This window comes from Engystomops pustulosus, chromosome 2 (assembly GCF_040894005.1).
Source record: "Engystomops pustulosus chromosome 2, aEngPut4.maternal, whole genome shotgun sequence".
Lineage (NCBI taxonomy): Eukaryota > Metazoa > Chordata > Amphibia > Anura > Leptodactylidae > Engystomops > Engystomops pustulosus.
Genome location: NC_092412.1, coordinates 64,497,226 through 64,566,276, shown reverse-complemented (window position 1 = coordinate 64,566,276; position 69,051 = coordinate 64,497,226). Strand labels below are relative to the sequence as shown.

Below are 69,051 nucleotides of genomic sequence, written 5' to 3'. Positions count from 1 at the left end.
GGGTGCAAGCCTACTTAGGCCGGGCTTGTTTTGTTTTTCCCTGGAACCCCTGGAGTGCTGCCTTTTCTCTACCTATACATTTATTTATCTAGCTTTTTGTCTATATATATATATCATCAATCTACCTATCTGTTATAAAATTCTTCTACAGCCCCATTTTACAGATACTTGCCTTACTACTATGTATAACTACAAAGTGTTATTATTATGAAGGGTCTAAGCCCCAGATGCACGACTCCAGGAGAAACCCTCCATACTCCTTTATGTGCAAACAATGAAAAACAGTTGGGTCAGCAAATGCTGTTCGGGTAAAGAAACGTGGAATTTTCTTTATTGATTCTGTATTAGAAGCACTAAAAATATACAGCCATGAGTGTACAGTGCAAGCTGACGTGTTTTGGACTTATTGAGGTCCTTGGTCATCTATGACTAAGGACTAGAGATGAGCGAGCACTAAAATGCTCGGGTACTCGTTATTCGAGACGAACTTTTCCCGATGCTCGAGTGCTCGTTTCGAGTAACGAGCCCCATTGAAGTCAATGGGAGACTCGAGCATTTTTCAAGGGGACCAAGGCTCTGCACAGGGAAGCTTGGTCAAACACCTGGGAACCTCAGAAAAGGATGGAAACACCACGGAAATGGACAGGAAACAGCAGGGGCAGCATGCATGGATGCCTCTGAGGCTGCTTAATCGCACCATTATGCCAAAATTATGGGCAACAGCATGGCCATGACAGAGTGACAGAATGAAGCTAGATAGCATCTAAAACATCCAATAATTGACCCTGACACTATAGGGGACGGCATGCAGAGGCAGCGGCAGCAGGCTAGAGAGTGGCATGGCGACATACCCTAAATGGACTCAGGCTTCAAACCAATGGGTGGCAGAGAGGAACCAAAGGAGGTGAGCAAGAAGCGCTCAAATAATATCGGTACATGATAAAAGTTTGCCAGTATATTTTGTGGATTACACAGCAGGGTGGCGACAAAGTTAACATGGAAGCCATGAAAACAATCCAAAATTCTGCCTGACACAGCTCGTTTGATAAGGGGACCATGTATGGAGGCAGTGAACTAGTAGTAGATTAAAGGTGCTGCAGTTAAAACTATGTTAGTTGGATCTTGGCATGGAGCTGGCGCTCCGCTGCCAGGCGAGCTTTTGCCAATCCAAGCCCCTGTCTCTAGGCTACTCCCCAAACAGCACTTCTAAGAACCTTAGATCAAGTGTAGTAGCGTTCTTATAAGTTTGGGATATGGCGGGTGAGGGGAATGTAAACATCTGCGCAAGAAGCGCTGAAATAATATCCGTAAATGAAAAAAGTTTTCCAGTATATTTTGTGGCTTACACAGCACGGTGGCGACAAAGTTAACAAGTTTGATGCGGAATGCCCTGTAATAGCTCTTGGGCGGTGTGCCTTTTATCACCTAGGCTCAGCAGTTTGAGCACCGCCTGCTGTCGCTTAGCGACGGCACTGCTGCTGTGCCTAGAGCTACCGACTGATGGCGCCATGCCCACGGATGGTAATTCGGAGGAGGAGGAGGAGGTGGAGGAGGGGTGGGAGGAGGAGGAGGCATAGTAGGCCTGAAACACCTGGACCGAGGTAGGCCCCGCAATCCTCTGCGTCGGCAGTATATGACCAGCCCCAGGGTCAGACTCAGTCCCAGCCTGCACCAAGTTAAGTGTAGTAGCGTTCTTATAAGTTTGGAATATGGCGGGTGAGGGGAATGTAAACAGATGCGCAAGAAGCGCTGAAATAATATCCGTAAATGGTAAAAGTTTGCCAGTATATTTTGAGGATTACACAGCAGGGGGGCGACAAAGTTAACAAGTTTGTTGTGGAAGCCATGAAAACAACCCAAAATTCTGCCTGACACAGCACGTTTGATAAGGCGGCCATGTATGGAGGCAGTGAACTAGTAGTAGATTAAAGGTGCTGCAGTTAAAACTATGTTAGTTGGTTCTTGGCATGGAGCTGGCGCTCCGCTGCCAGGCGAGCTTTCGCCAATCCAAGCCCCTGTCACTAGGCTACTCCCCAAACAGTTCTTCTAAGAACCTTTTGTATAAGATCAAGTGTAGTAGCGTTCTTATAAGTTTAGGATATGGCGGGTGAGGGGAATGTAAACAGATGCGCAAGAAGCGCTGAAATAATATCCGTAAATGGTAAAAGTTTGCCAGTGTATTTTGTGGATAACACAGCAGGGTGGCGACAAAGTTAACAACTTTGATGTGGAATCCATGAAAACAACCCAAATTTCGGCCTGACACACCTCGTTTGATAAAGGGACGATGTATGGAGGCAGCTATATGGACGACTTTTGGAGGTAGCAATGGAGACAACGTGTGGAGGCTGCTATGGAGACAATTCAATTTGGATAGTGCCTGTATGTGGCAGTCCAAAAAAGTTTTCAAACCAGAGGAGCAGGTAGGTGGCCCTCCAGAAAAATGGAATAGATTGAGTGCCTGTATGTGGCAGTCCAAAAAAGTTTTCAAACCAGAGGAGCAGGTAGGTGGCCCTCCAGAAATTGAATAGATTGAGTGCCTGTATGTGGCACTCCCAAAAATTGTTTAAAACAGAGGACCGGGTCGGTGGCCCTCCATAAAAATTAAATGCATAAAGTACTATAGCTAGAGCCAGTGGGCCCTGTAAAAAAATAGCCAGTTTCCTCTGCTTTACTGTACAAAGAGGAGGAGAAGGAGGAAAATGAGGAGGAGGAGGAGTGGATAAATTATTCAGGTTGAGCTTCCTTCACCTGGTGGAGATTGGAAATTAGGAGAAATCCAGGCTTTATTCATCTTGATAAGCGTCAGCCTGTCAGCGCTGTCAGTCGACAGGCGTGTACGCTTATCGGTGATGATGCCACCAGCTGCACTGAAAACCCGCTCGGACAAGACGCTAGCGGCAGGGCAGGCAAGAACCTCCAAGGCGTACAGCGCCAGTTCGTGCCACATGTCCAGCTTTGAAACCCAGTAGTTGTAGGGAGCTGTGTGATCATTTAGGACGATGGTATGGTCAGCTACGTACTCCCTCACCATCTTTCTGTAAAGATCAGCCCTACTCTGCCGAGACTGGGGACAGGTGACAGTGTCTTGCTGGGGTGACATAAAGCTGGCAAAAGCCTTGTAAAGCGTACCCTTGCCAGTGCTGGACAAGCTGCCTGCTCGCCTACTCTCCCTTGCTACTTGTCCCGCAGAACTACGCACTCTGCCGCTAGCGCTGTCAGAAGGGAAATACTGTTTCAGCTTGTGCACCAGGGCCTGCTGGTATTCATGCATTCTCACACTCCTTTCCTCTCCAGGGATGAGAGTGGAAAGATTTTGCTTGTACCGTGGGTCCAGGAGAGTGAACACCCAGTAATCGGTGCTGGAATAAATTCTTTGAACGCGAGGGTCACGGGATAGGCAGCCTAGCATGAAATCTGCCATATGCGCCAGAGTACCAACGCGTAAGAATTCACTCCCCTCACTGGCCTGACTGTCCATTTCCTCCTCCTCCAACTCCTCCAACTCCTCTTCTTCTGCCCATACACGCTCAACAGTGAAGGACTCAACAATGGTCCCCTCTTGTGTCTCGCCAACATTCTCCTCCTCTTCCTCCTCATCCTCCTCCACCTCCTCCGATATGCGCTGAGAAACAGACCTAAGGGTGCTTTGGCTATCAACAAGGGAATCTTCTTCCCCCGTCTTTTGTGAGGAGCGCAAAGCTTCCGACTTCATGCTGACCAGAGAGTTTTTCAACAGGCCAAGCAGCGGGATGGTGAGGCTGATGATGGCGGCATCGCCACTGACCATCTGTGTTGACTCCTCAAAGTTACTCAGCACCTGACAGATATCAGACATCCACGTCCACTCCTCATTGTAGACTTGAGGAAGCTGACTGACCTGACTACCAGTTCTGGTTAAAGTTGACATCTGGCAGTCTACAATCGCTCGGCGCTGCTGGTAAACTCTGGATAACATGGTCAGTGTTGAATTCCACCTCGTGGGCACGTCGCACAACAGTTGGTGAGCGGGCAGTTGGAGGCGGCGCTGCGCTGCCCTGAGAGTGGCAGCATCTGTGCTGGACTTCCTGAAATGCGCACAGATGCGGCGCACCTTCGTGAGCAAATCAGACAGATTGGGGTATGTCTTGAGGAAACGCTGAACTATCAGATTTAACACATGGGCCAGGCATGGCACATGTGTCAGTCTGCCGAGTTGCAGAGCCGCCACCAGGTTACGGCCGTTGTCACACACAACCATGCCTGGCTTCAGGTTCAGCGGTGCCAGCCACAGATCAGTCTGCGCCGTGATGCCCTGTAATAGTTCTTGGGCGGTGTGCCTTTTATCGCCTAGGCTCAGCAGTTTGAGCACCGCCTGCTGTCGCTTAGCGACGGCACTGCTGCTGTGCCTAGAGCTACCGACTGATGGCGCCATGCCCACGGATGGTCGTTCGGAGGAGGAGGTGGAGGAGGGGTGGGAGGAGGAGGAGGCATAGTAGGCCTGAAACACCTGGACCGAGGTAGGCCCCGCAATCCTCGGCGTCGGCAGTATATGACCAGCCGCAGGGTCAGACTCGGTCCCAGCCTCCACCAAGTTAACCCAATGTGCCGTCAGCGATATATAGTGGCCCTGCCCGGCAGCACTCGTCCACGTGTCCGTGTTCAGGTGGACCTTGTCAGAAACGGCGTTGGTCAGGGCACGGATTATGTTGTCTGACACGTGCTGGTGCAGGGCTGGGACGGCACATCGGGAAAAGTAGTGGCGGCTGGGGACCGAATACCGAGGGGCGGCCGCCGCCATGAGGCTGCGAAAGGCCTCGGTCTCTACTAGCCTATAGGGCAGCATCTCCAGGCTTAGCAATCTGGAGATGTGCACATTAAGGGCTTGGGCGTGCGGGTGGGTTGCACTATATTTGCGTTTCCGCTCCAGCGTCTGGGGTATGGAGAGCTGAACGCTGGTGGATGCTGTGGAGGATCGTGGAGGCGACGATGGGGTTTTTGTGGCAGGGTCCTGGGCAGGGGGCTGACTATCAGCTGACACAGGGGAAGGAGCAGTGGTGTGCACGGCCGGAGGTGAACGCGCTTGTTGCCACTGAGTGGGGTGTTTAGCATTCATATGCCTGCGCATACTGGTGGTAGTTAAGCTAGTAGTGGTGGAACCCCTGCCGATCCTGGTTTGGCAAATGTGGCACACCACAGTCCGTCGGTCATCCGGTGTTTCCTTAAAGAACCTCCAGACTTCTGAAAATCTAGCCCTCGCCGCAGGAGCCCTCGCCACGGGAGCTTCACTAGTTGACACATTTGGCGCTGATGCACCAGCTCTGGCCCTGCCTCTCCGTCTGGCCCCACCACTGCCTCTTCCAACCTGTTCTGGTCGAGGACTCTCCTCCGTCTCAGAAGCACTGTGTTCACCCGGCCTCTCAACCCAGCTTGGGTCTGTCACCTCATCATCCTCCGATCCCTCAGTCTGCTCCCCCCTCGGACTTCCTGCCCTGACAACAACTTCCCCACTGTCTGACAACCGTGTCTCCTCATCGTCGGACACCTCTTTACACACTTCTTCCAGTACGTCAACAAGGTCATCATCACCCACAGACTGCGACTGGTGGAAAACCTGGGCATCGGAAAATTGCTCATCAGCAACCGGACAAGTGGTTTGTGACTGTGGGAAGGGTCCAGAAAACAGTTTCTCAGAGTATGCCGGTTCAAATGGCAAATTTTGCTGGGAGGGGGCAGACTGGGGGGGAGGAGGCTGAGGTGCAGGAGCTGGAGGAGTGCCGATTTCGGTGACATGGGTGGACTGCGTGGAAGACTGACTGGTGGACAAATTGCTCGAAGCATTGTCGGCAATCCACGACATCACCTGTTCGCACTGTTCTGGCCTCAACAGTGCTCTACCACGAGTCCCAGTAACTTCAGACATGAACCTAGGGAGTGTAGCTCTGCGGCGTTCCCCTGCTCCCTCATCAGCAGGTGGTGTCTCACCCCGCCCAGGACCACGGCCTCTGACCCCTGCAGTAGTTGGACGCCCACGTCCCCGCCCTCGTCCTCTACCCCTAGCCCTCGGGTTAAACATTTTGAAAATGAGAGTTATAACTTTAATTTTTTTTTTACCTTTTTTTTGTGTTTTTTTTTTTTGTGTGTGTTTTTTAGTTTTTAAAACCAAACGATGCTATCCTATTGCTATGGCTATTTTCTAGCCAAGTATGAAAGCACACTGCTATGCCAGATGAGATGACGCTGAGTTATGAAAAAAATAAACGTAAAATAAAAAAGGAAATGGCAGACTGTGCCTAATTGAAATCCAACCCCGGGCCCTAATAAATTTTCCCACTTCGGTCTTTGCGATGGATATGTGCGTCACTAAGCGCAAAACACAGTGGTCGCAAGTCTCACTCCAAATTGCTCACAATTTGCTAGTAGATGCACTGCAACAACTACAGCCACCAGCAGATCAACCAGAAATCAAATATATATAACGCTACTGTAGGCGTAAGTAAGCCGTTTGGATTCTCCTATGGCTATTTTCTAGCCAAGTATTAAAGCACACTACTATGCCAGATGAGATGACGCTGAGTTATGAAAAAAATAAACGGAAAATAAAAAAGGAAATGGCAGACTGTGCCTAATTGAAATCCAACCCCGGGCCCTAATAAATTTTCCCACTTCGGTCTTTGCGATGGATATGTGCGTCACTAAGCGCAAAACACAGTGGTCGCAAGTCTCACTCCAAATTGCTCACAATTTGCTAGTAGATGCACTGCAACAACTACAGCCACCAGCAGATCAACCAGAAATCAAATATATATAACGCTACTGTAGGCGTAAGTAAGCCGTTTGGATTCTCCTATGGCTATTTTCTAGCCAAGTATTAAAGCACACTACTATGCCAGATGAGATGACGCTGAGTTATGAAAAAAATAAACGTAAAATAAAAAAGGAAATGGCAGACTGTGCCTAATTGAAATCCAACCCCGGGCCCTAATAAATTTTCCCACTTCGGTCTTTGCGATGGATATGTGCGTCACTAAGCGCAAAACACAGTGGTCGCAAGTCTCACTCCAAATTGCTCACAATTTGCTAGTAGATGCACTGCAACAACTACAGCCACCAGCAGATCAACCAGAAATCAAATATATATAACGCTACTGTAGGCGTAAGTAAGCCGTTTGGATTCTCCTATGGCTATTTTCTAGCCAAGTATTAAAGCACACTACTATGCCAGATGAGATGACGCTGAGTTATGAAAAAAATAAACGTAAAATAAAAAAGGAAATGGCAGACTGTGCCTAATTGAAATCCAACCCCGGGCCCTAATAAATTTTCCCACTTCGGTCTTTGCGATGGATATGTGCGTCACTAAGCGCAAAACACAGTGGTCGCAAGTCTCACTCCAAATTGCTCACAATTTGCTAGTAGATGCACTGCAACAACTACAGCCACCAGCAGATCAACCAGAAATTAAATATATATAACGCTACTGTAGGCGTAAGTAAGCCGTTTGGATTCTCCTATGGCTATTTTCTAGCCAAGTATTAAAGCACACTACTATGCCAGATGAGATGACGCTGAGTTATGAAAAAAATAAACGTAAAATAAAAAAGGAAATGGCAGACTGTGCCTAATTGAAATCCAACCCCGGGCCCTAATAAATTTTCCCACTTCGGTCTTTGCGATGGATATGTGCATCACTAAGCGCAAAACACAGTGGTCGCAAGTCTCATTCCAAATTGCTCACAATTTGCTAGTAGATGCACTGCAACAACTACAGCCACCAGCAGATCAACCAGAAATCAAATATATATAACGCTACTGTAGGCGTAAGTAAGACGTTTGGATTCTCCTATGGCTATTTTCTAGCCAAGTATTAAAGCACACTACTATGCCAGATGAGATGACGCTGAGTTATGAAAAAAATAAACGTAAAATAAAAAAGGAAATGGCAGACTGTGCCTAATTGAAATCCAACCCCGGGCCCTAATAAATTTTCCCACTTTGGTCTTTGCGATGGATATGTGCGTCACTAAGCGCAAAACACAGTGGTCGCAAGTCTCACTCCAAATTGCTCACAATTTGCTAGTAGATGCACTGCAACAACTACAGCCACCAGCAGATCAACCAGAAATCAAATATATATAACGCTACTGTAGGCGTAAGTAAGACGTTTGGATTCTCCTATGGCTATTTTCTAGCCAAGTATGAAAGCACACTACTATGCCAGATGAGATGACACTGAGTTATTAAAAAAATAAACGTAAAATAAAAAGAAACTGGCAGACTGTGCCTAATTGAAATCAAACCCCTAATAAATTTTCCCACTTTGGTGTTTGAGGTGGATATGTGTGTCACTAAGAGCTAAACACAACGGTAGCAAGTCCCCCTGCTAATTCCTCACAATATGGTACTAGCTGCACTACTAGTGCCAGCAAGCCCAGCCACAAGCAAATAAAAAAAAAAAGGATAACGTTATTGTAGCCCTAAGAAGGGCTGTTGTAGAATCACTCCTGCCTAACAGTAAGCTAATAGAACACCCTAACGCTTTCCCTGACCAGCAGCAGCTCTCTCCCTAGCGGCATCCAGACAGAGAATGATCCGAGCAGCGCGGGCAGCGGCTAGTCTATCCCAGGGTCACCTGATCTGGCCAGCCAACCACTGCTATCGACGTGTAAGGGTACCACGTCATGCTGGGTGGAGTGCAGAGTCTCCTGGCTTGTGATTGGCTCTGTTTCTGGCCGCCAAAAAGCAAAACGGCGGGAGCTGCCATTTTCTCGAGCGGGCGAAATACTCGTCCGAGCAACGAGCAGTTACGAGTACGCTAATGCTCGATCGAGCATCAAGCTCGGACGAGTATGTTCGCTCATCTCTACTAAGGACCTCATTAGGTCTGAAACGCATCAAAGAACATATGAACATGCTGTTTGTGTATCTCATGTAGATATCTATCTCTCAGCTTTTTGTAATTTCTTGGCAAAGAGAATTATAATGACCTGATGATGTGTTCTTACTTGTGTTATCCAGTCTTTCTCCTGTTCCTGGTGTATGTTAATGTCATTTACCAATACCCCCAATATCTGTCTTTATATTGTATATTGGTTTTTTACTCTCTTCAATCGTGTCAGGTTTAAAAATCTCGCCTTAGTTTGTATTACTATTGTACTGGAAACTCTTTAGGAACAAATACTGACACGCAATGACTACATCTTCACTTTTTGGTTGTGTGTTTTAATTACTTTTCCATTTTATACCAAGGCTGTGCAGTTAATATTTACCAGATGTCCTTCCTGGGTTCTTCCCAGCTGCTATGTCCCCACCCTGTGTTCACAACGGAGTATAGCATTTGGCTCCAGTATAAGTGGCCTTACTCTATGCTCTGAACATTTTAGCTTTGTCTATAGCAAGTGTGCTTTTAAACACGTACAATTTTTTTTTTTTTGTTTTGTGCCAATTTTATTTAGAGTAAAAGTGGAGAAGTGGAAATATTTAATACTTTTCTATATGACCTATGTGTTGCTTGGCTATGAAACAGTATATGAGAGACCGTACTGTTTGACTCACAGTGTGCTTAATGGGCTTGAACTAAATTCCAAATTCTGCTGGTGGGTTATTATGACGACAACACCACATCCATGCCATGACGCCTGCTTCTCATTAAAAGCTACTTGTGTGCAACGGTTTTCATTTCGGCCAAGACTACATTTTTTATGGTTGCAAAAAAATTTATCAGTTTGGAAAGGTAATGTGCCTTGTGTGAGATCTGGATGTAATTGATTATTACATTGAAGATGATGCTCCTCTATTGTTTCCGACCTGTGATTTTTACAGAAGAACATTTTGTTTTTATGTAATATCCAATAATGCTATCTTTTATGTAGATTATATACCAGTGCTTCTCAATAATATAGGCAAAAAGTATTTTTTTTTGGTAATTCATTTCAAAAAGGGAAACTCCTATATTAGATTGAGACATTACAGAGTGAACTATTTCATGTGTTATTTATGTTACTGTTGATGATGATGGCTGACAGCCAGGAAACCCAAAAAGGAATTATCTCAGAAAATCAGATTAATCAATCCAAAACACCTGCAAAGGCTTTCTAAGAGTTTTAAAAGGTCCCTTACTCTGGTTCAGTAGGCAACTACTGACTTGAAAGATGTCCGGAAGGCAGTCATTGACACAGTGCACAAGGAGGGGAAGCTACAAGCTAAGATGGCAGTTAGGCCGCGGTCACACGATCCGCTAGGCGTCCGTTCATAACGCGACGCTAGCGCACAGGGGGTGGTCCTCGTCCCGAACGCACATGCGTTAACAGGGAAACGCATGCAATCGGCTTATCAATCGCATGCGTTTCCCTGTTAACGCATGTGCGGTCGGGCCGAGGACCGCCCACTGTGCGCTAGCGTCGCGCTATGAACGGACGCCTAGCGGATCGTGTGACCGCTGCCTTATACCCCAGTATAAAGTGCTCTATTAACATTAACACCTATGGAGCCCCTTTCGCTCATTTGCATACAGTCCTTCATCCTGGTGGTAGATGCCTTTTAATGAAAAATTGAGTGGAGGGAAAAGTGTAGTGGAAAAGGTTGAACAAGGGTAACTGCAGCCTTGATAGGATTGTTAAGAAAAGGCAACTCAAAAATTTGGGGGAGATTTAGAATGAGTGGACTGCTGCAGGAGTCAGTGCTTCAAGAGCCACCACACACAGATGTATCTAGGAAGTGAGCTATAAGTGTCACATTTCTTATGTCAAGCCGCTCCTGACCGATAGACAACACCAGAAGCGTCTTACCTGGGCCAAGGAGAAAAAGAACTGGACTTTTGCTTAGTGGTCCAAGGTGTTGTTTTCAGATGAAAGTAAAGTTTGCATTTCATTTGGAAATCAAGGTCTCGGAGTCTGGAGAAAGAGTGGCGAGGCACAATCCAAGCTGCTTGGGGTCTAGTGTGACGTTTCTACAATCGGTGATGGTTTGGGAAACCATGTCATCTGCTGGTGTAGGTCCACAGTTTTTTATCAAGACCAAAGTCTACCAGGAAATTTTAGAGCACTTCATGCTTTCCTCTGCTGACAAGTTATTTGGAGATGGGATTTTCATTTTCCATCAGGACTTGGCACCCGTTCACACTGCGAAAAGCATCAATACCAATGGTTTAATAACCACAGTATCACTGAGCTTGATTGTCCAGCCTTCATAGAGAATCTATAGGTATTGTCAAGAGGAAATGAGACACCATACCCAACAATGCAGGCAAGCTGAAGGCTACTATCACACAACCTGCTTCTATAACACCTCTGCAGTGCCATCAGCTGATCGCCTCCAAGCCTCACTGCAGTGATACAGTCATTCATGAAAAAGGAGCCTCAAGTATTGAGGGCATTAACTGCACATACTTTACATTTGGCCAGCATTTCTGTGTTCAAAATTTTTTTTTACACTTGGTCTTAAAAATAATCTAATTTTCTAAGAAAATTACTTTTGGGTTTCCCTTGGCTATAAGTTAACTTAAAGTTAACTTAAAGGGGTTTTCCAGGAATCGGCATAATCCATATACAAATGAGTCAGTAAAATATAAGCTAATATGTAATTAGTTGTTATTTAAAAATTTTGCTCCCTTTAACAGAAAAATGCTGTGGACATAGACTGTAATGAGGAATTAAAAAGCTACTGGCCCTTTAATCAGTCCGTTAATTTCCTCCATGTGGAGCAGACACAGGACAGAAGATGTCCTGCACCTGCCTAGGCAGGTCATGTGATCACCACTACGTTTGGCTGTAGTCGGTTGGTTGCAGTGCATCCAGTGTGGCCAGTTTTGTGGTGATGGCAGTTACACATCATTACTATGGTAACAGAGCAGGAAAGTCTATTAGATCATCACTGGGGGCAGAACATAAGAGGGAGGAGGAGTTACTGAGAACTAAAGGGACTTGTAGTTTACAGTGACAGCCATCTTGGTTATAACTTCACCTTCTTTAGAGAGGCCATAAAATTTTGCAAATCATAAAATCAAACTATTTAAGCTCCGTTTTGTAACTAATGACATTGAGTTTTGTTATCTTAATTTATTTATAGCATCCATGGGTTTTTGTATCAGACGTTCATATTCCCGGAATATCCCTTTAAATAAACTGCCGTAGCTCAGTCAGGGTGGGTGGCCTAGCCCTCTACGGGGGCTGTGATCTGGCTGTAAATTGTGCAGCCAGTTCACGGGTCCTGATACAGTTGTGTGAATGGGGCCTTAGGCTCCATATTGCCCTACTGCTTCATCATGGTTTCTAAACGTAGCAACAAACACTGCTGGGCTGCTTTGATGTTATTGCATCTCATCAGCATAGTGCAGGCAACTGGTTTACCTAGGTGAGAGGCCATAGAAGTAGATCATCAAAGTCTACAGTTGGGTGTCTCTTCTTTTTGGAAAACACTCACTGGTTTGGCTTTTATCCCACATATTGGGGCACATTTACTAAGGGTCCGCAGCCACGAATCTGTCGGGTTTTTCCCGAATATTTCCTCTTTGCGCTGTATTTCACAGGATTGTGGCGCACGCGATCAATTTTTGGCGCAATCGCGCCGACTTTCGCGCGACAGAAATCGGGGGGCGTGGCCACCGGACAACCCGAAGGATTCGGAAAAAACGCAGAATTTAAAAAGCCATTTGTGTCGCAAGATCAAGCACTCACATACACCAGAAAAAAGCAGGTGAACTCTGGCAGACCTCAGCGCAGCAGCGACACCTGGTGAATATCGGCGCACGGACCTTAGTGAATCCCGGCAGAACCCGAATCAGCGTCGGAGAACCCGCCGCTGGATCGCGACTGGACCGGGTAAGTAAATGTGCCCCAATGTCTCAAGGCTTCTTGAAAGTCAGATGTAGATTTAGAGGGGGCTGTCTTATTTAAGAGGTAGCACTGGAAGCATATTCCATTGCAGGAATCCCCAGTGAAGAATTGCCTGACTTCATACAGTACACTTGAATAGGTGTCCTGCAAAAGCAATCTGCATGACCTATGAATATAAGAGGCAGATGATGTAATTACATTTCAATATTTAATTAAAGGGTTTTATTTTTGTTTCCTTTCTCTGATTAGTTAAGGGATACTAACATAATTGGGATCCACGGCTGAAACAGCATATCAGTATGGGCTTAATTTCTACAGATAATCCTTTGGACTCTTAAAATGTTATATACATATGATTTGTGTAGGAAATGTGTCCACATAGTATTAGGAGGGAGCAGTGGCATAACTAGAAGAAGCTGGAAATCATGGCAAACGTCTGCTTGGGGTCTTCCCCTTAAAAGAAAAATACAATATACATGTATACACTTATATGCACACATTTATGTACACACGTACATACAGCATATACACAAATACAATATATACAGACATTCTGCATATACAGGTGCAGGTGGGCCCAGTCAGCACAGCAGATGGGGCCCCATTAAATTGCCCCTGTTACTGCTGTACTGTTGTAATGCCCCGACGCACCTGTCATCATGGAGGGGTGGGCCCCTGCTATCCAACCCGGGCCCCTGGGCAGCGTGGGCCCATGCTGTTGTTACGCCCCATTCCGTGACTAGAGTCCGCACGGCAGTGTGCCGATGCGGGCACCTCCCCCTAATGGGCCCGACCACGACTGCACCCTCTGACTGCGCTTGTTATGCCCCTGGTTGGGAGGGGATGAGGTATTCTAGGACCCTGCAGGGGGCCCAGCTAAGTTATTACACTGGTAGACATTGTGGAGCCTCTCCTCTGTGTAGTGTCCTGGGGGAGGAGAGGACAATATTTACCCTGTGGGAGAGGGTGTTAGAGCATGGCTGCTCATGGGTTCCTCTAACTGCCCATGGGTTGATCAGAGAGTGAGATGTAAAGCCCATGTGGTCAAGGGTTAGGGCGGAGAGTGTTGTGGCTTGGAAGGAACAATGATATGAGGCTGCGGCCAGATCCTGAGAAGCGGCTAAGAGAAGAGTCTGGTGACTTTCTGGTCTGGGAGCTGAGTCGAGGCCATCTCCCATACTTTCCTTGTACATGTGGATTACAAATAAAGAAACTGAGCCACATCTGGATTGTCTGGCTGTTGAATCAAGGACCCTTGAAGTTTCAGGTCACAGTATATTTCTGCACTACTCCTTTAAGGATGTGCTTCAATTGGATTAAGGAAAACCCAACTATATCATCACCTGATTTGCCCGTTAACATGTTTCGTAAAAGTAGAGTAAAAAGCCACATCAAATGTCACCATCTAAATGTACTGGAATGAGGCCATCCAGCAAATCTAAATAAGAAATATGGGGTGCTGATTATGGCAACAACCTGAGGGGTAGTGTACCCCATCCATAGTGTATATTCTAAAAATGATGCCACTACAAAGAAGTGACTTCACTAGATTTTAGTCATTGAATGTTGTTTTTTCACAAATACTTTCTCCATCCAGTCATGAAAGTGCCGCAGTCTAAGTGAATTACAATGATTCTGGATCTTGAAAGACTTTTTGATGAAAGTGCGGCCAAATGCAGTGAAAAATAACCAGATCATTGTCTCTGCTCGTTTAAAAGGCTTTCTGTCTCCTAAGCTGGACATGATCAGAGGCTTCTATTGATCAGGTTATGATGCACAAACCTTGTTTTACTATCATTTCCTGAGGGCGTTTAAACATGAACTTGAAAAATATGATGTTATCGTTGTAAATGTTTCATGTTCCATTAAGATGCCTTCTGTTATTTACGGGAAAATAGAACAGCCGTGCGAATGAGGATGAGAGAGCACATAGTATTCACTCCTCCTATTGTACAACTCAACGCACAAACTGACCATGGTCCAGCCAGCCTCACTCATGGCAAAATTTACAACCGCTTAGTGTAAGAGCTTTTAAAACACTATCAAATGTTTACAATTATAAAATTGTTTACAATGGTACCCACTGAGACCAAGCCCCATATCGGACTTCTGCATGGGGCCCCCTTTGCCTTATATACATTATATATATATACACATAATATCGACATGGATATATAATATACCTATTTTTACACACATGTTTATAGAATCACACACAGGTGTATACTCATATTTATATTCTTATATATACACAGAAATATAAAGTTCTATACTCATAAACACACACTGCCATGAGGCAGATGCCTGAGCCTGCAGAGGGGCAGCAGAAGTGCCGACCGAATCAACCACCACAAGTACAGGTCTGTTGCTGGCCAGTCTGTACTATGTGAAACCTATCCATGACATCTGTGTCTCACAGATGCCACTGATATGCAGAGCAGCGCAGAACAGACCCTGCGCCGCTCTGTGCGCTCCGGAGGATCCAGGAGGCATGTGATGATGTCATCACATGCTGACCGTGTCCCTGCACAGAGCCGCAGCCCAGCAGAAGAGCCAGGAGAACAGGAGAGAGCAGTGGTCTATTATTGGTCTCCTCATTCATGTTCAAGGGGGACTGTATACAGTAAAGGTACACTATAAGAAGGCTCCATGTAAGCTGTGTGTGTGTGTGGGACTTTATAAATATACTGGCTATGCTAAAAATACTGGAATGCTATGTATAAACTATTGATGTTGTTGTCTCATAATGCGTTTCTATTGTGTTTTGAAACTCAATGATAAAAGCACATCATCAAACGCAAATGTGTTTTACATTGTTGATCCTTATTATTAATAATGTTTAAAGACACCTGTTGTTATTTAAATAACTTATACATACATTTGGCAATGTGCTTTGCACTAGGTTTCAAAACACAATGCATATATATTAATTATTAGGACATATTATTATTATAATGACACTCAATACAGACACTGTAAGTGACTGTGGTATTTTTAGGTGTGCAGTGTGGAAATGTGCTTGGGGATGCTGAAGACAACCGGCGGCGAATACAACAAGTAGTAAATTAATCCATGGCCGGGAGAGGCCATGATGAAGTCTTCCTACTAATGGAGCAGAATAGTACCTGTACCAATTGTACTAGATACCACTGACTGTGTCACTGACTTATTCTAGTGTGTGAGACAGCTCTCCGCATGTGTAGTGTCAGTCATTAGTAATGGCGTCAGCATTTTCTGATGAGGGTGTCGGTGCATTTTAAAGATTTGTTGAGCTGTATACTGTTGAAGATTTGGACTGATGTGCACATAATGGGGCACATTTACTTAGCTGGTCCTACGAAGTTCCCCCAAAAGTGCATTGTCCGACGATAATGTACTGTCCAACTAAGATCGTGTGCCCGATATCCTGCATGTGTCGCTTCCCTGCTCAGGTCCGACGGAGTTCACCTTCTTCTTCCTATTGCATGTAAGTGCATTGTCTTGCGACACAATTTGAATCTTAAATCCTGCGCGCAGTCCGAATCAGTCGGATCGCCTGACGCCCCCCCCCCCCCCCCCGTCCACTTTGTGTCGCATGGAAGCCAGCGCAGCTACGCCAAAATCCAATCGCATGCGACACAATCCCCGGAGAGACACCTGTTAAATTCCTGTCACAGCCGTGCAAAACCTGAAAACGTCAGAAAGTCCAGTGAAAGTGCATTGCTGGACCCTTAGTAAATAAGCCCCAATATGTATATAATGGTTCACATCCTACATTTTTTTCGTGTCAGGTGACTCTCAGCTGCTATGGCTGCTGCCCCTGTAGTTACACTCCTGCTGCCCACCCCCTAGTGATACAAACCTGAGCCACTCAGTGTAGCAGGGATTATCCCTTCATTTTATTCAGACTTGGCCTTTTAGAAATCTGTTTGACTCTTTTTGCAAAACAACAATCTAGGCCAAGGAGTGGGAGAACAGGAGATTGGCATGACTTGTGTTGAGATCATGTTCACACTGGCAATGTCCGTTGTGCAATCATTCATGCCTCAACATGACACCAACTTTCATGACCTAATGGGCCAGATAGATTTTCTGGGAAAATGGATGACGATGGAGTCATTTTAGATTTATGGAGATCATACAGACTACCAAGGGAGATAATGTCATACATTTTGTATCCCAAGATCTACTTCTGGCCCACAGACTCAAAGAACCCCTTCTTATCAAAACTATAATGGTAGCCCACCACACTCCTAGGTAGGCATTAAGAACAAACTATTCTCTGAAACTATAGTCGGCAGATTACTAGCAATACACATTAGATCAAACACGGGGGGGGCGCTCGGGTATGGGGTTTGCATTTATCTTATGTCTGGAAACATGAGTCTAGTTTTGGGGATTTTTTTGTAAGGTTTGCCTGAGTTATCTTAGTGGTTGATAAATGAGGCATGAGAGACTACACTGCACTGGAGGCGCTTCACTGAAAAACATGACAAACTTTTTGAAAGGGCAACTATAGCACTAAAAAGGCACAAAAAGGGAAAGAAAAAGGTCCATTTCATAATAAGGGGGTTGGTTTGGTATAGGGATAGGGGAGAGATTATTACCGTCAGGGGTGCTTGAGTAAGGGCAGTTTTACACCGCAGTATTCAGCAGAATTTTGCATCAGCTTCTTTAAGCCAAAACCAGTGGATTGTATAGATACAAAAGTGTAACTGAAAGATTTGTCCATCTTCTGTTTTTTATTCCTGGATTTGGCTTTCAAATACTGATACAATATACTGACCAGCATACTGCTGTGTGAAAAATACCCCATGCCTGAAGCCATGTTCACGGGCTGCATTTAGAGCGATTGAATTGGATTTGGCCAGGAGGAGTTGTTAAGTCTACAAAGTTATTGGTTCAAAATATAGAATGTACATTACTGGAAGTATAAGGCCAGCTGTAATTTACAGTATCAGTGTACAATCCCCATCCAAATACTGCACATAATTGAATCTCCAGCATGTCATCTATTACTGCAGATTCAAGGTGCAGATTATAACTCTGCCCACTCCGAGCATCTAGTGTGCCTGCCCTGCCTCCTAAAAAGAAGGTAAGAAAGTACTGTTTGTGGGCTTAGGGGGGCTAGTGTGCTGACAGGTTCCCTTTAAATTGTTTGTGTTCAAAAATTAGTTTTGATTTCAGATTGTTAACTAAATCTATGTGACTATTGATAAATCTTCCCTACTGTGGGGAAATCCCTCCTTACCATACACTCATGGTCATGGTAGTTCAAAAACTTAAAAAAACAGGAAGTTTGCTCTTAAAGGACATCTACCACCAGGATGAAGGATTGTAAACCAAGCACACTGACATACTGGTTTGCACCCCCTCTGGCAGGATCTGATCTTCTTTCAGCTTCGTATTCCCTTGTTTTTAAGAAAAAAAAGCCTTTAAAAATCATGCAAATCAGACTGAGAGGCTCAGGTTCCATTAACAACAGTGAAGCCTGGAGCCTCTCAGATTCATTTGCAGAAATTTAAAAAACTTTTTTGGTTAAAAAACAGGACATAAGAAGCTAAAAGTAGAGCAGATCCTATCAGAGGGGGTGCACATCAGTATGTCAGTGTGCTTGGTTTATAGTCCTTCATCCTGGTGGTAGATGTCTTTTAAGTTGAATTTGTATACAAGTAACAACAGGTATATTTTATGCCATAATTTTGTGACATGCATTTTCAAAATTTTGGGTTGGCATAGGAACAAGGACTAACAACAAATCTTCTTTGTAGACATCTTTTATAACTCTTACGTTTGACCATTGCAGCATGGGGTAAATTACAGTACATTACTGGCACCCAGAGTGGTCTGTTGGTATCTAGGAGTCCAGAACTGCATGTACAAACTTGGCTCAAAGCGCATAGAAACCAAGCTTAAAAATGTTCACCTCATCTAGTCCAGATGTACACACCCATAATATTTTTGAAGTTATTAATAAAAAAAAACACTGTGTACATATCCCCAAAATTGTAATCTCCAAAACCAATATTTGGTCAAATATTGAGGCTGTTAAGTCATTTGGCAGCATACAGTGCCAGGCAGCTGCTCCAAACAAAAATCCTGACATGTATTTAAAAGGACATAATTAAAAATATAAAGGTAGATAGTTTCAATGAAGACATAACTGAGTGAAGGTGGCATGAGGCAGATTAAAAATTGACATATTTTGTTAAGACTGGTTTCAGTTGCCCATAATGTAAAACTAAGCGTTGTAAAGATCTGGTACCGTCCAGCTTTAGCAAAGTTGAACCCTTAATGATCAGATATCATTGATATTTTTTTAAAAAGAAAAAAACACACACACAATAGAATTTTTCGATGGGATGAACGTTTTCACTATGAAGTAATAGTAGTTTCTGTTTACTACACTATTTATAGAGAGAGAAAGAGAGAGCATATGAATAAACGTGAGCCAAATTCTTGAGCCAAGTCTATGTAGGAGGGGAGATTTTCCTCTAAGGGGTAGTTACAGTGGAAATCCCTACAATGTCATCATTCTAGACACAGTTCCTGGTTAATGCTTAGATTTTTTCTGTTGCTGATCTAAGTCATTTAGAGATGGGATGTTTTCCATTTATGACTGCATTAACCCGGATTTTACATTCCCTTCACCTGGATAACGTTTACACAGTATATATCTATTAAAGTATAGTAAACTTTATTCATAACAGCAATTATGAAATTAATGTACCTTAACCCCTTAAGGGCGCAGGGTTTTTTCGCTCATTTCTCGCTCTCCACCTTCAAAAATCCATAACTTTTTCATTTTTACGTGTGAGGACTTATTTTGTGCGTAACAAATTTTACTTTCCTGTAATGTTATTTATTGTAACATGCCTTGTCCTGGGAAGCTGGAAAAAAATTAAAAATGTGGAAAAATTTTAAAAAACCTGCATGCGCGTCACGTTCTTGTGGGCTCAGTTTTTACGACTTTCACTCTGTGCTCCAAATAACACCTCTACTTTATTCTTTGGTTCGGTACAATCGCGGTGATACCAAATTTATATAGGTTTTATTGCGTTTTAATACATTTTCAAAAATTAAACGAATGTGTACAAAAAAGAAAAAAAAACTTTTGCCATCTTCTGACGCTAATAACTTTTTCATACTTTAGTATTACGGAGCTGTGGGAGGTGTCATTTTTTGCAAAATGAGCCGACGTTTTCATTGCTACCATTTTGAGGTCTGTTTTACATTTTTTATGTAATGTAAAAAGGTGTAAAAGTCGCATTTCGGACATTTGGGCGCCATTTCCCATCTCAGAGGTCACCGCCGTCAATAACCGTTTTTATATTTTGAAAGATTGGGCATTTTGGGACTCGGCGATACCTAATGTGTTTGCGATTTTTACTGTTTATTATGTTTTATATCAGTTCTAGGGAAAGGGGGTGATTTGAAGTTTTAATATTTTATTAATTTTTTTTCTTTTTTTTTTTCACTATTTCTTAGACCCTCTAGGGTACATTAACCCTAGATGTTCAGATTGTTCCTAACATATACTGCAATACTTCTGTATTGCAGTATATGGCGTTTTTGCATGTGATTTGTTACAATGAGCCACTGTAACGAATCTGCAGAAACCATTCAGCCTCGATGATGTTCGGGGGAGCGACGATTTGAAGAAAGATTGTGGCGCCCACGCGTCCGAGTCTTTTCAGTGCCACCGGCGGCTTTGCCGGCGACATCGGAAGGGTTAATAGCCACGATTGGTGCAAGCACTGACAGCGGTTATTAGCGGTGGGGGTTTGCGGCAATATGCAACAACCCCCACCTTTGTATGAAGAGGACTCAGCCCGTGAGCCCTCTTCATACATTCCCTGTACCTCTGCGCCGTAGAGCTACGGCACAGAGCGTTAAGGGCTTAAAGGGGGTGGACACTATTCCTCATGTTTTTTGTAATGTGTGTGGGACAGAATAATTCACTAGTATACATCTAAAAGTTCTGCTCCACTAGATATGTGAAGTGCAGCCTCCTGCCAGGACCTTTATCTTATATCAATGAATATCGGAGCCGGATTAAGGTAGGTGGAGACCCCTGGGCGCAAAATCTGGCAGATACCCCACTGTATGTAGCCCAGACAGTGGTACACATTACTATTCTAAATTATTATTAATATACTAAAATTTCTCCTACTTCATGTTAGACAAGCTTCTAGACTAGCTGGCACAGTGGCTGTTGTAGTACTGACTACTAGTCAGTCAGTCCCACGATCCACTGTGTCCCTGAGAGTTCTCTCTCCTCCTCTCACCAATCGGCCAAGTGATCTGTGAGGAAGTAAACCTAACACTGATTGGCTAGGACTTGGCTGGAAATCAGTTCAGCTAAACAATGTAATGTAGTGAGGGGGATCAGGTGTCAATGCAGCGATGCTCATTAACCCCCAAAATCTAAAAAAAAATTTCTACAAGAGGTTTTAATTTTTGTAAATGTATGAAAACATTATAAAACCTATACACATTTGTTATCCCCGTAATCGCACCGACCAAAAGAATAAAGTAGACATGTCATTTGTGCGCACAGTGAAAGCCATAAAATCCAAGCCCACATGAAAACGGCACATTTTTTTCACCAATTTCACTGCATTTGGAATTTTTTTTCCCGCTTCCCAGTACACGACATGGAATAATAAATACCATCACTATGAAGAAAACAAACTGACACACAGTTCTTTACATGTAAAAAAAAAAAAGTTAAAGATTTTTGATTGTGGGGAGTGAAAAATGGAAATGAAAAAACTTTTTTGTTTTTTCATTTCCATTTTTCACTCCCCACAATAAAAAATCTATAACTTTTTTAAGGGTTTTTTAAGGGTTAAAGGCATGCAGAATGTGATTGAATACGGCTGGGCGGTCACACTATTGCTAATAGAGCAAGTGAGACACTGTCACAAGAGGTAGTCACCTGAAATGGTCTTCCAATAGTCTTGAAGGAGTTCCCAGAGATGCTTAGCACTTGTTGGCCCTTTTGCTTCCACTCTGCGATCAAGCTCACCCCAAACCATCTAGATTGGGTTCTGGTCTGGTGACTGTGGAGGCCAGGTGATCTGGCGTAGCACCCCATCACTCTCCTTCTTAGTCAAATAGCCATTTTACAGCCTGGAGGTGTGTTTGGGGGTCATTGTCCTGTTGAAAAATAAATGATGGTCCAACTAAACGCAAACCGGATGGAATATTATGCCGCTGCATGATGCTGTGGTAACCATGCTGATTCAGTATAGCTCCAATTTTGAATAAATCCCCAACAGTGTCACCAGCCAATTACCCCACACCATAACACCTCCTCCTCCATGCTTCACGGTGGGAACCAGGCATGTGGAGTCCATTCGTTCACCTTTTCTGCGTCACACAAAGACACGGAGGTTAGAACCAAAGATCTCAAATTTGGACTCATCAGACCAAAGTACAGATTTCCACTGGTCTGATGTCCATTCCTTGTGTTCTTTAGGCCAAACAAATCTCTTCTTCTTGTTACCTGTCCTTAGCAGTGGTTTCCTAGCAGCTATTTTACCATGAAGGCTGCTGCACACAGTCTCCTCTAACCAGTTGTTGTAGAGATGTGTCTGCTGCTAGACCTCTGTGTGCCAGTGCCCTGGTATGTAATCTGAGCTGCTGTTCACCTGTGATTTCTGAGGCTGGTGACTCGGATGAAATTATCCTTTGCAGCAGAGGTGACTCTTGGTCTTCCTTTCCTGAGGCGGTCCTTAAATCAGCCAGTTTCTTTGTAGCGCTTGATGGTTTTTGCAACTGCACTTGGCGACACTCTCAAAGTTTTCCCAATTTTTTGGATGGACTGACTTTCATTTCCTAAATAATGATGGCCACTCGTTTTTCTTTAATTAGAATTTGTATTATTGCTAGAAAAAAGCATCTAAAAGTCTATTCAGTAGGTCTATCAGCTGTGTATGCACTTGACTTCTGCACAACACAACTGATGGTCCCAACCCCATTTATAAGGCAAGAAAACCAAGAAGATGTGTCCAAACTTTTGGTCTAGACTGTATGTGTAAAAGTTTTGTGATGTAATACAAAATAACCACCAGACACAGAATTGTATCATATTTAATTTATTATCTGAATGTAGTTGGTGTCACCTGCCAGCAGGAGGCAATGCGGACTGTTGCAGTTTATGAAGAAGAGGGTACATTTTTCCAAATGCATTTGCATTATAGAGGAAAAGGTCACTAGCTGCACAGTAACCATAGTACTTGCATAGACAAAACAGCCAGATATTTCATCTAAATAGGAACAACCAAGTAGCATGGATAAGATTTCTATTTCATCATCTGGTAATGTTATCCAATGTTCCCCCATAAAAGGGATGGTCATGGGTTAGACAATAATGATAAGGTTATATATCAGAGACAACCATGGATACGAATACCAATGTTTCTGTTGTTTTCTTCATTTTGGATTCAATCCAAACAGAGAACATTTCACCAAATTTTTGTCCCCGGTTAAAAGAGATCAAAACATAATGCAAAAACCATGGTCGGCAAACACTACATTTTGCATTATGTGAAGATGGCCTTATCTGAGCTGCCAACCAGATCATAAACTATTACAAACTGAAGTATCAAATTTTTGTTATTTTGAAAATATATTGCAGTACTAGGGTCTGCCCATAGGTGGCAGTGTTAAGCTATGAAGTTCTGTAGGCTGTGCTTTGTCATTGGTCCAGGAGCAGACACAGCAGTTAGTAACAGTAGAATGGTCTCCGAGGAGTGAGGAATCAGGAAAATATGTAAGGAAAGTGTCTTGTAAGAAATCATTATTTTTTAACATTTGGGTTTCTACGATATTTCACAAATGTCTTTGATGTCATCACCGGTCTAAAGGATTGCTAGATTATTTATCAAAATGACCACAACCATGACAGCATTTATCAGTCTTTAGTCACTTCTCTTTAAGGAAAGTTTTATCATCAATGATTGTCATAGGGGATTATAGTTTATGGTTATCAGTGCCATTAATCCACCTGGTGGCACTGCATCCACCGCTCAGCCTTGCTCAGGGGGTATCCGCGGTCCACACGCAGCTGCTTGTTCACTCTCCAATATTTGTCTCCTTTAAAGAAGTAAATCTTTCCATTCTTCCAGGTCAAAGCTGCATCCAAATTATTAGGAACACCCGTGAATAGACTGGAGATTTTCTTAGGATTCAGGTTACTCCAGGCCAACTCATCCCACTGCCAATACTCATCATCCTGTAGAGAGAGTACAATATGTATTGTACACGGTCAGGACAGGGCATATATATCTATATTTATATATAGCATTCCCTGTGTATTCCCTGTGAATTCCATGTGTATTCATATAGTAAATATTGTAGCAAAGTATAACCATACTTTAAAAAGAGTAATATTTAAATTTTTTATGTCCTTTTGCTCCATATGACTGTTTGGATTATGAATTTGGACTTGTAATATAATATTTTATTTGTATATGTCCCCTATAATTTGTAAAGCGCTGCAGAATATGATGCTGATATATAAATGAAAATTAGTATTATTATTACATGTTATCTATATGAATATTTCTATTTAATATAGCAGTTTTTACATTGACCACTGTCCCTATTTTGCTGTTCTGTGGTAAAAGAGTGAAATGGAAGCTAAATATTGCAGGTGAATGCACCAGCAATAGTAAGTACAGGTAAAATGTTGCAGCTAATGGAAATTCACAATAAGAGGAATTTATAAAGCTTTGTCTGCCAGTTTTTTGGGGGCAAGGCATTGATAAAGCCCCACCCCCACCCGTTTCCTGGATTTTCCACCCCACATAACACTTTGGAAGTGACAGGGTAGGGAAGTAGGGGCTGGATGGGGTCAGCTGGAGGTGGATGGGACAAGAATGCCCTGACCCTCTGTATGTACTAAAGTCTCAACCAGACTACAGTTAAAATCTTCACCAGGTCAGACCTGCCCTGAACAGGTCCAACCTGGATTTGATCCCATCCACATCTAATAATTGCCTCTTGGATGCCACGTTCTGGTGGGAGAGGAGGGAATTGGGGTTGGATATTGGAATATTAATACGGACATGCAAAATAAAGATGTATTGTGTATGGGCCCTGGAGTGTGTTACAGAAGGCCTACAATGTGCATGCAGATTTCTATGTCAGTATCTATCCATAGATAGAGGGTTCTTACAGCTGTGGTTGTCCTGTGTGAATGTACTCTTATCCGCATGTGTGTCATTGTGATATTAGGTAGGCAGTTTACCTTGAATAGAAATATCTTCTGGTTTCCTTCCCAATATAAGGCTGCCCCAATGTTCGGGGGCACCCTAGTTAAAACTTTAGGGTATCCATAGTTTAGTTTAAAGTCCGTGTACCTCCATAATTTGTCTCCTAAAAAGGAACATGTAAGTTGGTATCACACTGAATGAAATTAAATACATTCTTTTACTTATCTCTACATTTTACCTGTTAACATATTATTCCAAAAGGTTGTACTGAGAGATGAGCTGATATTGTATTAGCTGTACACTAGTTATTGCTATCACAATCTCCCTGCAGGATATAGAGGAACCTCACCTTTAAAGAAATATGTCCGCTTGGTGCGTTGTGAGTGAACGGCAGCATCTAAGTTTCCAGGAAGCCCTTTCCATAGGGACTGGATTTTCATGAGGGAACCAATGCCATAATCAGTGACTGTCCAGACATAGTTTCCTTTAAAGGCATATGTTTTACCATAGGGACCTACATGTAAAACCAAAAAAAGCACTGTTACTTTAGTGCATGATATTGTTGTGTAATAGGCTGGGTTGTGAATGGCCACCTTGAGGTGTGGAGTTTACAGAGATGGATACTCACCCAGAATCATTGCATCTAGGTCATCCTGGCAGGGATCAGGCATTGGACTTGTTGGAGTTGGTGAGACTGTGGGTGCAACGGTTGTGATCTGTTCTTCATCATCTTCAATGCGGCTGTTTTTACCTATGAATGTATTTAGATATGTTGCTTGTCAGTCTTTACATTAGCATAATATTTTTTAACACAGTTGGTTTTACCATATAACCATTTCCTCAACTACAAGTCTATATAACTCCAAAACATGTTGTCCATGGTTGGAAAAACACTCCTTCCTTCCCTCACAGCACCACACCAGTCTTCAGGTTGTGTGTGGTATTACAGTTTATCTGCATTTACTGTAATAAAGCTGAGCTGTGACACAACATGGTAGAACAGTGTTCTGGCAGCCATGTTTCTGTAATCCCAGACAACCCCTTTATAGGGAACCTGGCAGCACACATTAGCCTAGTAAACCAGCACCATTATCTTATGAAACATGTATCCTGCTTTCTGTCTATGAACTTTTATAATTTAATATCTCAATAAGAATCAAAAAATCATGGAGGCCAGCTCAGCGATTAAGTCAGGCTGCTCGGAGATATGACAGCCCTGTTTTCCTGAAGACATGCACCATACATCTTCTATTAGAGCACACAATGGTACATTGTGCAGCTTCTGTGAAACATGGTGCAATGTCATCACTGCTCTTGCTATACAGCGTATGATAACAGTGCATCCCAATATACCGCAAGTGCACTGGAATACAAGATGCACATAATGGGGCAGGTTTACTTACCACTCCCTGTGCGATCCCCGAGGTGCGTTTTCCGACGAGAATGCACAGCTGCTGCGTTTCACTTCCAGCGTGCGCCCGATATCCTGCATGTGTCGCTTCCCCGATCAGGTCCGCCGGAGTTCACCTTCCTCTTCCCAATGTATCTAAGTGCGTGGCTTGCAACACAATTTAAATGTTAAATCCCGCGGTTTGTCCAAATCCGTTGGATCGTCCGACAGCCCCCCCCCCTTTCTGTTGCATGAAAGCCGATCATGTGCGAAACAATCCCGGCGCGATCCTCGAAAAGTTGGGAAACCCGACGAAAATGCGGCCGCGGGACCCTTAGTAAATAAGCCCCAATCTGTGCTGATAGGTTCCCCGTAAGTTACAAAAAAAATTTTGCTATTGAATTTGCACAATACTGTATTCATTAAACTAAACTGTTACACACATTCTATTTTTAGGTAGGATGTAATCTCTTCCTTTCATTGTGTCTACTTCTGTTTAAGACTTTGCACAGGAAACATACAGGAAATTTGCAGACACAATTCTGTGTTTATTGCTGCCAATCAATAGCAAGCAAATCATTTTGTAAGCACGGCACAGGAAGAGTTAAGTATTTCCTCACTAATCCGGTAATTAAACTCAAGATACAGTTTCTTTCCTAATCTGATGAATGAATCTGAATTTCATTATAAACCTCCGGATACAGCGAGTTCTTAGAAAGTTTTATTCAAGCCACAGTGCGCTTAATGGAAGAAACATGTCTTTAGAAACAGTTGTCTGGGACCCACAGCACAATAATCCATGGAATTAGAATTTTCCAGTGAAATACTCGTAGTTCAATATATTTTAAGGGCATATACATATTTATATGGAGCCATGACAGGTATTCCACAGAGGACTTCATAAAGATGCAGATGTTTTTCCTCTTATGTTCCAGCATAATGATGTTAAGCTCCATCAAGCTTCATTTCCATGGAGGTACACTCCTATAGAAGCATTGATGGATCAGCTGTGTACTATGGAGGTGTACGACCTCCAGTGCACAGGTCCTGAAAATGATTGAGGACACATAGGGGCCAATTGTACTAGGATTCAATTAGTGAGTGAAAGATGACTATACTACACCCCTGCGCTGGTCCCAAACGGCTGCCTGCAATACCACTCACAACCTGTAGACAAGTGTGGCACTGTTTTCCTTATCCATAAACTTTACTTTCTCTTCTTCCAGATGTTACCTTAATTTACTGTACAAAAAAAAATAGTATTCTTACCATACAGAGCCTGAATCCCCTTTATATCGTCTTCATGGAGACGGAAATTAGGCCTATATCCAGCATAGACAGGAGCCATCAGTGCAGTACCAAAGCGAGAGTGGCCCAGACCTAAGGCATGTCCAAGTTCATGTGCTGCAATGATGCGCAGATTGACTCCTAGATATGTTCCTTCAGTCCAATACTCATCTTCATCAAAGTGTATTGTGCCAAGCTCAGGGATATCAGCATGTGCCAAGACTTTCCCTACAAGACCAACAAATAAGGTACATAGAATTAAGGGCCATGTTTAGGCATTCCTATGTCCTATGATATAAATATGAGCTGGAAAGTGGATCTAGTGAGCATCCTTATTGCTATATGTGTCTAAGATGACATAATACAAAGCCTTTGCTATTATTACATTTTCATATGGGTAATGTACAAGCTTGAGATACAGAAAATCTAAACCAGGACACAGCCCCTTTAAGTGTCCTCAGATTCTAGTTGATATTAAGCAATTATTTAATAGTTTGGAGAAATAATAGAGTTTATGTATCCCACCCCACATGTTCACAATAGTATCTGTTGTTATACAGAATGTTCTGGTTTATTTCCAGTAACATAAAGCACCAACCAGCGATCGTATCATAAAATCTGCCAATATACAAGCCGCTGCCTGAGTGGAATGAGGAAAGATAACACTGGACTTTCTCCAACCATTGATGGTGCTGTGTACAGACAGGTTTCTGGGTCTCTGAACATTATAAGAACAGACTTTGTCCTACAGTTTTAGGAATTAGGTCACTTGTATTTAATAGGAACAGCACATTCTACCATTACAGATGCAAACTGAACATTCCCATGATAAAGCACCTTGAGCATCTAAACAGTCTCAGAGAAGGATCAGAAGGCTTTGTATTTCCTTTATTACAGGGTTATTTCCACCCTGAACACTTCTTAAAAAAATGTTCCATGAGCTAAGAGATATTTTATATTTAGCATACTGAATGGCAAACTAAAAGCCTTGTTGGGAAGAGTGAGGCTACAGAAAAAATAGAATCTATATGGGAGTCTGTGAAGCAGCACATATCATTCGGAACCTGTGATTCCACACTTTTTCACCTACTGACAGCTTCTCATAGACTTTTTTGCTTTTATTATTATTGACATTACTGGTTCCACTCACTTTTAAAAGTATACAGAAGATTGTCTGGCTCCCTGACAGCAAACTGCATCAAGTCATGAAAAGCTGCAAGTCCCTGTGTCATCATCATCATTATATCCTCTCTGCTCTGCTAGATCTTCCTCTTCCTCTCTCTTCCCTCCCTACTGCAGACCTGAGCTGACCTAGATTTGTCTTGAGCACGGGGTCAGCTTACATCTGCATGAGGGGGGGAGAGAGGGGGGGGGAGGAAAGAGGAAGAGCTAGCAGAGAGGAGATAATGATGATGACAAAGACTGCAGCCTTGTAACATAAGCCCCTTATGTTTGCTGGAAGGGAGGCAGGTATACTTTTATATACTTTTTAAAGCGAGTGGAAGCAATGAAGCAATGTTAATTATAAAGGCTGATTGGAATTGGTATTAAATAAGCAATGGGTAACACTGATAACAAGTTCCCTTTAAAGGATTCAAAGATTATCTAGAGAGTTAATATTTAAAGCCACAATTAAGAATGTGGATGACTACGGCAATACATACCAGGGCCATCAAAAGGACGGGAACAGCTATCTCCCTTTCTGTGGAATGATATTCTAATGTCTGCTCTTCCATATGTGACCTCCCTGAACTGCAGGGGGGTGATATCACTCCAGTATTTAAAGGCTGATTTGATGGCAGTCCTCACCTCTTCTTTAGGCATGTCTGGTGTATAATTGTATATACGATAAGTCAAGTTCTTTTTTCTCCATCGACCTGGTAAGTTGAAAAAAACAAAAAAACTTTCACTTGTGGCCTCCTCAGTAATTCCATACATCCCAAAATCCATTTTTTTATTTCTTTATGATTAATTTAGAGATGGAGTTCACTCCACACATTTACATAATACTTTCATACAGAATCAAGCATGAAGCCCCTTACACACTTGCATCCAACTGGCATCACACTCGCAGCCTGTGCTGGCTGAAATGTCTTACAGCTTACAACCAGAAATGAACTAACGTTCTGAGTTTAGTTCCGACTGCTCGGCATTCCAGCCATCACATGCTGCAAATGTGATGCGAGTTGGACGCATCACACTCACTAGTGTGTAAGGGACCTTATTGTCACCTATAACCATGATGTATTGTATAAATGTGCACTATTGTATAAAATGAATCTACCATTCTCTGGATGGAGTACCTAGTAGCAGATATCGCAAAGTCTTCTGGTTAAATGGGTCTTCTAGTCCACACCTTGGCTGATTCATCTTCTCCAGTGTATCATGGTCTAGGATTCCTGTTCCAGGTAGCTGAGAAGCCAGCTGGAAAATTCTGTATGGATAAATAAACGCTAGAATTAGAGGCTTGAAGAAAGAAGGTTGGCACATCCAGTTCTAGTTAGAAGCCGTATTCTACTTTATTGTAGTACAAACTTAATCCTTAAAACCAGTATAGACAAATGCCAATTCCACAAGCATAGCTTGTGACGCATTTCCAATAGTTGAGGATCCTTAGTCATAGCCTCTATGATTAAGAATCCTGATGGAACGGAGACATGTCAGAAGATACGGTGAATTGGCATTTTTGTATACTGGTTTTAAGGATTAAGTTTGTACTAGAATAAAGTGGAATACAGCTTCTAACTAGAACTGGATGTGCCAACCTTCTTTCTAAATTATTTCTGTGGACATAGAGCATCTCCTGGACATGTCCTCTTGTAGGTGAGCGAGACATTAATCTGTCTATTTCACAGAACAATAAGAGACCCATTACAAGCACCACAACCTTCCCTACTGCCAATGCATCACTTGCCTGGATGTGTCCTAATCTCAAAGGGCTTCCACTGTATTTGCCACAAGAAACTTTTTTAGAAATATTTATGACAAATACAGTAGGTAGTTCTCATGTTCAAGGCCAAAATTGTGGTCTACCACAGCTATTCAACTAGGACCCCATATCCATATTGAGTTTTTTTATAAGAAAGTAACCACACCATATTTCACCTTTGCCGTATAACAACTTACCTTATAGCTTCTTGAATTTCTTCAGGACTGAAATCCTCGCTGTCACTCTCAAGTGGCTTTTGTAAGTATCCAAACTGCTTCAGGTATATCTGTAAAGAGATTAGAGAGTTTTTAATAAATGTAAACTTTTCATTAGTTACTGTAATGGAATAATAAAGTCCATAGAAATGAATGTTACACCATAGTCATCCAAGTTGGGAATTCCCCTCAAAGCATGATTGCATAAGACCATAGAACAACTCATATTGCTTACATGTATTGCACACATTCTACGTCCACATGTTCTTCATCATCTGTTTCATTTTCACTGCTTGACTTTTGAAATTCATTCATAACGCTAACAATTGCGTTAAAGTTTCTCTCTATGTTTTTGTTTAAATGGAACTTGTGTTTAGTCATACAAGTCGTCCAGCAAATGTCACTAGTGCTGAGTCACCGGAAAGTGTCCAAAAGTTGGCCTCAACTGCACCATGAAGCTTCACACATCTCAATGTGACATTACAAAGCAGTTATTGGTTCTTCATAAAAAGTAGAGAATAATTATAATCTTTATTAGAGGTTAAGAGATATTTTTACACAGTTTGACTCTTTTCTGCCCCTGTCACTCCTCTTTTTAGGTCATCATTTCCGCATTCAACATTCTTTTTCAGCTCAATGATGAGTTTATGAGAATACAGAATGGATGACCGCATGACCGGCACTACAACCTTACAGAGGGACACCAGTGCCTTTTAATCTTATGGTTCACACTCATCATTTATTCTGAGTATAGGTAAGAAATGAAACCTTTGATTCAACCTATTTAACTCAGAGTAGACTAATGCATACAAACGCAGGTACATGTTTGTGCACAGTAACTATAGATCATGGAATCACTATAGCACAAATAAAGTCATCTAATTTTATATTTTTCAAAAATAAATTGGAATATCTTTCTTTAGTATCTATTTGTCTATTTTAGTGCATCATGATCAGAAATTACTCCATTACTGTAATAAAATGTTCACATTATATTTTATGCAAAAAATTTTATGCATTAAAGATTCTACATATTCACTGAAAACCATATTTGCAGAATTATAATATAGTGTACAGCACTTTTTGACAAAATTTCAATACAATTACAATGAATCCTGTTTGTCATTGGACTTACCAGAGCTTCTTCCTCAGCAGTGGGGTCTACTAGAGTCGCAGCATAAGCAGAAAAGGCCAAAGCCCCCAGCAAAGGCAACAGCAGCATCCTAAAGGTGATCTCTGTGTAGAGGTCCTAGTGACTTAGTGGCTGCTCCTTTGCTCTTGGTTCTCCCTGCAAGCCTTTAAGAATCCTGCCAGAATGACTCACAAACACTCTGTGCTCCTTCCTCCTCCCAAACCTCCCCCTTGCATCTTCCTCCTTGAGAAATGTCCATGGAATGCAGATTTAACCCTCTCCTGCAGACTCAGAATGAATAATTTTATGCAACTTTTGTGGAAAAAAAAAACCTCAGCTTGTAGTCATTTACAAATCTTCATCTATCTTCTAGTCATAATGTGTTGACAGGTTGTATCTGTGTATAAGGGATCACTCACTTGCATTGAGTCACTGGTCTAGATGCGCATCTGGTTAGTAAACTGTTACCTCAATAATTGTGTACTCATAATCCAGTTATTTGTAGTGATTCCCGGATGTCACGCCACTTTTGTATTTTCGATTTCTGGGGTTATGGTTTAGTGTTATAAGGTTAGAGGTTATTTTATAAAATAAAATTTTTTAAGTATAGATTAAAGATCCTGTGCTCCAGGCATGACGATGTGTAACAGGGAACCCATCAACTATATCCCATTTGTGCCCCCTTATGTACCAGACCCGGGTTGGATCTGCTTCCTATGTACCACCCATAATGTTTTAGTTAAGTTAAACTTGACAATTAAAGGGTCATACCATAGGTTTTTTCTCTCTTATATTTGTGACTTTTGGGGGGATGCATTGCCAGATTTACACAAATATTTTTGACTATTTCTACCACCCAGCAAAGATTGCCACAACAGAGTTTTTCAGCATTGGGCCTGATCTGCCTTTAGAGTCCAGATGTTGACATTTAAAACAATCATTTATTTAAAACAGTCAACTATTTTTTGTGCACTGGTGGAAAAAAGTAAAAAAAGTTGCTAAAAATTCACAAAAAAGCTACTCATGTGCCAGTTTTATTTTATTAAGATAAATCGAGCAGGCCCAAAAACAGATGCAAATTTTTACAGACTAAAGAAAATTACCCCCTTAATGCGTTAAGTAACTGTACTGTGGGACATCATGGGGCTTATTTACTAAGGGTCCGGGGATCGCACTTTCGATGGATTTTCCAATGTTTCCAGGTTTTGCTCTGCTCTTACAGGTATGCAACTGGAAATTGTGTCGCACACGATTGGATTTCATGGCTTTCATGTGTCAGAAATCGGGGAGGGGGGGCGGCCGTCAGACGATCCGACTGATTTGGACTGAGCAGGGGATTTAACTTTCAATTTGTGTCACAAGACAATGCACTTACTTCCGGTCGGACAATGCACTTTTGGGGAACTCTTCCGGACGGGTAAGTAAATGTGCCCAAATGTGATCTTTAGTTGTTTTAATGATTTTTCAATGGTTTTGTTCAAAGGCATAACACCATAGCAAGTCAACATAATGCTGTGGAAAGTACAGTACTTAGACCTCCGTTTATATTTACATTTAAAGAGGACCTGTCACCTGTAAAAACTGCACTAGGAACTGCATACTAAAGTAAGCAGCTCCTAGTGCTACAACCGATGCAGCAGTGTTACCCAGCTAGCTTTATCGGAAACCTCTAATAACGCTAACAAACATTGCCATGATGTACACTAGAAACGCCGGACTGCTGAGGGGGCGGATTAAGGAGGCATGAAGCTCGGCAGTCACCGCCGGCCTATGGAATGGTAGGGGCATGGTAGGGGGTGAAGCAGCCCTCAGACTGCCCCCTCATGAATACGCCAGACCGCTTAGTATTGCACAGCTCAGCAGTGTCTGCTAGCGTTATTGGAGGTTTCCGATAACGCTAGCAGTGTAACACTGCTGGGACTGCAGGAGCGCTAGGAGCTGCTTACTTTAGTCTAATACAGTTTTAACGGGTGACGGGTCCTCTTTAAAACAAACAAAAAAACTGCTTGTTGGACAGCCATGTATAACTTTATCCTGACTGCCACGGCCACCGTAAGACCATCTGTCCCTTCTCCAACTCTTTGCCTTGTTTAAAAGGCTCCAGTTAAATGATTAAATGGAATTGGATTTCACTGGTTATAGTTTGGGAATCCAGTATGCTAAGTAAAGGGAACCTGTCATCAGGAGTTCCATAGAGTATAGTGTACACATTGCCAAATAAGTTTTTATAGTAAAACTGTCTTTTAGCAAAAAAAGATGACAGGACAAATAAGGCTCATAATATGTCATGAATCGGATTACCCCATCTGCATCTCCCGACTCCCCACTGCCTCATGTAATATCACAGCAGAAGAGGAAGTTTCAACACACAGTGGGAGGAGGAAGGGAGTGCTCGTTGCACAGTGTAACAGCTTGTGAAGTTACAGCTTGAAGGGGCCCTGGTAATGCCCCCCCAGAGCATTTCTGGGTCATTTGCTTAAAAGTTATTTTTAGAAGTAAGGGGGCCATTAAAGAATGCATTGTGGGGAATGGAGGATGTGCCCCTCCTGCCAGCTTTCAAACTGCAGTTCCAGGAGCATTGGAGGACCTTTAAAAGTCCTAAAATGGCTCTTGTGTTCATGTGTATTGAGAGCAAGAACAAATGTACAAGGGCAGCAGAGTGGCTTAGTGGTTAGCACTACAGCCTTGCAGCGCTGGGGATCTGGGTTCAAGTCCCAGGGTCAACATCTGCAAACAGTTTGTATGCTCTTTCCATGTTTGCATGGGTTTCCTCCCACACTCCAAAACATACTGATAGGTTGATTAGATTGTCAACCCCACTGGGCACAGGGACAAGCTCTGTGCAGCGCTGCATAATCTGTATGCACTATATAAATAAAGAAATTATTATTATTAAGGATTTCATGGGTGAGGGTCTCTCTCAGTATAAAATTTCATGGGTGATTTGTGTGACTGTGGGCCCCCTAACCGCCTATATTATAATCCACTACTGGGCCATTGATAACAAATATAAGAAGATTACTACAGTCCCAGGATCTATGAGAAACCGTACCTGGTTTATCCATGCATAATTTTGCTGGTACATTTCCTTTAAACTTTAGACTCTTGTTATCTATCTGCTGTGAAACAGCAGGAGCAAAATGTGGGATAGAAAAGCTTTCCTTTATAAAGTATATAGCAAAAATTGCTTCAAAGTTTTTGTTACACTTTAAATTATCACGTTACAATAAGGCCACTGTTTTCTGGTTTGTTTACAACTTATCTCAATTATTTGCTACACAAAGTAATTTTGTAATGGGTCATCACTTGTGGTTTTAGTAATGAAGCGTGAGAAAAGCTGATATTTGACATTGGAAACACTGTAGGCCTACATTTTTCTCAAGGTCTCTGTCCTTTCCAAAATAAAAATATTCTGGGTCAGATCTATTAACCCCTTAAGGACGCAGCCAGTTTGCACGTTAAGGCTCAGCCCGTTTTTTTTTCAAATCTGACCAGTGTCTCTTCATGTCGTAATAACTTTTTAACACTTTAACTTATCTAACAGATTTTGAGATTGTTTTCTCGTAACGCATTGGTGGTCATTCACTAAGGGCCCGAATCGCGTTTTTCCGTCGCGTTACCCGAATATTTCCGATTTGTGCCGTTTTTCCCTGAATTTCCCCGAGATTTTGGCGCACAAGAGCGGATTGTGGCGCATCAGCGCCGGCATGCGCGCGACGGAAACCACCGTATTTTTTTTTAAAAAGTGTCGCTTGACACGCACTTACCTGCACCCAGGGTAGGACAGTGAACTTCAGTGAACTTCGACGGAATTCAGCGCAGCAGCGACACCTAGTGGACATCGGGCGCACTACCTTAGTGAATCGCCGGAAGACCCGAATCCTCCACGGAAATCGGGGGGCGTGGCTGTCGGAAAACCCGACGGATTCGGAAAAACCGCGTAATTTAGAAAATAATGTATCGCTTGACACGCACTTACCCGCACCTGGCCTGGCTTTGTGAACTCCAGTGAACTCCGACGGACTTCAGCGCAGCAGCGACACCTGGTGGACATCGGACGCACAACCTTAGTGAATCGCCGGAAGACCCGAATCAGCGTCGGAGAACCCACCGCTGGATCGCGAATGGACCGGGTAAGTAAATCTGCCCCAGTATGTTAAAGGTGCACACTTTCCGAGCAGTGCAGAGCGCACCAGATAATCGAAGACTTTGTGCCAATATTCAATAATCTGGCGGACCCTGCAAATTCATGAGGCAAACTGCTCTCAGTGCAGTTTGCGTCACTATTTATATATCTGAGCCAATGATCCTTATTTAAAGAAGAAATAATGAGATTTGGTCAACCAGGTTTTTGAATTGTAGATGACACAAATACTTTTCATTATGTTATTATGCTCTGAAAAATCATTTTTTTGCCTAAATTAGCTGTTTTTCCATTTTTATTTTAAATCCAAACACCTGTCCAAAATATATACCCCCACTAATATATATATGAATAAGTGCTGAGTGCTGACCCAATAAGGATTTTTGTCAAACACTTTCAGAACAGAAAATGCCATAACTTTTGAAAGGAACGGACGAGCGGCACAATATGGGCATCGTTCTGTTTGTATATAGGAGAATCATGAGAATTTGGTAAAATCATTATATCTTTACAGTTATGCTTAAAGTCCAACATTTTGAGCTTAATTATATTTTATACATTACAGTAGTCAATAACCGAATCCTCGGAACAATTTGAGAGCTAAATGATGGGAAATTTGCATATACGTTTTCCTAGATGGAGCAAGAAAAATCATGTCTCTTTTACTACCTTGTAAGAAAGTCATCTTACCATCAAGCATGACTTTCAGAAAGCCTAATCATATGATGTGGGATTAAAGCCAAACCAGTATATCTATTCCATAAGGAACAGATTCTCAACTGCATATTTCCCAGAACCCCTAGAGGAGCATGAACGGCTATAAGTCACCACATGCCTGCAAGGCGGCTTTAATTGGCAAAGTCTCTGTAAGGACAACTCTTACTCCCTGACCCCAGAACTAAATGATAACATTCTAATTGGCAGCAGCCTTATAAGTTATGCAAAGTTTTTCTAGTCTTGTTTGGGTTTCTGTGTTTGTATAGTTTACATAAATGTTTTTGAACCTTGATATTTATAGCAACCTCTAACAGCAATCATTAATTAGTATTTTTGATTAAAATACAGGGCAATGACTTAATATAATCACATATTTCATAATGCTTAGCTGGCCAACTTATTAATAGCCATGGTAAATACAATTTTAAGGGAAGATATCTTAAACAATTAATCAAAATTGTAAGAGTATCGCCCTAAGCAAAGAATTAAGTGAAATAGTTAGTAGGAGAACTGACATGTTGCTTGAACTTCGATTACATTTTTTTTTAGGAGTCTGCCTTTGACATAAATGAGTTTGAGAGTTGTAGCTACATGGAGTATAATTGTATAGAATGTCTATGTTAAATTCATTCTATGTATCATGCCAAACAATATGACCTAATAGCGAATAAATAAAAAGGTTTTACACTTGACAAAGCTGAGATGAAAAAGCCACAACTAATAGCTTGCTTGGCCTTTGAATGGGTGGTACATTCTATAGATGTATGGGTGTCCAAGCTTTAGCAGCCCCAATAATTATTTACTGCGGTCGTCAGATCTGCATAATGTACAAAGCCAAAAACAGTCAGTTACTTTCCTGGATTACCTTCTACAAGGGCAACAAAACATACAGAGGCTGAGCCTATGCATCCACAGTGACTTGTGGCTGCTAACCCCTCAGATTTAGCAGGAAATACTGACTGCGTCATCTAAGGGGTTCCTGCATTGCCTCCTTCTCCATGTGCCTTTAGTAGACACCTGGTTAGATAAGAGTGGAATATAAGTTTATTGGTAGGTAGCTAGTGTTTCCAGAGGGTGAGATACGATTAGAGTTCTTCTAAGAACACGGAGGGAAGTAATCATACGCAGAACAATGCCCAGTAAAGATTTAGATAAAGCTACAAAGTAAAAGACTCTGGGGGATTTATCTTCTACCAGCCAGAATAAAGGTGGCCCTAGAGCTGGATTGGGAAAAGAGAGGGCAGGTTTCCCAATGCCTTTGGAGCACATGTCTGTACAATCAGCTGCACCTGCAGACTGTAAGACCTCAAAGTCTGTTTTCTCAGGACCTAGTAGTATGGTACCTGGTTTAGTCAGGTTTGACTTGTGTTTAGTTACAGCTCAGATGAGCAGGTTTAGTTTTCATGTGGTGCTGAAGACAATCTGTATTTTTGTATACATTTTTTCTTGATAAATTACAAACCAGTCCTGTTTATGAACTTTTTATGTCTGTGTCCATGTCTCAATCTGTTAAAGCCCATTTACCTGCCTCTACCAAAGACAATCTTAAGCAAATAGAAGTCTTTTGGTAACCATGAGTATCCTAGCCTTATACGTGTGATTTTCTGTTCAGTTTCTATCTTCTATGCTGTGTTTTTGCTCTACAGCTGATATGTGGTGTAGTAAAATATTTTGGGCCGTGAGCCTATAATACTAATATTGCAGCTTAGAATGTTTCTGGGTGGTGCAGTTTTATTCCCTGCCAGGGGCCTTGGTTGATCTTAATCCATGTCTTTTCATGATATGAACTGGAACACCCATTGTAAACCAAAATTACAGCTTTAGATAGAGAAAGATAAACCTTGCAAGAATATAAATGAAAGCCTTCCTCTGCATGTTCTTCTGTGTGGCGGGGAATACTATACACATTCTTTACAGTGTGCTCCTGCACAACTTAAATACTGTTATCTCTGAGGATGTTATCACATGTAGCGCTTTGACTCAGTTTAGAAATGGAATTAAAGTGCATAGGGGGCGTGCAACGGCCCGATTGCATATGTGTTTCTATAGAGACACATGCAATTGGTAGCCAGCACTCGCAGTCTTGTATTTTCTAAATGGAAGACACTGGCTGCTGGTTACCAATTGCATACTTTTCCATAGAAATGCATATGTGGTCAGGCCGTGGCACACCCCATGGAATTTGATTCAGTTTCTAAACTGAGTCAAAGCGATACATGTGACAGCACCCTCAAAGCAACAAAAGAGCAACATGACCGCCAGAACAAAACCTCAATGGTCATTCTGCTTTTCTTATACTTCAAATCTTTCTTTTAATGTATGAAACTAAGGAGTGTATCAATGCATACCTAAAACTAAAATGTAAGAATTTCTGAACGATGAGAGCAAAAGAAAAGTAGTTTCCATAGACAATGACACACCAAATCCTTGTGTGCAATATTATGGACCAAGAGACACAAGAAGATAATGGGGCACATTTATATACCCGTCCCTTGTGCGATCCCCGCTGTGCATTGTCCAACGATCATGGATTCCAGCGCGATTCACTAAGATCGTGCGCCCGATTTCCTGCTTGTGTTACTTCCCCGCTCAGGTCCGCTGGAGCTCACCATCTTCTTCCCGATGCATGTAAGTGCTTGGGCTTGCGACACAAATTCAAATGTTAAATCCCACGCTCAGGCCCGCCCCCTGATTTGTGTTGCATGAAAGCCGGTGCAAAGTGTGTCGCATAAAAAGTTTGCGTCAAAATCCAATCGTGTGCGCAACAATCCCCTTTTAAATGCGGTGCAAAGCGGTAATCATCGGAATGTCCGACGTTTGTGTGATCTGCGGACCCTTAGTAAATGAGCTCCAATATGTTTTCATGTGGCCTGTTGTACAGCTTGGAATGTCTTCCACAGTAAGAAAGCTCAAGCTATGGAAAGCTTGAAATTTTTGGGTTATGTCAATTGCAACAGTCAGTAAAGATCGCTTTCAGAGTTAGCCAGAGGAGTAACTGGACAAGTAACTAATAGCCAGTGCCCAAACTCCCTTATTTGAACAATTTTTCTCCAAATGTAATTGCATTTGGGGATTCTCACCACTTCACCAACATTGGAAATAGAAGGGACTTCTACAACAGAAAATCCTTTTTATATATAAAGTGAACCACAAAAGTGTGTGCATCCATAAGACGCCACACAATGCTACATTTCACATATTCTGGCTTATCCAGGGCGCCATTATAACACAATACATGGCTGGTTTTCATTTGGTTGATGTCAAGGTCTTCCATGTTACACCACAAGACATGACTAATGTATCTTCCTTTTTCTCCTAATTGGTATAGTCAACACTAAATGACCTGTCCTCTATATGCAGGTAGTCCTTGTTACTTGCTGAGCTTTATAGCAGATGATACGCCTGCTACCTCAGTATTTCTGCATTGCCACTTATTTGTCGCTCCATGGCTTTTCCGTAATATGGCACATATTGAAATCTATATTTATACAAAATCTCTTTTAAAAATAATAGGATCTGTGCATAACAAAATTTGTCATTATTTGCACCATTTTTTACACTGTTATGCAACAGGTATGACAAAAGCCTTGTGACCTTCATAAAAGGCCATCACCTAAGTTTCCATAAAAATGCACCAAAATAACTAAAAATATTTTAAAATACTTTTTGCAATAGTGATGCACCCTTATTTTAAAATCCTTTTTCTTGGCAATTTTTTCGCATGGAATGGCCTTTATTTATAAGAACAAGAATAAAATGTCCACGAAAGTTTTGTTTTTCTGTCTATTGTGAGAGTGTCATAGAACAAACTAATGTGATGCTTCAGATCCTCAACCAGCTCATGGAAGGGTCAGCACAAACGGAGCCCCAATAGATCGGGAGCCTAGCACACACTGGCCCCCAGTAGATAGGTAGCCCTGCACTCACTATCCCCCAAGTAGACACGCAGTCCAGCAAGTAGACAAGTATCCCAGCATAAACCTCCCACCAAAGTAGTTAGGTAGTCCACCATACACTGCCCTCCCCCCTCAGTAGATAGGAAGCCCAGCACACACTGCCCCTCTCCCAGTAGATAGGAAGCCAGCACACACTGGCCCCCAGAAAATAGGTAGCTCAGCTGCTGAGGAATCCTGGGGAGAAGAGTAGCTGCATAGGAACGCTGGAAGGTGAGTACTAATTTTATTTTTTATGTGCTTGTGCCCACCCCCCCCCCCCCTGCAAGGCCCTTATCATTGTTATATGTGTCTTAGATGCACATAGCGCTGATTGAGGGCTGGGAGTTGGACTGCACCTTGGACCCCAACTAGTGGCTGGGGCTGGGACTGCAGTCCCACAATTACCCATCTGATAGAAACCGTGCCATATGGCTTGTGGAAGGAGGGGAGTGAAAATAATTGCAAAAACTGGTCTTGAAAGGGTTAATAATAATTATAAATAACAAATATTTATTTGCACATTGCTATCATATTCACTAGCAAGTTTCAAAACATTGGGAACATATGCAAATAAATGTAGACATTACAGAGAAATAACTTGGTCAGATGAAACAATAACAATGAGGGCCCTGCTTGCATGAGCTTACAGTCTATTAGGAGGAAATGTACTTATCTCTTTCTTAATTTGTGATTAATTGCCCCATTGAGTTAGACTATGAACCCCTTAGCAGTTTTTTATGGGGTCCAAAACTGTTGGTATAATAGTTATACTTTACCATTATTCTTTGGTTGTTTTATGTGTTTCTCATAAATAAACAACTGATATAAACATATTACATCCGAAATCCTGTTCCTTGGAACATATGATGTAATAAACAGACTTTTGTAATAATGCGATTTAATGAATCAAGATCAATTTACAAAATTCTGAAATTTTCAATAAGACATTAACAATGTGAACCAATATGAACCAACTTCCTGTCATTCTCTTGAACATATATATGGAAAAATGAAGCTGGAAAAACCTTCCATTATTGTAAGAATTGCAAAAACATGCACACCAGTTGCTTTATTATGGATCCTAATAGTGATTTGGATATTGCAAATACTGTACTTGTGAATATATTATCCAGGGAGGACATGACTGTAACAGGCACCAGTTCCTGAAGCACAGAGTCATTTATAACAGAACTTTTTGAAAAGGTTTTCTAACAAAGTCTTGGCTCTTGCACTTGTACAAAACAAGCACATTTCATTGAACAAAAGATTGCCAAGCCAGGTTCACACAAAGACACCTTCAGGAAATGATACCAGGTAGTCTCTGCTTACTGTTGGAGTCAGCTGCTTTGCCTGTAGCGGAGACAAAATACAATGCCAGTCCCCAGAGCACTAAGTGGCATGTTTGCCATATGTTAGAAGAGATGTCTTGGTTGATTTTATTTCACTGTACTTGGCTCTTCAAAGTTATGAAACTACATTTGTAGCACTAGAAGGAGCACTGAAATCGTTTATATAGCAAATCCATATTTGATTATAATACATTTGCAGTATTTACCCATAGTGATCTGAAGTGATATTCTGTTATAGAAGAAGAGCCAAAGTGGTTCCAGTGACCCCCAAGAACTTCCTGCAAGTTACAGTAATGTAGAGATGTGGGAACTGGTGAGTGGGGTAAGTATTCTTCTTTCTTTTTCCCACCCCTGATCTGGCCCTGTAAGGGTTCTAAACACAGTTTTAATTATGCAAAACTACCGAAATTGCTAGGTAGAAGTCATTTAATTATACATATGTATATGTTAGTTGCAGCAGGATGGTCAAAATATTTACGTTCCAGGAATGTTGCTAGAACTCACCCAAGTCCAAGTCCAGCTTTAATCCGAGTATACAAATCCATATTTTACATTGCTGATGCTACTGACAACACATGGCAAAATATGATTAAATCTCTCTCTAGGGCTGCTATTTAACACCATCTGCGGTTCCGCATGGCTAAAAGTTCTGGAGACAAACCAGCTTTAAGACATTGAAGTCCTTTAAGCTAGCAAATAGATTGTAATAACAACCATTTTGTAATGAATCTGGATCACTATTCATCCGATCGCCCATGTCTGACTACTAACTGGCTGAAGGAAGTCGCAGCTGTCCAAACAAATGTACAGTAAATATCAATATAATTACAGGCCAGTTGGAACGGCCAGAATGAGAATCACTGTTTTCATGGCCAGCTCAGGGTTTTTTTTGAGGGAATCCCTATTAGTCACTTACTAATTTGATATTTTACATTTTTGGGACTGTTTGTCTGCAATGCACTTCCCTCGCATGTGCAGGGAACATGGTATTCAGTGAAATGGTCACGTGAACAAAGTAGGGCACATTTACTTACCTGTCCCATTGCATCCGCCGATCCGTAATGTCCGACGAGGATTCAGAGGATTTCTTGAATGTGGCGCTTCCCCGCTCAGGTCCGCCGGAGTTTACCTTCTTCTTCTCGGTGTATGTGAGTGCTGATTTTGCGACACAATTTGAATTTTAAATTCCGTGGTTTGTCCGATTCAGTCGGGTTGTCCGACGGCCACGCCCCCTGATTTGTGTCACATGAAAGCCGGTGCCGATGCACCAAAATCCGATCGCGTGCGGCAAAAACCCCTGTGCAATTCAGGGCAAATCAGAAGTATTCGGTAAACCCGACAGACCCTTAGTAAATGTGCCCCAGTGAGTCAATACATAGAGCGATGTTTACTACCTGGGCTGGGACAAGGCATTTTGGTGCCTTAGGAAGTCAAGGTAAATTGTGTCCCTCCCTCTCCCTCTTGCTGACCTCGTCCGTCTTCAAGTCCTGGACTCCTCACAAGTGACAATCCTTCTCCATCAGGTACGCAACTTCTCCCGGCCATGACTTATCACTGCAGAATTTGCTACCCTTGTGATTCTGACCTCTGAAGCACATCTCCACACTGTGCTCCTAAAAACTTCAGTATGAGTTGCTAACTTGATAACAGCATCCCCTCATAGTTATGTAGCACAGAACTTCCCATACAAATGTAGTACAGGACTCCTCTTAGCAATATAGCACAGGACCCCTCTTAGCAATATAGAACAGGATCCCTTTCCTTCTTAGTAATATAGAACAGGACACCCCCCAGTAATATAGGGCAGGGCCCCCTTTGTGATATAGCACGGGACCCCCATTTAGTAACATATCACAGGACATCCCCTTCCAATAATATAGCACAGGACCCCCCAGCACTGTGGCCAGACAGTAAAAACAGTAAAATTATCACTTATCTACCTGCGCTCCCTACAGCCTCCTCCTCTGCCTCAAGCTCCATTCAGACAGGACATGGCAGTGTAATGATGCTGCTGCCGGCTTCCTCTCTTTTACACAGACAGGGCCGTCATTGCTTAGTCGATAGTGCCAGTTGAGAGAGGGCACAAGGCAGCCGTAACATTTTGCCGCCTCATGCCACATCCATCCTAAAGATACTTATACTGTTGATTACTATTTACAGCCAGGACAACAATACCCAGTTTGGAAGGCAAAGGTGGCACCCTTTGCCTACCCGTCATCCCATCTCATGGTAGGATAGTTAAAATAATGATTATCATTGTGATACTCTATCACAGTGCCATTTGTGATTCCTCTGTCTGTCTAGGACTTGTCATCTGATACACTTAATATACTTTGCTAATCAAGTTAAATAATAAACTGCTAAATCTTCTACTTAACATACAATTGTAAGCAGACCACAATATGACTGTACCGAATTATGCAATGTGCCTTATTTCTGGGGATGGTATTTCACAGGAATATGCAGCAGAATCTGTCTCGTGTCCTGACCTACTCTGTGTTTGTCTTTATCCCTCTATGGTTACTCACAAAACTGCACAAAACATGATCAAAATTCCAGGAAGTGAACGGCAACATCTGGATCTCTGCCTTGCTGATCTAAGTGTCTACATATAGAAGATATCTGGCCATGGTCTGAGTTAGGACATTTATGCTAGAACACATAATTACCTATATTTCTGGTTGCAAAAAGGCACATGAGGTCATACAATTAAAGTATGTAGGGATTTGACAAAGTTGTACAACCATTTGGTTGTATCCCTACTTACTTTCGGGCACTTAATAAAGAATACTCAATATTTGTAGAAAACAATAAAATACCCATCTTCAGAGGGGAGGAGACTTAAAGGGGTATTCTTGTCTGGGCATTGACATTTTCAATTCAATTCTTCTGCCATATACATACATTTCTTCAAGTGGATGTTATTAAAAAAAACTTACCTGTATGGATATAATTTCCCATATATTTAGCCATGTTGTCCCTTAGAAGCAAGATTGTTATCCTTGGATATGACCACCACTGGAGTGATTGCAAAAAGAAGCTAATTATCTTTGAATGCTACATCTATCATGCAGTTCGGGCAAGCACACATTCGCTGTGTGAATAAGGCCTTATAGCAGACTCCTAAATATAATACCAATACAGGAATCCAAAATATTGTGCCACAGTGACCAGATATTTTCTTCACATTATAAAAGGTACATTAATGCGGTTTTTCATATTTTTATAAAATAGGGAAAAATATAAAAAATATTGTTCAAGAGAATTGTGACAAATTCACAGTCTTCCGCAAAAAAGTACCCACATCCTTCTGGTAGCAATGTGATTAATCTCAAGATCTCACCAGACAAAAATAAAAATGCCAGCTGCAGACAGATGTAAACCAATATTTTGCTGTGACTGACAATATTGAGACATCATGGGATGCTTAGTATTAGATATTGTAGAAGTGTGAAATTTTTGCAGCTACTTTGGGTTATATGGCTTAGGGTGAGGTTATCCACAGGAAAATTAAGAAGCATGTGACACTCATGGCACCAAACAGAAAGCAACTGTGAAAATGTCAAGTTTTTTATCAATATAAGTGACAATAGCTGGCATTATGATGATTGCTGTAGAAGAAATCATTGTACATAATGAAACATTTGGTAGTGTGTGTCTTTTCACGGTCAGTATACATGTACAGGCAGTCCCCGGGTTACATACAAGATAGGGTCTGTAGGTTTGTTCTTAAGTTGAGTTTGTATGTAAGTCGGAACTGTATATATTATCATTGTAATCCCAGCCAGAAGTTTTTTGGTCTCTGTGACAATTGGATTTTAAAAATGTTGGGTTGTCATAAGAATCAGGATTAACAATAAAGCTTCATTACAGACCCCTGTGCTAACTGTTACAGCGGATTATTGTAGTCGAAGGCTAAAGTACAAGAAATTACCAATATCCAGGGGTCCGTTTGTAACTATGGGTCGTATGTAAGTCGAGTGTTCTTAAGTAGGGGACCGCCTGTATACACATTCTATAATAATAGACATTCTATAGAAAGATGGTTATCAAAGATCTGACTTCTTTATATTCACTGTAGAAATACAATTTTGTTCCATTTCTATATAACTACCACTAAAAATGTATAAACTGACAACTGGCGAATGTAGGGAGCCTGCCCCCCCCCCCCTCCCATGCCACCAACTCATTCCTAAAATCCTTGGAGGAATTTCAGTGAAACAATGCACAATGCCAAATTGGGAGAAAAAACACTACAGTATTGCTTTTAATATTTTTAAATACTGGCATGAATCCCAGCATTGTTTTCTCGCTAATACTAATTCTAGCTCCAGGTGACCATCTTCTAAAAACAGGAACATGCAGACATCTAATTTCTGTGGGCACAAGTTTTTATTGTATATTTTCATTTTGTATTTAGCTGATATTTTTTTCTCAGAATATATTATTTTTAAGTTATTAAAGGTTTCAAGCGACCATTCAGATTTTATTGCCCTTTTAAACGTCTATTTAATCGCCTCTTGTAAGATCTTTTACAAACTGACCAATGTCATAGGACCTACGACAAAGAACTCCATACCATGTACCATGTACCTATAAGGCCAAGATTGGGTCTAATAGACAAACTGTCAGTGAACACTGACAGATACAAGACATTGCAGTGCAGAAGTATTGCAACGTATTGTATGAGAGATCAAGGTATAAGCCTAGTGGGGCAGTCAAATAAAGTTTTTTAAAAAGTAAATAAATAAAAATAAAAACACTACAAAATCCCCCATTCCCCATATGTAATTCTATTTTGCGTTAAAAAATAAAATAAAACCCTTCCCAGAAAATTGGTACCGTTGCATCCATAGAGACCTTGGCCAAGCAGATATAACATTTTACCAGAATTGTAAAGAGTATAAAAAATAAAAAATAGTAAAATAGTAACAAGCAATAAACAAGCCCTAATAATCCTCTTTTGATTGAGGAATAAGAACATTATAGCTCTCAGAATATGGTGACACATAGGCAAATGTGGTTTCCTTGTAAAGTTTTTATTTGCTAAAGTAGTAAAATATAAGAATACCTGTACACGTTATATGTACTGTACTGCACGGTGAACTTTGTAAAAGTTTTTATTAAAAAACAAGTGTCAGCTGTTAAATTCTATAGCAGGAAAGATTTACAGGGGTATTCCAGGAATATGAACATCTGATAGAAAAACCCCTAATTCTATAAATAAATGAATATAACAAAACTCAATGTCATTAGTCACAAAACGGAGCTTAAATAGTTTGATTTTATGATACACAAAATGTTATGGGCTTTCAAAAGTAGAAAGTTATCACCAGAATGGCTGCCACTGGAAACTACAAGTCCCATGATCCTTTAGTTCTCAGTAACTCCTCCTCCCTCTTATGCTTAGCTCCCAGTGATGATGTAACAAACTGTCCTACTTTGTTACCATAGTAATGATGTGTAACTGCCATCACTGCACATTACCTCAATGAGATGACGTCTCATTATAACACCGGCCATACTGGATGCACTGCAACCAACCAACTAAAGCCAAACTTAGTGACGATCACCTGACATTCCCAGGTAGGTGCGGGACATTTGATGTGGACATGTGAACAGCGGCATCTTCTGTTCTGTGTCTGCTCTGCACAGGGAAAACCAACGGACTGATTAAGGGCCAGTAGTATTTTAATTCTTCATTACAGTGTATCTCACAGCATTATCTGCTAAGGGGAATTTTAAATAGCAACTAATTACATGTTAGCTTATATTTTAAGGACCTATTCGTACATGAATTATGCTTATTAATAAATTTTAATCATCATGTTATTTTTACCATAAAATTAACCGATTGGAAAGTTCAAATCTTACGTAAAAAAAAAAACAGCCCTCATATGTCCATATCAGATTAAAAATAAAAAGTTATGTCTTTTGGAATTTGAGCAGGGAAAAACGTAAGAAAGTTCTGTGTCCTGAAGGTCCTGAAGGCCGTTTTGGGCCATGCCCATAAGGTGTTAAACAACATTTAGACACATATAATGCCCAGACGGGGACAAGGAAAGTGAGCCCTAAAACTGAGCCACCCAAACTGTCCCTTCCTGCTTACTGGGCTGCCCTAAACAAATGTAAGTAACTGCCCGTCGTTTCCTTCCTACCTCAACGGAAGCACAATGGACAACACAAACACAGAAAAGATGGTAACTTTCCGGGGTCACATCGGTGCAGAAGAAAAATCACAAAACAAGGAGAGTGGTCAGAACAAGAGCAAATATGAAATACCAGAAATACAAAATTAGGGGGAGATTTATCACAAGTTTCTTAGAGCTGTTTATAAAATTAAAGCTGAGCTCTGATTGGTTTCCATGGGCAACTAGAACAGTTTTACCTCAGAAGCTTATGATATATCTGCCCCTAAGAGTCTATCTCACAAGTAAGATGCCAGTCAAGCAAAAACTATAACTGGCAGTGACCTGGATGTGAGCAAAACCAGACATCCCTGATCCAAGCTCACAGGAGCACCGCTCTGTCAGTCACCAGTTAACTGCTGCTGGACCAAAGTGAACTGCAATAGGATAAGGGTGCGGTGCAATAAACTCCAGTCCGCAAACTAAGACTGTGTTCACACCAACATAAACATTAAAACGCAAAAACAAAATGATTGTCTCCTCAGTCATGTATCATGGAGCGATGATGATGCTCACACAGATGTTACAACTTAATATACTGGGAGAATATAGTCACCAAGATTTATCTCTTTGAATGCCATAATCCGTAACATCTTTAGAGGCCAAAAGGCATTGCTTATCACCTCAAAATACCACACCAACGGTGAAGTTTGAGTGAATGGACAAATGTACTGAGTCTATCTTGATACAAATCTGCTGCATCTACCAGAATGATGAAGGTGATATAAGAGTCCGCACGAATCGACTATAGAAGGCAGAAATTGTTGAGTTAAAAACCTTTTTATACTCTGACCGGAGCTCCAAGTCTGTAAACCTTGTTGCAGTGTTCCTAGAGACTTAATTTTCATGATATGATTCACTTATTCCATTGCATGAGAAAATACTCCAATCGGAATAGACCACTATTCAGAACATCTTTAGTGCGTTTTTTTCTTTCTCCCTTCAACACCACCAATCAGTAGGTCGCTAGGAAAAAGTAGACGCACAAAATATCATAGTATGTTCTTGAGATGAAAATTTATTTTTTAAAATTATACTCACAAAGGTACTGTTAAAAATCTGCATATAAGGTAATTAATGAGACGCCATTCTCACATGCTCGCTGGCAGAGCGGAGGGCGCATGGCGCCCGCGCATGATTAATGTCCCAAAAAATCTCTGTTCCCTGAGCCATTTAGTTATCACCTTTGCTTTATGGCAAGGTGCTTCATCATGCTGGAAAAGGCATTGTTGATCACCAAACTGCTCTTGGATGGTTGGGAGAAGTTGCTCTTGGAGGAAATTCTGGTACCATTCTTTATTCATGGATGTGTTTTTAGGAAAGACTGTGAGAGAGCCGATTCCCTTGGCTGAGAAGCAACCCCACACATGAATGGTTGCAGGATGCTTTACAGCTGGCATGAGACAAGACAGGCGGTATCGCTCACCTTGTCTTCTCCGAACAAACTGTTGTCCAGATATTCCAAACAATGGGAAAGGGGATTCATCAGAGAAAATGACTTTACCCCAGTCCTCAGCAGTCCACACCCTGTACCTTTTGCAGAATATCAGTTTGTCCCTTATGTTTTTTCGGGAGAGAAGTTGCTGCCCTCCTTGACTCCCAGCCTTGCTCCAAGTGTCTCCGCCTCACAGTGCGTGCAGATGCACTCACACCTGCCTGCTGCCATTCCTGAGCAAGCTCTGCACTGCTGGTAGCCCGATCCCCAAGCTGAAACACTTTTAGGAGATGGTCCTGGCATTTGCTGGTCCTTCTTGGGCACCCTGGAGCCTTTTTGACAACACTGGAACCTCTCTCCTTGAATTCCTTGATGATGTGATAGATTGTTGACTGAGGTGCAATCTTTCTAGCTGCGATACTCTTCCCTGTTAGGCCAGTTTTGTGCAGTGCAATGATGACTGCACGTGTTTCTTTAGAGATAACCATGGTTAACAGAAGAGAAACAATGATGCCAAGCACCAGCCTCCTTTTAACCCCTTAAGGACGCAGGGTTTTTTCGCTCATTTCTCGCTCTCCACCTTCAAAAATCCATAACTTTTTCATTTTTACGTGTACAGACCTGTGTGAGGGCTTATTTTGTGCGTAACAAATTTTACTTTCCCGTGATGTTATTTATTTTAACATGCCGTGCTCAGCTTTTACAACTTTGACTGTGCACTCAAAATAACACCTCAGCTTTATTCTTTGGTTCGGTGCAAACGCGGTGATACCAAATTTATATAGGTTTTATTGTGTTTTAATACATTTTCAAAACTTAAACGAATGTGTACAAAAAAGAAAAAAAAATTTTGCCATCTTCTGAAGCTAATAACTTTTTCATACTTTGGCGCACGGAGCTGTGTGAGGTGTCATTTTTTGTGAAATGAGACAACGTTTTTGAGGTCTGTGCGACATATTGATCATTTTTTATTCCATTTTTTATGTGATGTAAAAAGGTGTAAAAGTCGCATTTCGGACATTTGGGCGCCATTTGGGGGGTGATTTCAATTTTTAATATTTTATACATTTTTTTTATTTTTTAAACTTTTTATTTTCTTTTTTTTTTCACAATTTTTTAGACCATCTAGGGTACATTAACCCTAGATGGTCAGATCGCTGCTACCATATACTGCAATACTTCTGTATTGCAATATATGGCATTTTTGCAGGTCATTCATTACAATGAGCCACTGGCTCATTGTAACGAATCTGCAGAAGCCAGATAGCTTCGGGTCATACGAAGACCCGAGGCTACCATGGCAACCGATCGCTGCCCCCCCAATGACCTTCGGGGGCGCGGCGATCGTAACAAAGATGGCGGCGCCCGCGCGCCGCCGTCTATTAAATGCCGCCGGCGACTTTGCCGACTGCAACGGAGGGGTTAATAGCTTGCACCGACCGCGGTTATTAGCGGTGGGGGTTTTCTGCAATATGCAAAAACCTCCACCTTTGTATGAAGAGGACTCAGCTACGGCGTAGAGCGTTAAGGGGTTAAAGTGTCCAGTGGTGTGATTCTTACTTAATCATGACAGCCCTGTCCTCATCAACACCCACATTTTCTAGGCAAATATTGACTTTGCAATTAATTTCTGTTAAGCTGATCACTCTTTATAACATTCTGGAGTATATGCAAATCGCCATTTTAAAACCTGATACAGCAGACTTTGTAAAAATTAACATTTGTATCATTCTCAAAACTTTTGGCCATGTCTGTAGTATCTACACACAAGAGGTGTCTTGAAGCACCAACAATGGCTTTGGGGCCCGCAGTGTCAGGGGGCCGAAGAATCTGAAATATTGGGTGTGTATATGCTGTATGCCTATATATGGTGTTGTATGTATGTGTGTATTGTATTATATATTGCTATATATATGTATGTATGTATGTATGTATGTATAGATGGTGTATATACTGTGTGTGATTGTAAGTCACATGTGTGAGTCTAAGAATATGTATATTTTTTAACGGCGAAGGGGGGCCCAGCCAATGAGCACCAACAAAGGGTTTTGTACAAAGTAATAAATGCATTTCAGTAAGCGAATTCAGTACTTTTTCCTGTGTCATTTCTCATTATTACACAAAGATTGGAGCAAATTTCAGATTAATTTGGAAATGTATTTAATATTTTTGATGTTTTCAATATTTTTTCACCACCTGTGTATATACTATATATACACACCCATCTAAAGAGAGATATAGAAAACACCCTGTGCCAAAACATGAGCACAGATAGCGATGTGTGTGACTAATTGTAGCTTAGCAGCGGCAGGATGCACAGTCAGAGTGATGGCATAAGTATAAAAATGAAGAAGACACTAAAAATGAATCAGATGCTTATGAGTGATGTACATAAATGGCCAGCACTCAGGGTTCATAGGAGACACATCTGGTCCAGGGGTTTAATACCAGGGACAGATAGCTAAATGCTCACCAGATGAACACAGTGTGGCATTGGAGATGGAAGCAGCGATCCAGGAAATGCTGCAAGTGATGATCACATTAATATGACATATTCTCCCATCGCATTTGTTGCTGAAAGCAAGATTGACGTCTTTCAGGAACAGAACCTCCCCATGGGTTGTATTTGGTCCTTTTGCTAAGCTAATTTATGGCTACATTCACACTGCCGTTTGCCCGGCACATGGCAGCGCAAATGACCTGAGATGGGTCCAATGAGTGGCACAACCACACTCCCCAAAGCTTGACTGACAACCTGTATAATGATGTGACACTCCTGGTGCTGGTGGCCACGCCCCCTGCAGCCGGTGTGTGTATGAGATACACCTATACACATGTCTGACAGCCTGTATAATGATGTGACACTCCCGGTGCTGGTGGCCACGCCCCCTGCAGCCGGTGTGTGTTTGAGACACTCCTATACGCATGACTGACAACCTGTATAATGATGTGACACTCCTGGTGCTGGCACCCCCAGCAGCTCTGTGTGTTTGTATGAGATGCTCCTATACACATGGCTGCATCTTGTAGCGGTTGTAACAGTGTGACCAGCTGTTACTCCTATAGGAAAAACTTTTTTGAAGAAAGATCCCGCTGTAGACTGATTTCTTCTTGTGTGCTTTTCCATGATCTTCATCAGCCTGTTTGGATATCCAAAAATTTTTAGATTGATATTTTAAGAAGCAAGTCTGCAGCGGGATCTTTCTTCAAAAAAGTTTTTCCTATTTGAGTTCAGCCTGAGAAGCCCAGGTGATCCTCGCACGGACGAATGGAGTTCTAATTGCTATGCGGCAAGAGAGGTGAGCTGACTCTTCGTGTTTGAATGCTGTTACTCCTATATGCTACTTGTGTAGCTGATGCTAGCAATGCTTTACTGTATATTACACACAGACACGAGTAGGGGGAGGAGATGGGTAACGGGGGTGACATCACTGTCAGTTACATAATAAAGAAAATATGATTTTACAATGATTAATGTATGAATTGACTAGATAAAGGCTGAGATGGGATCCTTGTGAGCTGCTCTAACAGGTAGCGTTGACAGAATTAGTTACAGAGACCTGATGACAGGTGTCCTTTAATATACAAGTTCTCTGATAATTTCACATCCATAGACACTTAAGGCAGCAACTTGTATGGTCAGAGTAGTAATCTTGAGCCCCTTATCCAAGCCTTTTTGTAGAAAGTCCAAGATTAAGGGAATACTTGGCTGAGCATAAGAAGGATCTCTTCCACTTAGGTTTATAGAGAAGGCTTTCCAGATCCTTGTATATATGTTGGAAGGAGGCCAGAGTAGACAAATCTGTAGAATGGAAAAATAACGAAGTACCTGACGGTTTCCTCTTGTTGCAAACAGGTCCAGGACTAGAACCCCCCATTTCTCGGTTATCTACTGGAAGATTGTTGGTGAAAGTCTCCATTTTCCCTTGTGGAGGGGTAGACAAAAATTTGATTGTAATATTGAGGGCGCTGTCCCATGTCGCCTTTAGACTGCATTTGCAAACGCAAAGCAAACCGCACCCACCGGGATGGGTCGCGGCCCAATCGCATCGGCGTTTGTATGGAAACACAGCCAAAAGGCAATTTGGGACAGCGCCCCGAATGTCGTTTAGAGCCCATGGAGAGGAGGTTATTTTTTTCACAGTTCCATGATGGGTTTTTTTTTTTCATAGCTGTCACCAAGGATTTTCCAGAGGTTTTCTTGGTTTAGTCAAGGATTCTGGGCTGGACAATTAATTTTTCCAATGTTTTCTGTATCAAGGAACTGATTTTCTCAATTTGCTGTGTGACAGTCTCCTCCGAGTACTCTGGTTTCCTCCCACACTCCAAAACATACTGGTTGGTTGTTTAAATTGTGTGCCCAATGGGAACAGGGACCAATTTGACAAGCTTTGTACAGCGCTGCGTAATCTGTGTGCGCTATATAAATAAAGAATTATTATTATTATTATTGCTGTGCATGAAAAATGCTGGCTGATTGAATGCAAGGAAGAAACCACGTGTTGTTGAAGAAGGTTCTAACACATTACACCAAGTTGTCACCAAAGCTGATCTAGCTCTTCTGGACTGAGTCAGACAGCCACAATGTGAGGGTCAGTGTTGACATGGGAGGGGGTACAGTAAGAAGGGCATTAGAAGTGTAGAAGAAGGGGTATTAAAAGGTGGCTACAAAAAGGGTGATGGTATTATAAATGAAGGCAAATTTAAGGGGTCAGTATAAGTTTGTGTGCCACATTAGGGGGGGGGCTATATTATATAGCAGTGATGGCTAACCTATGGCACTGGTGCCAGAGGTGGCACTCAGAGCCCTTTCTGTGGGCACTCAGGCCATCACCAGAGATGACTCCAGGTATCTTCCTGCAGTCCCAGACAGCCCAGGACTTGCTGTGCACAGAGCTATTTTAAAGTGACAGTGCTACCTGGGACTATTTTCTGCTTTATTGGTGTCCTCAGGTGCTGCTATCAATGAGAACTGTGACAGAGAAGGGAGTATAAATCACAAATTACATTTCTATGTTGGCACTTTGCGATAAATGATTGGGTCTTGGTTGTCGTTTGGGCACTCGGCCTCTAAAAGGTCTGCCATCACTGTTATATAGGGTCCACAGTGGAGTATTACATAGTTTAGGGGATAACAGAACAGAAAGTAGGGCCAGGGAGGGGGACACCATTATGCATGGGTTAATGAGACGGGCATCATAAAGTGCTTCTACCATTGTTGCAGTGCTCCAAATTGGGAAATAATTATTCTCAGAAGTGTCATAGCCCTGCCACGAATCTAAGTGCAAAGTCTGTGCCTGCTCCTTAGCAAAACATTTAGCTCCCTCTAGTGTTGAGCATAGCGATATACAACACAGTAAATACACAATTCTTGGGCGCAATGTGAGGTTTATTACACCTATTTTATTAAAAAAAAAAAAAAAAAAAAAGAACACAAGACCCCCCCCCCCAACCCACAAATAGTAAAACAAACAATACAAATAAAGCAAGGATTGTGCCCCCCTCCCCAAGTGGGTATGATGTACACAAATGCCAAAAAAGGTCCCCACATAATGAAGAAATTCAAGATGACTTACACAGTAGATGTACCCCTGTGCACAGACATGTACACCACCTGGCCGTAACTTTATTAAACATAATCACTTAAAATAATTTGTAAGAAGCGGACGATACATTAGAAAACACGTATCTTCCGTACCGTGCATGTTCATCACCATCTCTGAGTTAGTGTTGCTGGTAAAATCACAAGTTTATGGCCCGAGGAGCCAAAAGCAATAAGTACTACAGTCTGAAAAGCTGGAGAGTGCATACGATTGTCCAAAATGGTGGTTTCAGAAACACCTTTAGCTTGGACCAGACACAGAAATTTGATATTCGGGCAATTAGGTTTGCAAAGATGAGACCCAGAGAGAAAAGGTCATGGCATACCTGCAGGAAAAGCAAAATGAACCCCAGCCCCCCCCCCCCCTTGTTGTCAGGATCAGCAGGGAAACCCAAGCTTAGGCTCTCATCAATAGTGATGGGTCACTAATCTTTCCTCAAACTGTATAAATCAATATTAAAAAGGTGAAAACTATTTTATACCAGGGCAAAATATGTCTTTCACCACTTATCCCTCTTTCATAAGTACATTCACAAATTGAAGCTCACTTAGGAATCAGTTTACTGAGTATTCACTCACATCAATAGTTTTCACTAGTTGTCTCTGATAACCAACATAATCCTGGAAATGATAAGGAGTGGGAGTTAAGAAGCAGAGGATCTTCTCTGTTCCGAGTGCGGTTTACAGGAGACATCAAACCAGCTAGTCTCCCCCTTTCACAGAACACACACCTTGTACTAATACACACTTGTGCATTTTGATGAAAGGTAAGGAGTACTTTAAGTATCATTTTAAAGCCAAAAATGTATGAAAGTGATCAAAAAAGCATTTCCGCCCGTCTAAGAAAAAACTCAAACCCCATAAATTTGGTAAAATATAAAAAAAAAAAAAAAAAAAGTATTGACTATTATTATTGCTTACGCATATAGCCTCCTCAGGATAACATAATATGTCATTGTTTGTGTTTTTATCTAAGAACATAAGTAAAGTACGGGGGTAAAGTTATGCATTCTGAAAGGGAAGAAATACATGATAGGATATATTTTAAACTAATTATTGCTTTAATTTTGTACAATGTCCAAAGTCTAGCACTCTTTGCAATTCAATGAGCAATCTTTCATCTGCAAAACACAAAACATGGAAGGGCATGACATGAGAAGTTCATGGAGCGCTACTAAAAGATACTTTGACATCATAGCTAGACACGTTTAAAGATGGTATCTTTCTCCACAGGTAAGTGCTCGTGATCCAGAAATGAGATCTTCAATAATAAATGTCTTTAGGAAAAGCAGAAAACACTTTTCTCTGGGAAAACTACAATGTAACATGAATGGGAAACAAAGAAAACCATCTTCTCCTAATATGTCCTGTGGCAGTCTATCCAATAATCGTAGTCTTCTTCTACAAGTCCAGTTCCAGGTCCTCTATCTCTTCCTCTAGTGCTTTCCTCCTCGCCAGCTTTTCTAACTGCTCCTTAGAGGGCTGCTTGATCTCTCCAGAGTCTATTTTCTGCTGTAGATCCTCAACTTGGCGAAGCTTCTTGCGCAGGTTCTTAAGTTTCTTGGCCTTCTCAGCATCAGCATTTTCACTATTCACTTTGTCCTTTTGCACCACATTCTCAGAAATACTAATCTTCTCCATGTCCTGCCTGGTCTCCTCCACCGCTTCCCGCTCTCCTTTCTCTTGCTTCCTTTTCTCTTTGCGCTTCATATTCCTTTTGACTGATTTGGACAGAGTGGTTTCGGTCTCAGGCTTAGTGGACTGTTGAGTTTTGTTAGCAGGTGGCTCTGCGTGGCTAAGTCCAGGGGGAAGTGAGGGTTTGCTTTTGAAAAACTTGACATATTTGTTTTCATACCTGTAAGCACATAATTTATCAAGACAATTAAAAAAATAAAAATCTGCAGAACATCCAAACACATTTATTACTCTATTGGCATTGCAGGACACCAGAAACAACTTCTGTTTTTCTCCATGAACAGTCACACACTAATCCAAGAGCTTTGAGGAGATTGAGGCTCAACCACATTTATGTCTTCCCATGGAAGACATGTATGGCATTATACAGGCAGTCCCCGGGTTACATACCAGATAAGAACAAACCTGCAGAACCTAAGTTGAATTTGTATGCAAGTCGGAACTGTATACTTTATAATTGTAGCTTCAGGCAAAATTGGATTTTAAAACTGTTGGGTTGTCACAAGATCCAGGATTAACAATGCAGCTTAATTACAAATAATTACATATCACAAATTCATCTATCCGCCGGGCGGATAGAAAGCTAAGCGTCCCGTTATGTGAATTTGTGATATGCGCATTTTTAATGGACTATGGAACGTACTACACCATCTGCCTGCATATTTTCTTCCAGCTACAAATATAATTAAAGGAGAATGAGAGTGCGATGGTGCTAGTCTGAATGGTGACATACTTTCAGCAGGAGAAACTGAAGATTGGTGCTGTTCATCGATGTTTTAAGAAAGAATAACGAGGGAGAAGAAGAATATTTGGAGCTCCGGTCATAGTGAAATTATTTTCTCTATTTCTGCATGGTTTCAAATAGCATTTTACCTTAATTCTACATGCCCCTACTTTTAAGGAGATACCAATTATGTTCAGTTATTTATGTTTTATAACTTTTTGATTGTAAAATACATACACGGGAACTTCTTCTTGAGGCACATATCCTTCCTTCACTTTTCTTTGCTTCCTCCAGGTACCATCCGGACGCTGAGTGGCGGCTATGTACTTCCCTTTTGTTAAGAAAGATTAAAAGATTTATTACAAAAAGAATAATACCTGTATTATTGTTAAATACTATTAATTTTTCCAGGTGAATGACATGAAACTTTGCATGTCCTTATCTGGTCTGTTTTTCCCCAACCACAATGGCACGTGTGTGTGGCCTATGATTTGTACAGCACCACTCTTGTCTAGAAATTTTATGTGGTTCAACGCCATTGAAGATAATTGGGAGAACCACAATCACACTCACAACTTGTGGCTGCACTGTTTTATAGCAGTCAGGGATGTCTTATACTATACAGCCAGCTTGCTATTTTAGTCAAAGGTTTGAAAATGTTGGATAGGGGCTTTATAGCTAGCAGTATTCTGGTCCAGACAATTAGGAAAGTATGCTCCTCAACACTCGCTAAGCGTACGGTGCACTGGGATACCATGACTGGTCATTAAGGGGTTAAAACGAGTAAACAACCTCAGTTGCAGGGTCCATCATGAAAACAAGAGAACAAGAAGAAATAGCTTGAAGAACTTTTAGCTGCACTTACAAAATTTTGCTAAAAAACGGTGCTATTTCTGTATACTTTTTAGTCTCCCACATCAGTGTGGAGGGATTTTGGCCCATTCTTCCACTCCTATGATCTACACATTAACATTTTAACCCCTTCACGCTCCGTGACGGATATATCCGCCACGGAGCTGTGAAGGTTGTATGAAGAAGGCTCACGGGCTGAGCCTTCTTCATACAGAGATGGGCTTTGCTGCATATCGCAGCAAAGACCCATCGCTATCACCCGCGGTCGGTGCTTGCACCGATCGCGGGTGTTAACCCTTTCTTTGCCGCCGGCAAAGTCGCCGGCGGCACTTTAAATTTGGCGGCGCGTGGGCGCCGCCATCTTACCTCCGATCGCCGCTCCCCCGAACGTCATTGGGGGGCGGCGATCGGTTGCCATGGTAGCCTCGGGTCTTCGTTTGACCCGAGGATACATGGCTTCTGCATATGCATTACAATGAGCCTGTGGCTCATTGTAATGTATAGTGAGCAGAAATGCCATATACTGCAATACAGCAGTATTGCAGTATATGGCAGGAGCGATCAGACCATCTAGGGTTAATGTACCCTAAAGGGTCTAAGAAATAGTGAGGAAAAAAAAGAAAAAAAAAAGTTTAAAAAATGTAAAAAAATAATAAAATATTAAAAGTTCAAATCACCCCCCTTTCCCTAGAACTGATATAAAATATAATAAATAGTAAAAATCACAGACATATTAGGTATCGCCGCGTCCCAAAATGCCCGATCTATCAAAATATAAAAACGGTTATTGACGGCGGTGACCTCCGGAACGGCAAATGGCGCCCAAATGTCCAAAACGCGACTTTTACACCTTTTTAGATTACATAAAAAATGTAATTAAAAATGATCAAAATGTTGCACAGTCCTCAAAACGGTAGCAATGAGAACGTTGGCTCATTTCGCAAAAAATGACACCTCACACAGCTCCATGCACCAAAGTATGAAAAAGTTATTCGCGTCAGAAGATGGCAACATTTTTTTTTTCTTTTTTGTACACATTCGTTTAATTTTTGAAAATGTATTAAAACACAATAAAACCTATATAAATTTGGTATCACCGCGATCGCACCGAACCAAAGAATAAAGTAGGTGTGTTATTTGGAGCGCAGAGTGAAAGTCGTAAAAACTGAGCCCACAAGAACATGACGCACATGCAGTTTTTTTCAATTTTTCCACATTTGGAATTTTTTTTGCGGCTTCCCACTACATGGCATGGAATAATAAATAACATCATGGGAAAGTAAAATTTGTTACGCACAAAATAAGCCCTCAGACAGCTCTGTACACGGAAAAATGAAAAAGTTATGGATTTTTGAAGATGGAGAGCGAGAAATTAGCGAAAATACCCTGCGTCCTTAAGGGGTTAAAGAGGACAGAATTAAATACAGTTACAGTGTGACTAGACCCTTCAAGCAATGTTTTAGAAATGAATAGAGCAGGTGAAAATAGAAGACTTTTAATATCCTTTATTAGTAAAGCACTTTATCTGTGCCCATTTTCCTTGCATAGTGAGTAGAGAAGAGCATCTGAAAGTTTTATATGGTCCGTGCACTTCAGGCAGATGAGAAGACTAATTATTAACCCTTTGCGTACCAAGAGCATATTTCACTCTATGATTATGCTCTGGAAGGAGATTAGACTATCCATGGACTGTCTGTATAAGGTTCCTTTATCTCTCAGCTGTCAGTGGATACAGAACAGAAAACCGATTTACACAAACTGCTAAACCCCTTCCTGCCGAAGCCCATTTTCATTTTTCACTCCCAATCTTCAAAAATCTATAACTTTTTTATTTTTCCATGTTCAGAGCTGTATATGGGGATTTTCCTCCTCATTCATTACCATGTGCTGATCTCAAATGGTAATGAAAGGGTTAAAACGAGACTCGGGTCTTCTCACAGATCGCGGGTGTTACCAATAAGTCTTTGCTGCAAAATGACATTTGGGGCTATTTTTCCTGCTTCCCAGTACAAGTATGGAATACATACCATCACTAAGAAGTTGTTACACAGAAATAATCCCTCATGCAGCGTTGTACACAGAAAACTGATAACATTTGAGATTTTTGAAGGTGGGCAGCGAAATATGAACATGAAAAAATGCTGCATCCTTAAGGGGTTAAAGGGAATTTCAAAATGTTTTTAATAATATGTTTGTGGAGTCAGACCAATTTATCACGCTATTTATCCAATCATTATCACCCAATTTATTTGCAGCCGTGCAACTTCGGGTCACTACAGCTTTTAACAATTTTCGTGTCTGAGGCTATGGTCCGACAATGCAGTTGTTTTTTTTTACAGGCAAAAATAGCAGAGCCATTGGACAGGACTCTGGCCATTTGTAGCTTTATACTGTGACTAACAAGCTGATGTGTGTGCCTGTACAGAGAGCATCCAGATTTCATTCAGTTGTACATGAGAAGATACTTGAAGCTGGGATCTACTATCCTTATACAGTACAGTACAGACACTTTATTCACCTTTGCATTTCACCAGTAAACATGCATTGGCACCTACACAACCCTAATTTACTTCATACTGTGTTTTCTATGATTATATATTAGGAAAAAGTGCTCAGTAAAATATCAAGATCTCAACGCCCCAATGAAGACCTAAGCCAGTTAAGCAGGTGTTCCTAAATCATCCATTTGTCTATGTGACATGCCTACTATACACTTCTCTCGTAAGTATATTGATTTCTGGCGAGGCACGGCATTGTAGTGTTACCTGGAGATAGAATTTCATTTCATTGAACTTGTCCCTACACACAAGGAGCACATCATTTATTCACCAGGCACCGCAGTCTGACTAGCACGTAGCATCGGCCACAGACACATGCTAAAGAGGAATGGATTGTCGCTGGTCCTACACATCCAGCTCTGTATTCTCTTTATGATGGAGGTATACAATGGGAGTAGTCTTGTTGTGTACCTCCAACAACTTTATACATTCGGGTCTCCCAAGACAAGACCTTATGTGAGCGTCACATATAAAGCACTTGGATTCTGCTTGTTTTCTATCAACTTTCATGGTCACCCCCCATCCACAGGGCAGGGGATATGAATCTGATGAATGGGGTTCCTGCTACTGGGAAACCTGTTAATGCGAAAGGACCCCCACAGCACACAAGAATTGGAGGGCTGTTGGAGCATGTGTCCTATATACAAAAAGTCCTCCAGCTCACCTGGATCATGCGGCAACTTAGTCCGCTAGCACGGATCCACCCCGCTGCTGGGCGATGTAGTCCACAAAAAAGAAATTTCCGGATCCAGCTAGGTGCAGATTAAAATCGCCTTTATTCGATTTTCAGGGCATCCATCAGATAAAATACAGGTGGCATGGTATAATCGTCAACGCGTTTCTAGCACATAGTCATGATTAAGAGCACTTGTATGTGCTAGAAACGCGTTGACGATTATACCATGCCACCTGTATTTTATCTGATGGATGCCCTGAAAATCGAATAAAGGCGATTTTAATCTGCACCTAGCTGGATCCGGAAATTTCTTTTTTGTGGAGCATGTGTCCTGCCTCTACATTCAATGCAGAATTTATGGCACTCTTTTAGCATTGGATGGAGGAGGGCACATGCTCCACCTGCAGCTTCACTCAGTGGAGTGCATTTATTGTGCAATGACGTACAATGAAGTCCTTGGCCCACAAAAAGTTCACAGGCTATAGCGAGTGCACAGATGAGGGTCAGGAACACCCACACCGGGCAATTCCACTGCGGACTGCGTCCCTTTAAGCCCCTCCATGCTCACTTGAGGTGGAGATGGTGTGAAAGGGGATAATAATCGTAATTACCGGTGGTTCAAAGGGATTACTATTATTTCCAGGCATAAATGTCAGGTAAGTGGCGTATAAGCAATGACAAATGTCCCCCAATGAGTGAGAATGGTCCTGCTGATAACAATCAAAGTTATTATAACTTCTTCAAACTGCAATTTTGCTGTGAAAAGGTGGCAGGGCTCAATCTTTGAATTGTACGGCACCAAGAGAAAGTCCTCCCCACTGCGCTCCACTTGCATTTCTAAACTGTCAGATGCAAAACTGATTGGTTGCCATGAGCAAATAGAACAGTTGTGCTCAGACACTTATAAATCTATCCCCAATTCCCAAAGACAGGTGTAAAGGTATAACATATATGCATTCAGGAGTAACTCCTCCCAGTGGTGTTTGAATTGAGTATCAAAACGCATGTAAAATGGTTGGTGCGAGCCTCAGAGGCCTCATTCACATGGCCCGGGGGAGAAGGGAATGGGGGTGCACACTCCTCACCCCTCTGCATTGAAAACCAAGTCATGGTGCCTCAAGACTCCGAGGGTCATAGACCTCTACTGGGGCTGTGATCTGGCCGCAAATTGTGGAATAAACCTACGCACTCAGCTGCCCTTCTACAAGAAAGATGAGAGAACAAAAACTCATCTCTTTTATTTTCATGATCCAACAAAAGCTTAAAGGGGTTGTCCAACCTCTGGGTTTAAAGACACAGCCATAGGAGATGTCATAAATACGCGTTGGTCGCTGACCACAGATAACTAGAAGCAGTGGCGGGAAGGACAGGCAAGTATCAACTTATTTGTTCTTTTCACTCATTCTTGACAAGATTTTTTTTTGTTTATAGCTTGGAAACCTTTGTGGGAGTAAGTCCCCCCAGTAATGCCTGGTAGTAGCTCCGGCCCTGCTTATCCCCATTGGGAGAGCCCTTCCTCCCCATGATATTAGAAGCAGATGAGACATGGCGGTGTATCTGCATACACCCTATAACACCGGAGTGACTGGGCCGGACATGGTATCTCTCTGGAGATGCTCGGAGCTCTATGGAGGGATGTATGGGAGCTCACTATGAACACCAACGGGCACCATTCATCACCCGCTGCAGCTCCAGCCGTGGGAAACAGTACACCCGCCGCTATCCCGTGCGCCCCACTCATGCACTGCTGCTCCCGCTCCCGGGGCTGCACTCACCGGATTCATCGGTCACATAGGGAGTCGCCATCTTGGTCCTCTCACCACGTTTCCTTCCGACACCTGCTTCTGTGACGTCATAGGGGTGTCGCGGCAAAAAAGGAAGGAGGGGGAGGCAGACACCGTGACATGGCGTCAGGGGATTAACGGAGACTTACTTTACCCACATCGTATAGAACCGCGGTAGACACGACCGGAGCCGGTGCAGAGTCCAACTCACAGGAGAACAGACCGTACTCGGTTATGACATAGAAACCGACTGTTTACATCACGTGACCGGGGCCGCCCGCCCACCGTTACGGAGAGCAACGCGGACCAAATGATTTGTGCCGCCATTTTACGTTATGTCCCGTAACGGTTGAGTCTAAATCCTAGTGGTCTAAGGGACCTGGTCCTTCTGCCCACTTGGATTTAGCCTGCTCTATATAGAAAATGCTAAATCCTAATGGGCTAAAGGACCAGGTCCCTCTATCCACTAGGATTTAGCTGCTCTATATAGAAGAGGCTAGATCCTAATGGGCTAAAGGACCAGGTCTCTCTATACACTAGGATTTAGCTGTTTCAACATAGAAAAACTAATTTCCAGTTGGCTAAAGTTCTTTTATTGTTCAATTGAATACAAAAGCTATTTAAAAGTTTTTTTTTATTTCCCTTGCAGTATTATTATTAGTTATTATTATTATTAGTCCTCCAACACAAATTCCAATCTGAAAATTATTGGAAATTTATTAAGACTGGCGCATTGTGTTATATAACTGGCATCTGAGTCTGTTGGTTGTGTGCAATTAAAAATATTGCGCAAAGTTACGCACTTCTGTTTCACAATTTCCGTTTTTTGTTTTTTTTTTTTAAATTATTGTTAATAATAAATAAAAATTTTTGTAGATCCCTTTGGCAGACCTGTTTTTTTGTTAGTGTCAGCCATCCGTTTAATTCCTACTATCTGCTTAAATAATTGAAGGTATAATGGAAAGTAAAAAAACGGATACTATTGCAAGTCCAGGGCAATCAACGGATTTTTAATTCATCCAGAAACTGCAAAACGGAAGCCAAAATGCACATGGAACATGGCCCTTAGATAAATGACCCCCATTTTGCGCAAGTCTTAATAACCTCCGGACGTGACGCTCCGTATTTGCTAAGATGTTCTAACCGCTTAGCCGGAATTGACACCTACACCGTGTCCCACTTGGCGTAGATTTCAGCAATAACCCGCGCTAGTATTTTGATACAGGCTATAGTACATTTGGCGTACTGACCTTACTTGTGCCCCATCACATATTTTAAAAAGTGGCTTGCCGGATTTAAAACTGACAAAAAGTCACAATATCCTAGCAGTGCTTCAGAAATGCGACTTATTCATGTCTTGTATACAGAAAACTGTTAGAGGAGAAAAGGACCAGGTCCCTCTGCCCACTAGGATTTAGCTTGCTTTATATGAGTAGGCTAAATCCTAGTTGGCTAAAGGACCTAGTGCAGTGGCAGGTTAGAAGTATAAGAACAGGTCCTTCTGCCCACAAGGATTTAGCTTGCTTTATATGAGTAGGCTAAATCCTAGTTGGCTAAAGGACCTAGTGCAGTGTCAGGTTAGAAGTGTAAGAACAGGTCCTTCTGCCCACTAGGATTTACCCCGTTTTATATGTGCAATCTATATCCTAGTTGGCTAAAGGACCTAGTGCAGTGTCAGGTTAGAAGTATAAGAACAGGTCCTTTGCACATATAAAACGGGGTAAATCCTAGTGGGCAGAAGGACCTGTTCTTATACTTCTAACCTGACACTGCACTAGGTCCTTTAGCCAACTAGGATATAGATTGCACATATAAAACGGGGTAAATCCTAGTGGGCAGAAGGACCTGTTCTTACACTTCTAACCTGACACTGCACTAGGTCCTTTAGCCAACTAGGATTTAGCCTACTCATATAAAGCAAGCTAAATCCTTGTGGGCAGAAGGACCTGTTCTTATACTTCTAACCTGCCACTGCACTAGGTCCTTTAGCCAACTAGGATTTACCCCGTTTTATATGTGCAATCTATATCCTAGTTGGATAAAGGACCTAGTGCAGTGTCAGGTTAGAAGTATAAGAACAGGTCCTTCTGCCCACTAGGATTTAGCTTGCTTTATATGAGTAGGCTAAATCCCAGTTGGCTAAAGGACCTAATGCAGTGTCAGGTTAGAAGTGTAAGAACAGGTCCTTCTGCCCACTAGGATTTAGCTTGCTTTATATGAGTAGGCTAAATCCTAGTTGGATAAAGGACCTAGTGCAGTGTCAGGTTAGAAGTGTAAGAACAGGTCCTTCTGCCCACTAGGATTTACCCTGTTTTATATGTGCAATCTAAATCCTAGTTGGCTAAAGGACCTAGTGCAGTGTCAGGTTAGAAGTATAAGAACAGGTCCTTCTGCCCACTAGGATTTAGCTTGCTTTATATGAGTAGGCTAAATCCTAGTTGGCTAAAGGACCTAATGCAGTATCAGGTTAGAAGTGTAAGAACAGGTCCTTCTGCCCACTAGGATTTACCCTGTTTTATATGTGCAATCTAAATCCTAGTTGGCTAAAGGACCTAGTGCAGTGTCAGGTTAGAAGTATAAGAACAGGTCCTTCTGCCCACTAGGATTTAGCCTGTTTCATATGAGCAATCTATATCCTAGTTGGTTAAAGGACCTAGTGCAGTGTCAGGTTAGAAGTATAAGAACAGGTCCTTCTGCCCACTAGGATTTAGCTTGCTTTATATGAGTAGGCCAAATCCTAGTTGGCTAAAGGACCTAATGCAATGTCAGGTAAGAAGTGTAAGAACAGGTCCTTCTGCCCACTAGGATTTAGCCTGTTTCATATAAGCAATCTAAATTCTAGTTGGCTAAAGGACCTGGTACAGTGTCTGGTTGGAAGAGTAAGACCAGGTCCCCCTGCCCACTAGGATTTAGCTTGTTTTATATGTGCAATCTATATCCTAGTTGGTTAAAGGACCTAGTGCAGTGTCAGGTTATAAGTGTGAGAACAGGTCCTTCTGCCCACTAGGATTTAGCTTACTTTATATAAGCAGGCTAAATCCTAGTGGGCTAAAGGACCAGGTCCTTCTGCCCACTAGAAATGTGACTGACTTGGACAAAAGGACCAGGTCCCTCTGCCCACTAGGATTCATCTGACTTTATATAAGCAGGCTAAACCATACTTGGCTGAAAGGCCAGGTCCCTCTGCCCACTAGAGCTGTGACTGTCTGGGACAAAAGGATCAGGTCCTTCTGCCCACTAGAAATGTGAATGACATGGATAAAAGGATCAGGTCCTTCTGCCCACTAGGATGTAGCTTACTGTAGCTTAAATGAGCAGGGTAAATCATAGTTGGCTAAAGGACCGAGTCTTTCTACCCACTAGGAAAAACAGGTATATGGGGATTCACTTGGCTGGTTTTTAGCACTCCAATAGATGTGAATGGTGACCCCTCCTCCCTCCATTGAAAACAGCGGCTCACGGCCGCACACACGCCGAAAGATAGAGCATGCTCTATCTTTTTGCGGTGTGTGGCCCGGATCGGTGCCACCCATGTCACCGTATCCCCGCCGTGCCGCTATTGCCGTCTATGGGGACGTATATGTGGCCGCATGTACGTCCCTGCGGACGGCCATGTGAATAACCCCTCAATAATATTAGTGTCTCTTGTGAAGTATTTTGCCCTCCCCACATAGTGTCAGTGCTCCCTCTCAAAAACATGTATTTAAGTGCATTTTCCGAGAGTTTAGGCCATGATAAATCTAGGCCACTGTGTTTATTAGCCAGTAGTTTAGTGGCTACAGATGGCAACTGCTCCTTCATTGATAGTCACCAGCAGTTGGTGGAGAATCCAGAATAAAGCAATACAGTTCTAAACCAGCAGGAATAGCAGAGCAGGCAAGATAGCTGTATATGCCGTATGTATAGGATGTTGTCACTGGAAGCAACAATCTGATCCGAGATGGCAACACTGCCAGGATTTAACAGGTTAACACCTGTGATCAATGCAAGCAATATGCAGCAAACACCCACCCAGTACAGAGAGAGCTCAGCCCGTCAGCCACATGCCGACATAATAGCACGACGGTTTGCGGCAAAGGGTTGAAAAATTTCTAAGCATGGCACATTCTGGGAGGCCTGAGACTGCAGGAGGAATTCTGGAGTCACTCAGTATCTCTCTGGAGAACTCTGCGCTGGAGGATGTCACCAATGAGATGACACGTCATCAGTATTTACATGGTGAAGAGTCCGATGACCCAGCAGATCTCTCCAGGCACCTGACGCCGCATTTACATGTAGCGTTTGTTTAGCGTTTTTAAAAACACAATGAAAAAGATTGTGAGAACGGGCCCGATCCCAGATCCGTGTACACTGGAACAAGCTCCGTGCATTGTGTTGTAAACCGCTGGAAGCCACGGGATCCACCAGATCACTTTGAGAAACTAAACAACTCATGTAAAAAAAAAAAAAACACCATGACAAAATTTTTTTTTGTAGAGAGATTTATTATCATTTCACATATACAGCCTAGAAAAACATCAGGTGCCAAAAAAGCTCATAAAACACAAAGTAAAATATTTTAATTTTTATATTTTCTTACCAACATAGTAACAGTGTATAATACTGTATATACTTAAGTATAAGCCAAGGCGCCGGCTATATACCGGACTGGGAGGAGCAGCCGCCGGCTATATACCGGACTGGGAGGAGCAGCCGCCGGCTATATACCGGACTGGGAGGAGCAGCCGCCGGCTATATACCGGACTGGGAGGAGCAGCCGCCGGCTATATACCGGACTGGGAGGAGCAGCCGCCGGCTATATACCGGACTGGGAGGAGCAGCCGCCGGCTATATACCGGACTGGGAGGAGCAGCCGCCGGCTATATACCGGACTGGGAGGAGCAGCCGCCGGCTATATACCGGACTGGGAGGAGCAGCCGCCGGCTATATACCGGACTGGGAGGAGCAGCCGCCGGCTATATACCGGACTGGGAGGAGCAGCCGCCGGCTATATACCGGACTGGGAGGAGCAGCCGCCGGCTATATACCGGACTGGGAGGAGCAGCCGCCGGCTATATACCGGACTGGGAGGAGCAGCCGCCGGCTATATACCGGACTGGGAGGAGCAGCCGCCGGCTATATACCGGACTGGGAGGAGCAGCCGCCGGCTATATACCGGACTGGGAGGAGCAGCCGCCGGCTATATACCGGACTGGGAGGAGCAGCCGCCGGCTATATACCGGACTGGGAGGAGCAGCCGCCGGCTATATACCGGACTGGGGGGGGGGGGGGGGAGCCGCCGGCTATATACCGGACTGGGGGGGGGGGGAGCCGCCGGCTACATACCGGACTGGGGGGGGGGGGGGAGCCGCCGGCTATATACCGGACTGGGGGGGGGGGGAGCCGCCGGCTATATACCGGACTGGGGGGGGGGGGGGGAGCCGC

At 42.3% G+C, this 69,051-nt stretch overlaps 2 protein-coding genes and 1 long non-coding RNA gene across 5 annotated transcripts; 1 reads left to right on the top strand and 2 right to left on the bottom strand.

Moving 5' to 3' along the window:
* Positions 1 to 22,878: 22,878 nt before the first annotated feature.
* Positions 22,879 to 32,177, bottom strand: MMP19 (matrix metallopeptidase 19). Its single transcript, XM_072135032.1, has 9 exons — positions 31,972 to 32,177; positions 30,819 to 30,907; positions 29,996 to 30,126; positions 29,357 to 29,569; positions 27,675 to 27,920; positions 25,644 to 25,766; positions 25,365 to 25,529; positions 25,051 to 25,178; positions 22,879 to 24,033 (listed from the first exon to the last, which is right to left on the bottom strand). The coding sequence occupies exons 1-9, from the start codon at positions 32,056 to 32,058 to the stop codon at positions 23,797 to 23,799; spliced, it is 1,419 nt and encodes a 472-aa protein (XP_071991133.1). The 5' UTR covers positions 32,059 to 32,177; the 3' UTR covers positions 22,879 to 23,796.
* A 15,409-nt stretch (positions 32,178 to 47,586) lies between these two features.
* Positions 47,587 to 61,451, top strand: LOC140117863 (uncharacterized). The gene is made up of 3 exons (XR_011853095.1): positions 47,587 to 47,699; positions 60,949 to 61,108; positions 61,212 to 61,451. It is a non-coding gene; the product is annotated as an uncharacterized lncRNA (long non-coding RNA).
* On the bottom strand, positions 56,377 to 63,905 carry PYM1 (PYM homolog 1, exon junction complex associated factor). Of its 3 annotated transcripts, XM_072135030.1 has the most exons (4): positions 63,786 to 63,905; positions 63,619 to 63,703; positions 57,995 to 58,088; positions 56,377 to 57,193 (listed from the first exon to the last, which is right to left on the bottom strand). In XM_072135030.1, exons 2-4 carry the CDS (start codon positions 63,647 to 63,649, stop codon positions 56,740 to 56,742), a joined length of 579 nt encoding a protein of 192 aa, XP_071991131.1. In that variant the 5' UTR covers positions 63,650 to 63,703; positions 63,786 to 63,905; the 3' UTR covers positions 56,377 to 56,739. The 3 variants fall into 3 exon arrangements, with proteins under 3 accessions (XP_071991131.1, XP_071991130.1, XP_071991132.1); XM_072135029.1 differs by having other exon boundaries at positions 63,619 to 63,904; XM_072135031.1 differs by lacking the exons at positions 63,619 to 63,703; positions 63,786 to 63,905 and adding an exon at positions 63,495 to 63,531.
* Positions 63,906 to 69,051: the final 5,146 nt, after the last annotated feature.

Coding starts and splice junctions, on each gene's coding strand:
- MMP19 (XM_072135032.1), bottom strand. CDS start 32,058: ATGCTGCTGTTGCCTTTGCTGGGGGCTTTGGCCTTTTCTGCTTATGCT. Junction 30,127..30,818: donor GAAATTCAAGAAGCTATAAG/GTAAGTTGTTAT, acceptor TTATCCATACAG/AATTTTCCAGCTGGCTTCTC. Junction 29,570..29,995: donor TTTGCGATATCTGCTACTAG/GTACTCCATCCA, acceptor TCAACTTACCAG/GTCGATGGAGAAAAAAGAAC.
- PYM1 (XM_072135030.1), bottom strand. CDS start 63,649: ATGGCGACTCCCTATGTGACCGATGAATCCG. Junction 58,089..63,618: donor CTATGTGACCGATGAATCCG/GTGAGTGCAGCC, acceptor TCTTAACAAAAG/GGAAGTACATAGCCGCCACT. Junction 57,194..57,994: donor CCTCAAGAAGAAGTTCCCGT/GTATGTATTTTA, acceptor ATGTGCTTACAG/GTATGAAAACAAATATGTCA.